The following is a 72,089-nucleotide window of genomic DNA, read 5'->3' as shown; positions in this document are numbered from 1 at the left end:
CGGCGCGCTGGACGGGGTCCCCGGGTTCCGCTTCGCCGCCGTCCCGGACGGCCTGCCCCCGTCCGAGGCGGACGCGTCGCAGGACATGGCTGCCCTGCTGTCCACCACGGAGGCCCTGGTCCCGCCCTTCCGGAGCCTCGTCTCCGGCCTCCTCCCGCCGGCGTCCTGCGTCATCTCCGACGTCGAGCACATCCTGTACGCGTCCAAGGACATGGGTCTTCCCTGCGTCACCTTCTGGACGTCCAGCGCGTTCGCCTTCATGGCCTGCCAGCAGTGCCAGCGGCTTGTCGACATGGGCATTGTCCCCCTCAAAGGTATATACACACACATCGATTGTTCTCGCTATGAAAAACAGACTTACTGACTTTGAGAAACAGGGGCTGAGCAGCTAAGGAATGGACACCTGGACGACACGGTCCTGGACTGGGTGCCGGGGATGCCCAAAGACATCCGCCTCAGAGACTTCCCGAGCTTAATCCGCACCACGGACCCCGACGACGCCATGCTCAAAATGCTCTTGCGCTCAATGGCGTGCCACAGGACCACTCCGTCCGCCGTCATCTTCCACACCTTCGACGAGATCGATCGCGAGGCCATGGCGGCCATGTCCACCATCCTGCCGCCGATCTACGCCGTCGGGCCATTGCCGCTCCTCCTCGATCAAGTCGCTGGCAATGGCAGTGATAGTGCGGTTGACACGCTGGAATCAAACCTGTCCAGGGAGAACCACGCCTGCCTAGAGTGGCTGAATGGCAAGCGGCCAAACTCGGTGCTCTACGTGAGCTTCGGGAGCGTCGCAACGCTGAAGAGCGACCAGCTGGTGGAGTTCGCGTGGGGTCTGGCCAACAGCAAGAAGGACTTCCTGTGGGTGATCAGAAACGATCAAGTGATCAACGGCGACGACGACCCCGCTGCTGCGGCCGTGCTGCCACCGGAGTTCCTGGAGGAGACGAAGGCGAGGAGCCACGTGACGAGCTGGTGCCCGCAGGAAGCGGTGCTCCGGCACGAGGCGACGGGCGCGTTCCTGACGCACTGCGGGTGGAACTCCGTCCTGGAGAGCATCGGCGCCGGGGTGCCGATGCTGTGCTGGCCCTTCGGCGCCGACCAGTACACGAACGCGAGGTACGTTTGCTCCGAGTGGCGCGTCGGCATAGAGATCGGCGGCGATGTCAAGAGGGACGACGTGGAGGCGGCCATCCGGGAGGTGATAGATGGAGGAGACAAGGGAGAAGAGATGAAGAGAATGGCCATGCAATGGAAGGAGAAGGCTACCGCGGCTGCACTGACGGGTGGGCCCTCTTGGGTGAATCTGGAGAAGGTGGTCGATGAGGTGCTTGTTGTGCATCCTAGCAAGATTAGTGATACGGAATTATGAGTAGGCTCTTGCTTGCTCTACGCTGGCATTGGAAATAAATTGATGAAAGGGGAGACGTGTCATGGTTGTGATCGAGCTTTCTCGAAATTTAATGGGTTGTTTCATTATTTATTAGGAAAATGAATGCAAATTTGGGCCATAGTAGTATTATTTTATATATAAGGGAAATGAATGCAAATTTGGTCGAGTACATATGTGTATGGTGACCACCCAACTACACTCTTCAATGTAGTAGTACTATTCATTTGGTATTTTTGGCACCAGCCGACATCCAGATCCAGCAATCCAGAAAATAAATGTAAAATAAAAAGCATTTCTTATTCAAGTGCATCTGGTTTATAAATTCTTTTTTAACACAGTACAGATGTAGACGCTCGGCCATTATTGTGCACTCTAAGAAATCAATAGACATTGCTCTAACCTAGGGCTACTCGGGCGGCTCCCCAACCCCGCTGCCGCAACCTTCTCCTTTCTTGCTCCCACTCCTTGCCGCCACCGGCCAGAGCCCATGCGGGGATGGTGGTGACGGGACCTGATCTGCCCACTCATGTGTCTTGGCTAATGGGGCTCGGCCATGGTTGAGGCGAAGGAGGATTGCCGGAGTGGCACCTTGTGGTGACGATGGCGGCTGTTGTGGTTGCCCGGGCTGCACGGCGGCTACAACTAGAAGCGTACTGGTCTGCGTCCTGGCGACCCTCAGCGGCGGAACTCCTCTGCGGGTTCCTGGTGTTGGGTGTTGTCCATCCAGTGTGTTGCAGTAGCTGGGCTGCATGTGAGGGACGCTGGAGGTTGGATGCAAGCCGGTGCATGTTCGCTGAATTCGGTCGGGAGTGGCTAGATCTGGAACCCACAGTGGGTGTGGCTCCCCTTGTCCGCATTGGGCGGGTGACGGCGGCGGGGCTGCCATTGCCTGTTGCTTCTAACTTGGTTGGTGGTGGTACACATGTTGTGGTTCCGTCTTGATCGACCTTACAATTCACGGCTTGATGTTGGTGATCTATATCTGATGGGCCGGATGGTGGTGACTGCAATCTTCGACGACTTCCTATGGCTCCACGATGACGGTGGTCATCAAAGGTCCTTGGGAGGGGTCATCTCTCCTGATCCGGTAGTTGACTTCGACGGTGAGCTACAAACGATGACAACAGCTTGACGTGGAGGGATGGTGTTGCAGTGGCGGCAGTCGCATCGCATGTGGCTACAGGGATCGTGCAAAAGTGGTGGTGACAACATATGCGTGACTTCGATGGTGGTGCTACTCAAGCACCCGGTCTCGAGCTCCGGGGCGAAAGCCTAGGTTAGACCCGGGTGGTTATACCTGGAAATGACGATGTTTTCTTATATCGATACCTTGTTCAAGGCATTACTCGGATATGCTTAGACAGTTTCTTCAGGGTGAAAACCTAGATGTTGGACATGTGGTTGGATTCGGTGATGGTGGCGCTTGAGTGTCGCTCCCTTCCTGAAGGTGTTGCTGTTGAAGAATCTCTTTGTCCATGTAGTGTCATGAGATAGTTGGTCCGAATATGGTTATTGTTGTAGTTTGCCGATCACAGATCTGGCCGCTTTGGGCTTTTTCCCTTTTTTCTCGCCTACACATAGCTTTGATCTTATATAACTTTGCTAGTTGCTTCCTTGTGTTGGTGTCGGTTGTGTGCTTCCTAATTATGCGGAGCTGGTGTTGGGGAACGCAGTAATTTCAAAAAAAAATCCTACGATCACGCAAGATCTATCTAGGTGATGCATAGCAACGAGCGGGAGAGTGTGTGCACGTACCCTCGTAGACCGAAAGCGGAAGCGTTATGATAACGCGGTTGATGTAGTCGAAAATCTTCGCGATCCAACCGATCCAAGTACCGAACGCACGGCAACTCCGTGATCTACACACGTTCAGCTCGGTGACGTCCCTCATACTCTTGATCCAGCTGAGGCCGAGGGAGAGTTCCGTCAGCACGACGGCGTGGTGACGGTGATGATGAAGCTACCGGCGCAGGGCTTCGCCTAAGCACTGCAATGATATGACCAAGGTGGAAATCTGTGGAGGGGGCACCGCACACGGCTAAGACAACTGTCAACTTGTGTCTTTGGGGTGTCCCCTGCCCACATATATAAAGGAGGGAGGAGGAGGAGGCCAGCCCTAGAGGGGGCGCGCCAAGTGTGGGGAGTCCTACTAGGACTCCCAAGTCCTAGTAGGATTCCCCTTTTCCTTTCCGGAGTAGGAGAGAAGAAAGAGGGAAAGAGAGAGGGAGTAGGAAAGGGCAAGGGGGGGCGCCGCCCCCTTTCCCCTAGTCCAATTCAGACACATGGGGGGGCGCCTCCTTCCATTTGGCCTGCCTCCTCTATTCCCGTATGGCCCAATAAGGCCCAATACTTCTCCCGGCGAATTCCCGTAACTCACCGGTACTCCGAAAAATACCCGAATCACTCGGAACTTTTCCGATGTCCGAATATAGCCTTACAATATATCGATCTTTACCTCTCGACCATTTCGAGACTCCTCGTCATGTCCCTGATCTAATCCGGGACTCCGAACAAACTTCGGTCATCAAATCACATAACTCATAATACAAATCGTCATCGAACGTTAAGCGTGCGGACCCTACGGGTTCGAGAACTATGTATACATGACCGAGACACATCTCCGGTCAATAACCAATAGCGGAACCTGGATGCTCATATTGGCTCCTACATATTCTACGAAGATCTTTATCGGTTAAACCGCATAACAACATACGTTGTTCCCTTTGTCATCGGTATGTTACTTGCCCGAGATTCGATCGTCGGTATCACCATACCTAGTTCAATCTCGTTACCGGCAAGTCTCTTTACTCGTTCTGTAATGCATCATCCCGCAACTAACCCATTAGTCACATTGGTTGCAAGGCTTATAGTGATGTGCATTACCGAGAGGGCCCAGAGATACCTCTCCGAAACACGGAGTGACAAATCCTAATCTCGATCTATGCCAACCCAACAAACACCATAGGAGACACCTGTAGAGCATCTTTATAATCACCCAGTTACGTTGTGACGTTTGATAGAACACAAGGTGTTCCTCCGGTATTCGGGAGTTGCATAATCTCATAGTCAGAGGAACATGTATAAGTCATGAAGAAAGCAATAGCAACAAACTAAACGATCATAATGCTAAGCTAACGGATGGGTCATGTCAATCACATCATTCTCTAATGATGTGATCCCGTTCATCAAATGACAACTCATGTCAATGGCTAGGAAACTTAACCATCTTTGATCAACGAGCTAGTCAAGTAGAGGCATACTAGTGACACTCTGTTTGTCTATGTATTCACACATGTACTAAGTTTCCGGTTAATGCAACTCTAGCATGAATAATAAACATTTATCATGATATAAGGAAATAAATAATAACTTTATTATTGCCTCTAGGGCATATTTCCTTCAGTCTCCCACTTGCACTAGAGTAAATAATCTAGTTCACATCGCCATGTGATTTAACACCGATAGTTCACATCATCATGTGATTTAACACTCTATAGTTCACATCGCCATGTGACCAATACCCAAAGGGTTTACTAGAGTCAAAAATCAAGTTCACATCGCCATGTGATTAACACCCAAAGAGTACTAAGGTGTGATCATGTTTTGCTTGTGAGAGAAGTTTTAAGTCTACGGGTCTGTCACATACAGATTCATATGTATTTTGCAAATTTCTATATCTACAATGCTCTGCACGGAGCTACTCTAGCTAATTTCTCCCACTTTCAATATGTATCTAGATCGAGACTCAGAGTCATCCAGATTGGTGTCAAAGCTTGCACCGACGTAGCTCTTTATGACGAACTCTTTATTACCTCGATAACCGAGAAACATGTCCTTATTCCACTAAGGATAATTTTGACCGATGTCCAGTGATCCACTCTTGGATCACTATTGTACCCTCTTGCCAAACTTATAGCGAGGTACACAATAGGTCTGGTACACAGCATAGCATACTTTATAGAACCTATGACTGAGGCATAGGAAATGACTTTCATTCTCTTTCTATTTTCTACCGTGGTCAGGTTTTGAGTCTTACTCAACTTCACACCTTGCAACACACGCAAGAACTCCTTCTTTGACTGTTCCATTTCGAACTACTTCAAAATCTTGTCAAGGTATGTATTCATTGAAAAATTTTATCAAGCGTCTTGATCTATCTTTATAGATCTTGATGCTCAATCTGTAAGCAGCTTCACCAAGGTCTTTCTTTGAAAAAATCCTTTCAAACACTCCTTTATGCTTTCCAGAAAATTATACATCATTTCCGATCAACAATATGTCATTCACATATACTTATCAAAAAGGCTGTAATGCTCCCACTCACTTTCTTGTAAATACAGGCTTCACCGCAAGTCTGTATAAAACTATATGCTTTGATCAACTCATCAAAGCGTATATTCCAACTCCGAGATGCTTGCACCAGTCCATAGATGGATTGCTGGAGCTTGCACATTTTATTAGCACCTTTAGGATTGACAAAACCTTCTGGTTGCATCAAATACAACTATTCATTAATAAATCCATTAGGGAGTGCAGTTTTGTTATCCATTTGCCAGATTTCATAAAATACGGAAATTGCTAACATGATTCGGACAGACTCTAAGCATCGATACGAGTGAGAAAATCTCATCGTAGTCAACACCTTGAACTTGTCAAAAACCTTTTGCAACAATTCGAGCTTTGTAGATAGTAACACTACTATCAGCGTCCGTCTTCCTCCTGAAGATCCATTTATTCTCAATGGCTCACCGATCATCGGGAAAGTCAATCAAAGTCCATACTTTGTTCTCACACATGGATCCCATCTCAGATTTCATGGCCTCAAACCATTTCGCGGAATCTAGGCTCATCATCGCTTCCTCATAGTTCATAGGTTCGTCATGGTCTAGTAACATGACTTCCAGAATAGGATTCATGTACCACTCTGGTGCGGAATGTATTCTGTTTGACCTACGAGGTTTGGTAGTAACTTGATCCGAAGTTTCATGATCATCATCATTAACTTCCTCACTAATTGGTGTAGGCATCACTAGAACTGATTTCTGTGATGAACTTCTTTCCAATTCGGGAGCAGGTACAATTACCTCATCAAGTTCTACTTTCCTCCCACTCACTTCTTTCGAGAGAAACTCATTCTCTAGAAAGGATCCATTCTTAGCAACGAATATCTTGCCTTCTGATCTGTGATAGAAGGTGTACCCAACAGTTTCCTTTGGGTATCCTACGAAGACACATTTCTCTGATTTGGATTTGAGCTTATCAGGTTGAAACTTTTTCACATAAGCATCACAACCCCAAACTTTAAGAAACGACAGCTTAGGTTTCTTGCCAAACCACGGTTCATATGGTGTCGTCTCAACGGATTTAGATGGTGCCCTATTTAACGTGCATGCAGCTGTCTCTAATGCATAACCCCAAAATGATAGTGGTAAATCGGTAAGAGACATCATAGATCGCACCATACCTAATAAAGTACGGTTATCACGTTCGGACACACCATTACGTTGTGGTGTTCCAGGCGGCATGAGTCGCGAAACTATTCCACATTGTTTCAAATGGAGACCAAACTCGTAACTCAAATATTCGTCTCCGCGATCAGATCGTAGAAACTTTATTTCCTTGTTACGATGATTTTCCACTCCACTCTGAAATTCTTTGAACTTTTCAAATGTTTCAGACTTATGTTTCATCAAGTAGATATACCCATATCTGCTCAAATCATCTGTGAAGGTCAGAAAACAATGATACCTGCCGTGAGCCTCAACACTCATCGGATCGCATACATCGGTATGTATTATTTCCAATAAGTCAGTTGCTCGTTCCATTGTTCCGGAGAACGGAGTCTTTAGTCATCTTGCCCATGAGGCATGGTTCGCAAGCATCAAGTGATTCCAAAAACCCATCAGCATGGAGTTTCTTCATGCGCTTTACACCAATATGACCTAAACGGCAGTGCCACAAGTAAGTTGCACTATAATTATTAACTTTGCATCTTTTGGCTTCAATATTATGAATATGTGTATCACTACGATCGAGATTCAAGAAACTATTTTCATTGGGTGTATGACCATAGAAGGTTTTATTCATGTAAACAGAACAACAATTATTCTCTCACTTAAATGAATAACCTATTGCAATAAACATGATCAAATCATATTCATGCTCAACACAAACACCAAATAACATTTATTTAGATTCAACACTAATCCTGAAGGTAAAGGGAGTGTGCGATGGTGATCTTATTAACCTTGGAATCATTTCCAACACACATCATCACCTCGCCCTTAACTAGTCTTTGTTTATTTTGCAACTCCTGTTTCGAGTTACAACTCTTAGCAATTGAACTAGTATCAAATACTGAGGGGTTGCTATAAACACTAGTAAAGTACACATCAATAACATGTATATCAAATATACCTTTGTTCACTTTGCCATCCTTCTTATCCGCCAAATACTTGGGGCAGTTCCGTTTCCAGTGACCAGTCCCTTTGCGGTAGAAGCACTTAGTCTCAGGCTTAGGTCCAGACTTGGGCTTTTTCACTTGAGCAGCAACTTGCTTGCCGTTCTTCTTGAAGTTCCTCTTCTTCCATTTGCCCTTTTTCTTGAAACTAGTGGTCTTGTCAACCATCAACATTTGATGCTTTTCTTGATTTCTACCTTCACCGATTTTAGCATCGCGAAGAGCTTGGGAATTGTTTTCGTCATCCCTTGCATATTATAGTTCATCACGAAGTTCTAGTAACTTGGTGATAGTGACTAGAGAACTTTGTCAATTACTATCTTATCTGGAAGATTAACTCCCACTTGATTCAAGCAATTGTAGTACCCAGACAATCTGAGCACATGCTCACTGGTTGAGCTATTCTCCTCCATCTTGTAGGCAAAGTACTGTCAGAGGTCTCATACCTCTTGACACGGGCATGAGTATGAAATACCAGTTTCAACTCTTGGAACATCTTATATGCTTCGTGGCGTTCAAAACCTTTTTGAAGTCCCGGTTCTAAGCCGTAAAGCATGGTGCACTAAACCATCAAGTAGTCATCATACCGAGCTTGTCAAAACGTTCATAATGTCTGCATCTGCTCCTGCAATAGTTCTGTCACCTAGCAGTGCATCAAGGACATAATACTTCTGTGCAGCAATGAGGATAATCCTCAGATCACGGAGCTAGTCCGCATCATTGCTACTAACATCTTTCAACTTATTTTTCTCTAGGAACATATCAAAAATAAACGGGGAACTATGTGACGCCCTCGATTCAATCGTACACTAATCATACACGCAAATGTGTACGATCAAGATCAAGGACTCACGGGAAGATATCACAACACAACTCTAGACACAAAATGAAATAATACAAGCTTTATATTACAAGCCAGGGGCCTCGAGGGCTCGAATACATAAGCTCGAATACACAAGAGTCAGTGGAAGCAACAATATCTGAGTACAGACATGAGTTAGACAAGTTTGCCTTAAGAAGGCTAGCACAAAAGTAGCAACGATCGAAAAGGCAAGGCCTCCTGCCTGGGAGCCTCCTAACTACTCCTGGTCGTCGGCGGTCTCCACGTAGTAGTAGGCATCGACGGCGGCATCTGGCTACTGGGCTCCGACATCTGGTTGCATCAACCGGAAAGAAGAAGAAAAGGGGGAAAAGGGGGAGCAAAGCAACCGTGAGTACTCATCCAAAGTACTCGCAAGCAAGGAACTACACTACATATGCATCGGTATCAATGAAATGGGTTGTATATGTGGACTGAACTGCAGAAATGCCAGAATAGAGGGGAGAAGCCTAGCCTATCGAAGACTAGCATCTTCTGGAAACCACCATCTTGCAGCAACGTGAGGGAGTAGAGTAGCATAATGTAAAGTAGTAGAAGTGTTATCAACCTCGGCCAGAGATACTTTCTCGACTCCCTGCGAGAAAGCAATCCCAGAGCCATACTATCCATTTCTCATATCCATGTCTCATCTCAAGTATCCAGTTCTAGTTGTATCGATCAGGATACAACTCCAAGTGTCTGTTACCGTAGGACAGGCTATCGATAGATGTTTTCTTCCCTGCAGGGGTGCACCAACTTACCCACCACGCTCGATTAACTCCGGCCGGACACACTTTCCTGGGTCATGCCCGGCCTCGGCCAAACAATACGCCGCAACCCGACCTAGGCTTAAAAGAGAGGTCAGCACATCAGACTAAACCTATGCCCCCAGGGATCATGGGCCATCTCCCCGGGAACTCCTGCATGTTGCGAGGGCGACCGGTGAGCAGACCTAGCTACCTCCTTCAACAAGGCAGGTGCTTACGCAGTCCAACCCGGCGCGCGTCGCTTAGTCGCTGACGTCTATTAAGCTTCGGCTGATGCATACGACGCAGAACGCCCATACTATGCCCACGTGATGGTTAGTGCTATCAGGCCAGAGGCCCCTCGGATCAAATATCCAAATCGTAGTGGATTAGGAACGCGCGGTAACAAGCAGAGACTCACGAAAGATGTGACCCCGTTGCCCTGTCTCGAGGACTTGCGGCAAGGGCTAGGAATGCCCGGCCACGCCTCGTAATTATCTCGCGGGCACCCTCCAGGTCAACCCGTCTCCACATCACTCGCAATTAAGCTTGCGCGGGTACCCCTCAGGGCCGACCCGTCTTTAGTAACATGGTTCAGTGTAAAGTCATAGTAACCATAGTAACTGTGTGTCCAAACATCAAGGGGAAACCCCGAGGAATCACCCCCGGTGGATTCCACCAGATGTAATCATCAAGGTGAACGTAAGAGGAACCACCCCCGAGGTTCACACTTGAGGGGTTGCACGACAGAGTCGTATCGGAAGTGGTTAAGGCGGAATCACCCTCGATGACCACGACCGAATAGCTACACTACAGGGTTAACATCAGAAGTGCTGTAGAGGTCTCACCCTCGACACTCGATAGTAACCCAGTAGTGTCGAGCAACTAAGGGGAAAGTGATGTGCGGTGCCGGGGCCTGGTCTTCGATCCCGTTGATCGGGTCTTCAATGATGAAGCAGGGGCAACAAGGACAAGGTGGGGGTCACTGGTGGATCACTAACCAACCTATACTAAGCAGTTTAGGATAAGCAGGTAGGTAACAATGAGCAGGTTACAAAATCAGGCTATGCATCAGAATAGGAGCAAACAATAACAATAGCAAAATCTAATGCAAGCATGAGAGAATGGAATGGGCGATATCGGGATGATCAAAGGGGGGGCTTGCCTGGAAGCTCCGCTGAAAGGGAAGAAGGTTCGTCGTCGACGTAGTCGATCACAGGGGCATCAGCAGCGGTCTCGGGGTCTACCGAAGAGAAGAGGGGGAGAAACAGTAAATACAAGCAAACAGATGCATGACAAGACAACAAGAGGTGCTAGGGGTGTTCTAACGCAGTGTTATACGATACCGACGAAGGGGGAAAATATCCGGGAGAGTTTTCCTGAAGTTTAGCATTTTCGGACAGATGAAACGGAGGGGGACGGTTGCAGGTTCGCTATGCTAAGGACATGTGACAGACGAACGGAGGGAGTATCCGGATTCGTCTCGTCGTTCTGAGCAACTTTCGTGTATAAAACATTTTCATCCGAGCTACGGTTTATTTTCTATGAATTTTCAAGGATTAAACCATCTTCTGGAATTATTTAAATTAACAGAAAATGAATTACGACGTCAGCAGAGTGTCAGCATGACATCAGCAGGTCAACAGACTGGCTGACTGGTCAAATTGACCAATGGGTCCCACCTGTCATAGACAGTGGACTAACAGAACTTTAAACTAACTAAAAAGAGGTTAATTAATAGCTGGGACCCACATGTCAGTGACTATTTAGCTTAACTAATCATTTTTATTTAGAATTTTTTTTAACAAAATATGCGATGGGGCCCGCGTGTCAGTGACACTGGGTGCCCAGTCAGCACAGTTGACCACGATCAACGTGGTCAACTGGGGCCAGGGGGCCCACGGGCAGTGACCCAGAGGCGGGCCCCAGGTGTGCCACATCGGCGGCGTCGGGGTTTCCCCGCCGACGACCAAAACAGCGGCGGGGCTCGCCGGACTTCGCGGGGAATCGCGCACAGGGGGTCGTTTCGCGCGCGGCTACCCGCGTTCGAACGGGCACACGCTTGCACGTCGAATTGTGGGGGTGGCCTGGCTGGAAACGGCCGAAGACGGCGGTGGCGAGCAGTGGAGCGGACGCCGGAGTTCGGGCGTCGGCGGATCCAGAGCTAGGGGGTACGAGGAAGCACGGGCTCGTGCTCGTTGGGCTCTTGGGAGCACCAGGAGTTCGACGGTGGCCTCAGACGGTGGTGACATCGACCACAACGATGGCCACAAGCTCGTCGGCGGCGAGCAGAGCACGGACGCGGCGGCAGCTAGCTACGGCATGCGTAGAGGCAAACGGAGGGCAGCAGGAGTCGCCGGAGAGGAGGAAGATCGCCGGCGACCGAGGCAGAAGGGGGCGGCTCGATCCATGGCCTGCGGTGCTCCCCGTCTTGCGCTCATGGACGGGGACGATGCAGTCGACAACGGCGGAGCTGCTGGATAGGTCGGCGAGGCAAGGCGAGGTCGGTAGCCACAGCTACGACGGCGAGCGGCGATGGTCGCGTTCGGTGGTGGAGGAGAACGAGCGAGAGAGAGCGAGGGAGAGGGGCCGGTTGAGCTAGGGTTAGCGGGGGGTCGACGACGACCTTGTAGACGGTAGGGAGAGGCCGGATGGCTGCCGCGTGGCCATCCGCGGCCACGGACGCACGCCCAGCGGCCACCGCGTGCGCTGAGCAGTAGGAGGTAGGGGAAAGGCCCCCTAGTGGGCTGGGCTGGCTACTGCACGCGGCTGGGCCATAAGCACAGTAGCAGTTTGGCCTTTTCTTGCCTTTTTATTTATTTATTTATTTTCTTTTCTGTTTTCTTTTAACAGTAGCCTTTTGCATTTTTCTTTTGCACTAATCATCTATTGCAAAAATGTGCCACTGGTGAAAACAAATACTAGGGTCAGTGGTGCACTGTCACCATAAGCTTGGGATTTATTTGAATCCATTTGGACTTTTCATAATTGGAATAGAATTTTAAAATGCCAGAATGGCACTGTCTTAATTGCTATAGTCCATCTTGGCTTGGAGGTGAAATTGTTTTCCTCAACAATCATTTGATATGGAATTTTTGCTAAATGAAGAACTATTTTGTAGTGACTTTTGTGCAACTCCATATTTCACTTGCCAAATGAATTTGATTTCAAAGTGGAATTTCAAATGATATTTGAATCAAAGGTGATCAAGCACTGTTTAGCAAAACGATCAGCTTTAATAACAGTGGGTTACTATAGCATGACACTGGGGGTGTTACAAACTACATCGCGAGCTATTGATCTACAACATAGATATGCAAATACTATCAGGACTAAGTTCATGATAAATTAAAGTTCAATTAATCATATTACTTAAGAACTCCCACTTAGATAGACATCCCTCTAATCATCTAAGTGATCACGTGATCCAAATCAACTAAACCATGTCCCATCATCACGTGAGATGGAGTAGTTTTCAATGGTGAACATCTTTATGTTGATCATATCTTCTATATGATTCACGCTCGACCTTTCGGTCTACAGTGTTTCGAGGCCATATCTGCATATGCTAGGCTCATCAAGTTTAACCCGAGTATTCTGCGTGTGCAAAACTGGCTTGCACCCGTTGTATGTGAACGTAGAGCTTATCACACCCGATCATCACGTGGTGTCTCGGCACGACGAACTGTCGCAACAGTGCATACTCAGGGAGAACACTTATACCTTGAAATTTAGTGAGAGATCATCTTATAATGCTACCGCCGAACTAAGCAAAATAAGATGCATAAAGGATAAACATCACATGCAATCAATATAAGTGATATGATATGTCCATCATCATCTCGTGCCTTTGATCTCCATCTCCAAAGCACCTTCATGATCACCATTGTCACCGGCTTGACACCTTGATCTCCATCGAATCATCGTTGTCGTCTCGCCAACTATTGCTTCTACGACTATCGCTACCGCTTAGTGATAAAGTAAAGCAATTACATGGCGATTGCATTTCATACAATAAAGCGACAACCATATGGCTCCTGCCAGTTGCCGATAACTATTACAAAACAAGATCATCTCAGAAAACAATTTATATATAATCACATCTTGACCATATCACATCACAACATGCCCTGCAAAAACAAGTTAGACGTCCTCTACTTTGTTGTTGCAAGTTTTACGTGGCAGCTACAGGCTTAGCAAGAACCGTTTTTACCTACGCATCAAAAACCATAACGATTTTTTGTCAAGTGTGTTGTTTTAACCTTTAAAGGACCGGGCGTAGTCACACTCGATTCAACTAAAGTTGGAGAAACTGACACCCGCCAGCCACCTATGTGTGAAGCACGTCGGTAGAACCAGTCTCGCGTAAGCGTACGCGTAATGTCGGTCCGGGCCGCTTCATCCAACAATACCGCCGAATCAAAGTATGACATGCTGGTAAGCAGTATGACTATTATCGCACACAACTCACTTGTGTTCTACTCGTGCATATAACATCTACGCATAGACCTGGCTTTGATACCACTGTTGGGGAACGCAGTAATTTCAAAAAAATTCCTACGATCACGCAAGATCTATCTAGGTGATGCATAGCAACGAGCGGGATAGTGTGTCCATGTACCCTCGTAGACCGAAAGCGGAAGCGTTATGATAACGCGGTTGATGTAGTCGAACGTCTTCGTGATCCAACCGATCCAAGTACCGAACGCACGGCACCTCCATGATCTGCACACGTTCAGCTCGGTGACGTCCCTCGTACTCTTGATCCAGTTGAGGACGAGGGAGAGTTTCGTCAGCACGACGGCGTGGTGATGGTGATGATGAAGCTACCGGCGTAGGGCTTCGCCTAAGCACTGCAACGATATGACCGAGGTGGAAATCTGTGGAGGGGGCACCGCACACGGCTAAGACAACTGTTGAAAGAACATGCGGTGCCCCCATGTTTGGTTTTGGTAATTGATGACAATCTCTATGGACTAATGGTTGCCTTGAGTTATATTTGAAGGATTTGTCCATAGGCATTTCTTGAAGTCCATGTGTTGGTTTCAAGGAGTTTATGTGGTGACCAAGGTGTTATTAAGGAATTATCCAAAGATTGGTCATGTGAGAGTTGAGCTTATTGCAAGCATGTCTTGAAGAATAAGATTGTGTGATCATTCATGTTTACCTTCAAGACATCATCCAAATGAAGAGAGTTGGAAAGAGTCAAGGTTGATCAAGACTAAGTCAAGAGTGAATCAAGTTGATCAACACACAAAGCGCACAAGATGTACCGAGGGATCAAGCGATCCCATGGTATGGTAAGCATTGTCAATTAAGCTTTGTGTACTAACCCATGGTCTTCGTGAGAGTTCTTTGTGGGGTTAGGTTGCGGTGTGCAAGTTCAAGTGAAGCGGGCAAGTTCAAGTAAAGCATCACGAAGAGATCAAATGCTTGAAGCTTGCCATCCATTGTGGTGACAATGGACTTGTGAAGATGTGTGGAAGGGTGGCTCACCCATAGTGGAGTATGGGGGAGAAATCAACTAGTCTTCATCGAGCCAACGCAATCAAGAAAGGTGGTCCAACTTGAGGGCGTCAAGATCGTCATCATCCAGCTCAAGTGGACTATGCGCAAGGCAAAGGTTTGCCCTTGATAGGTTTTCTATTTTACCGGTCTCATGGTAGTTGTGGGAGACCGGGTTATAGGATCGATTGCCGTACTATCAAGGGGGGCTCTCGATGAGTAGCTTGATCGTATCGTTCGTAGAGAGCTCAAACCATTGCATCCTTGCTTCATCTTGATTGGTTCTTGTTTGGTTCTTCTCTTTGAGAGTTTTGGAGCTTATGGTCATCTTGATGACAAGCTCGAGTTCATCGAAAACAGAGTTCACTTGCTTCTTCTATGATGTTTTCGATGTTGGAGGTTATGCCGGTTCTTCTCGGTTGGAGGTTTCACTCCTCTATTTGTTTTGATGCTACTCTTCGTCTTGTATCCAACAAGCTTGAGTTTGCTCAATTCGGAGTTCATTTGAAGAAGTTATGGCAGTTCTGTTTTTCTTCCCTACGGTAGTACCGCGGTGGCAGCGGTAGTACTGCTTGTAGCGTCAAGCGGTAGTACCGCTCCAGTACCGCTCTACTACTGCCTCGATTTTGGGTCTGCTCTTTTTCGTGTCGGGTTCAGCGGTAGTCGCGCGGCAGTAAGGCATGGTAGTTCCGCCTATAAGCGGTAGTACCGCTCCGGTCGAGCGGTAGTACCGCTGGGGTGAGTGGTAGTACCGCTTATAAACGGTACTACCGACCCAAGGTTAATGTTTTGTTGCTTCGTTTCCCTGCTTCTTCCACCCGAGCGGTAGTACCGCTCGTGTGCGGGCTGAGCACATAACGGTTGGATTTTTCCCCTCCTATAAAAGGGGTCTTCTTCCCCAAGGAACCTTATCTCTTGAGCTCGTGGTCTTCCCCCATTGTTGACCTTCTTCGAGCTTGCTAACTCTCAATCCCTCCATGGATTCTTGCTAGTTTTTGAGGGAAAAGAGAGTGGAGATCTAGATCCACATTTCCACCAATCACTTTCTCCTCTATGTGAGGGGAACCCCTTGGATCTAGATCTTGGAGTTCTTGGTGTTCTCCTTCTTGTTCTTCCTCTCAGTTTCCTCCCTAGCATTAGTTGCTTCGGTGGGATTTGAGAGAGAAGGACTTGGGCACTCCGTGTGCCCTTGCCATTGCATTTGGTGCATCGGTTTGAGTTCTCCACGGTGATACGTGGAAGTTACAAGTTGAGAAGCTTATTACTCTTGGGTGCTTGGTACCCTTGAGCTTGTTCCTCTTGGGTGCTTGGGCGCCCTAGACGGTTGGTGGTGTTCGGAGCTCAATCATTGTGGTGTAAAGCTCCGGGCAAGCGTCGGGGTCTCCAATTAGGTTGTGGAGATCGCCCCGAGCAATTTGACGGGTACCGGTGACCGCCCCCAAGGGTTGCCAAAGTGTACGGGTTCGGTGACCGCCCCCAAGGGTTGCCATTTGTACGGGTTCGGTGACCGCCCTCAAGGGTCCCTTAGTGGAATCACGGCATCTTGCATTGTGCGAGGGCGTGAGGAGATTACGGTGGCCCTAGTGGCTTCTTGGGGAGCATTGTGCCTCCACACCGCTCCAAATGGAGATTAGCATCCGCAAGGGTGTGAACTTCGGGATACATCGTCGTCTCTGCGTGCCTCGGTTATCTCTTACCCGAACCCTTTACTTATGCACTTTACTTTGTGATAGCCATATTGTTTCTTGTCATATATCTTGCTATCACTTAGTTGTTTATCTTGCTTAGCATAAGTTGTTGGTGCACATAGGTGAGCCTAGTTGTTGTAGGTTTTGTGCTTGTCAAATTAACCGCTAGGTTTATTCCGCATTTGTTCAAGCCTAAACCGTAATTATTTTAAAGCGCCTATTCACCCCCCACCCCTCTAGGCGACATCCACGATCTTTCAACTGTCAACTTGTGTCTTTGGGGTGTCCCCTACCCACGTATATAAAGGAGGAAGGAGGAGGAGGCCGGCCCTAGAGGGGGCGCGCCAAGTGTGGGGAGTCCTACTAGGACTCCCAAGTCCTAGTAGGATTCCCCTTTTCCTTTCCGGAGTAGGAGAGAAGAAAGAGGGAAAGAGAGAGGGAGTAGGAAAGGGCAAGGGGGGGCACCGCCCCCTTTCCCCTAGTACAATTAGGACCCATGGGGGGGCGCGCCTCCTTCCCTTTGGCCTGCCTCCTCTATTCCCGTATGGCCCAATAAGGCCCAATACTTCTCCCGGCGAATTCCCGTAACTCACCGGTACTCCGAAAAATACCCGAATCACTCGGAACCTTTCCGATGTCCGAATATAGCCTTACAATATATCGATCTTTACCTCTCGACCATTTCGAGACTCCTCGTCATGTCCCTGATCTCATCCGGGACTCCGAACAAACTTCGGTCATCAAATCACATAACTCATAATACAAATTGTCATCGAACGTTAAGCGTGCGGACCCTACGGGTTCGAGAACTATGTAGACATGACCGAGACACATCTCCGGTCAATAACCAATAGTGGAACCTGGATGCTCATATTAGCTCCTACATATTCTACGAAGATCTTTATCGGTTAAACCGCATAACAACATATGTTGTTCCCTTTGTTATCGGTATGTTACTTGCCCGAGATTCGATCGTCGGTATCACCATACCTAGTTCAATCTCGTTACCGGCAAGTCTCTTTACTCGTTCCATAATGCATCATCCCACAACTAACCCATTAGTCACATTGCTTGCAAGGCTTATAGTGATGTGCATTACCGAGAGGGCCCAGAGATACCTCTCCGAAACACGGAGTGACAAATCCTAATCTCGATCTATGCCAACCCAACAAACACCATCGGAGACACCTGTAGAGCATCTTTATAATCACCCAGTTACGTTGTGACGTTTGATAGAACAGAAGGTGTTCCTCCGGTATTCGGGAGTTGCATAATCTCATAGTCAGAGGAACATGTATAAGTCATGAAGAAAGCAATAGCAACAAACCAAACGATCATAGTGCTAAGCTAATGGATGGGTCATGTCAATCACATCATTCTCTAATGATGTGATCCCGTTCATCAAATGACAACTCATGTCAATGGCTAGGAAACTTAACCATCTTTGATCAACGAGCTAGTCAAGTAGAGGCATACTAGTGACACTCTGTTTGTCTATGTATTCACACATGTACTAAGTTTCCGGTTAATACAATTCTAGCATGAATAATAAACATTTATCATGATATAAGGAAATAAATAATAACTTGATTATTGCCTCTAGGGCATATTTCCTTCAGCTGGATCTATGCTCATTGTGTTACATATCTTATCGATGCTCCCTTTTGAACAACTAAAGTCCGCCCTTTATCAGAAAAATGCAGACGCCCATACAGACACACCTGCACTCACCGCTATATAAACGCACACATGCACACCCTACCCCTATGAGCGCCTCCTAGATACTGAGCCGACATCACATCTTGATATTGATGAAGTCACCATAGATGCCTCCATAGTCGACGGGAACGTCTCCTCCCACTAAACGAATATCTCCCGAAAACCTAAAATAAATCCAAAAAATGAGAGCACCAGTGCCAAGTTTAAGATTTGAACCCTGGTGAGCTAGTTTCATCATGAAGAACATAACCATCTGAGCTAGGCTCGGTTTGCATCTGGTCTGTAAATTCATATACGTGAGAAGGATAGGCTTTCATCAGAACTAGTTACAGGGCAAATGGGACAAATATATGTTAGCTTCTTGACAAAATAAAACACAACTAAATTATGTCAGATAAATGGATATGCCAAGAGAAAAACAATGATCTTCATGCGTTGGTTTTGCAGTATAGTAATCCTCGAGTATAGGTCAAATGGATTTGACAAGGAAAAATCAATGGGTAGTTCCTCCATCAAGATGTATAATTGCCTAAATTTTTATGTAGATGCTCATATCCTGTTCAAATGGCCATGGAAAAGTGCTAGTTGGCCCAGACATAAAATGTTTTTTTGGCTACTTCTACATGAAAGAGTCAACACCAGGAACCTCTTGAAAAGAAAATATATGCACCTAGATTTTTGTGAATGTGCATTTTGTAATGAGAGAACTGGGGAAACTTCACTGGATCACTTCCGGGATTGCTCTTTCTCTCAAGAATGTTGGTGTCCTGGATACAATCCTGGCAATAGAGTAAGGGGGTGTATGGAGTGTACATCTACGTTTTGGGAAATGTAGTAGAAAAAAATCCGTCCTCCGAATCAACTCCCATGATCACTATGAAGATGCATATGTAATTGGATTGGATCTTTACCAACAAGAGTGCAACATAAGATGTATTGGTGTAGACCATTCATGTAGACCACGTACGGAGCTGGAGCACTAAAGCGGAGGAGCAGCCTTGCGGCGTTACAGTGGAGTTGCTGGGGGGAGGGGGAGGGGTGTAGCCACGGCCACACGGAGTTGTGTTTTGGATGTTGCCCCCTTCCTTCTATATATAGTAGCAAGGGGGTGGGCGACTTGGGGAGGGGTCGACGCCCAAAGGAGTGGCCCCCTCAACCCTAGCTGCCACTTGGTAGCTTGCGCTCACTTGGCCCATGCAAAGTGGCAGCCCCCGTGGCTCCCTCTAGAATATTCTGGGAGGTTCCGGAACATTCCACAGTCTTCTAGAGGGTTTGTAGGGTAACCCGGAACTTTTCCGGTACTCTTCTGGTTTTCTCCTAAATCTTTCTGGTTCTCTATCTCAAACATTTTCTTTTATTACAAAACTTTTCGATGCAATTCTCATAAGCTCCTAACACTCCAAGTACTCTACAGATTGATGACCCTTAAACATGTGACCCCATAGGTTCGGTAAAGTGAAGTCATTACCCGGAACTATTTCGGCCAATGATCAATAGCGGGATCTGGGCATCTACTACTTGTGATAGGCGTTGGGATTTCCCCGAAGAGGAAGAATGATGTAGTATAGTATTTTTTAGAAAAGTTCTTTGTGTTCTTTTACAAAAGTTCAGAATTCTAAATATTGTTTGCATTTTTCACAAAATGTTCATGTTTTAAAAATTGTTCACGTTTTAAGAAAGTTCATATTTTATATTTTGCTTCTTACTTCTTGGGATAACAAAAAAAGGTGAGCTGATCTTGTATCCTGCTCACACAATAGCCGAGCGGCTACTGCGTTAAAGAGCGAGCCCAGTGGGGAAGGCCTTGTGCGTCGCCCTGCTGTCAAAAACATGTGTCATTTATATCTATATATCTACTAGTAGAGTGCCCGTGCGTTGCCACGGGCTCTTGAAATAGTTTGCAAGACTTACATGTTAAATTTCACATGTACAAACAATATAATAGAAACACAATTATTGAATAATTGAAGTCCATTTTTGCAATGTAAATTGATAACAAAAAGAAAGATTAACGACATGTCCATGTAAAAAACTGAGTGATGTTCCAACTAAACATCTATTACAAAACTATCAATACCTAGATGATGCGCTTAAGAAATTCTTTCACAATATCAGGAAAGTTGCCTTTAGCTTTATTCCCACGATGTTTTAGCAAGTATAATAAAAACCGGTTCCTCAACTCATACCCATCCTGCACAAACAATATATGTAGTTAGTATGAAAATTTCATGCCGAAGGTCTTAAAACATGTAACGGATGCGTTGCCACTGGCATTTCAAAAAAAAATTACTGGTTGCATATATAATCATAAGGCATGTCAATTTTCCAGCTTGGCATAGAAAGTGAGTCTAAAATTTCAAGCCTTGCAATATCATTGTCCTTGTTGATTCAAATTAGGCACTATAAATCTCCTAAAAAATAGGCACTATAAATCTGCAAAAAAAAACCACCCTAAACTCTGTACTTAATCTAAAGAAATAGTTGCTTAGTTATTCTGATAATCTTGCTTGTACAATTATGATAGTTACGATAACCAGCTAGGAGTTTTAACTTTTGAAAGGAAAAAACAACAACAATCATTAGGCCCTTAAGAAATCACGACATGATTCTGAATCTGACCAGCTACAAGATATATCCTTCCTAATATTCAGATCTAGTGGGAAAAACTACTACCCAACAATATACATATAATATAATCGACAATGTTTTCTGCATTTGCTAAATAATCATGGGAACAGAAAATGACTTGGGGCTTCAAGATCCAATAGTATATACACAGGCTCGATGCGACGAAGCTGGCGAAGAACATCCAGATGGTTCCAACGTAGGATTTGTCTCGATTTTAAGGGACTTTCGCGTGCCCAAATCGCCCCCCGTCTTTGTCAGCCACACCTAATAGAAGCAACATAAATGGCTATGCTGTTTTTGAGAACCTTCGCTTGAACAATCACAGGAGAATGTAGCACCTGGCAACAACGTAACTGCACAAGAGCTTACTACTGCCCCCACACACAAATTGCAAATCACGGCAACCAAAATGGGAGACTTAAAGTGCTGACGTAATATTTTATACCTTCGAGAATCTCTCTGGTAATAAAGGTAAAAAGATGGAGATGTAGTCAGTTCATTGTTAGACTCATTAACAATACCATTGATGGGTAAAAAGAGAGGCCACCGATAGTCCCCATCTCTGTCTGATTTACCTGAACAAAGGCTACATAAGGAAATATACCAACCCAGAACCAATGTGCACCAGCTTCGTTCAGAGTTTCTGAAAATGTAGAGCAGAAACAAAAGCAGATTGTCATATACCAATCAACGTTTCATTCTTAATTTGCATCGGATCTCCATTGCCTATGCTGCCCGTCTTCACTCCGAACGGCCTCGCTCCGCCTAGACCAAATGTTGGGAACTGAAGAACAAGTCAGCGTAGTATCTTAGTCGTACGTGTTTATTTCATATCTTGTAATGGTTTAGCCATGGTTGCTTCTGTTCTGTACTGCTAGTAATAACTAATAGAATCCCCGTGCGTTGCTACGGGCTACTTTGGCGACTTCTTTTTTACCGTTAAAATGTTCTCTTATTCTACATTTCTTACTTCTCGCAACTAAAATGTTTCTTGGAATGACATGTAAAAGGATAAATTTACAACCATAATAAAATATCAAGAGTTAAAAATCATATTTATCGAAGAACATTTCTACAACACATCTGATAGATTGACTACAAACACATTGGTGAGTTACCACCAAATCCAATTTATATTTGATAACATGGTTGACCTACCAGTGTATACCTGCAAGATCTGTCTCTCCTTCCTCCCTCCCTCTCCCTCCATCACTCCCTCGATCTCTCCCCCCTCTCCCTCCCTCACTCTCTCTCGATCTCGAGTGTGTTGCCTTCTCAAGAAGGCTTCAACTATCTAGTAGCTTTCTCATGAGCATTGATTGCATATACATATACCAACATTTGTTGTATCAAAGTCGGTGAATTTTTGGCCCCTTCCAACGACATTGCCCCAGGAGCCTTGTCGATGTGCAACATATATACAAAAAAAATTATTTGTATGCATCTCCTCTGATTGCGTAAAACTCGATGGGTTTTTAGTCCAGTCCATCATAGTTACATCAATGACTTTGTCAATCGGCATTTCCAAAGCATTATCGAGCCATGAGTTCTGATATCTAATATGCAAAACTAAACATATAAACATATAGTTAAGTGCCAATACGTTGCAACGGGGGAAACTGCTCTACTGGTATAACTTCAATTGCGCCTAACATATTCTTATAGGGCACATCAGGCGACATTGTTTAACAAGTTGCTCATATGGACGAATTTAAGAATTTTCCAAAATGTATAGAATTTCTTGTTGCGACAAATAAGGTGTTGCTCTTGCTTTATTCACTATTGCAGCCCTTTGAAACACAGGAAATGGACTATTAAAACACAATATTAGTCAAAAAGAGTAAATTATTGATTTCTAGCAATATAATGTATAACAAACATATAGCTTGCAAAAACGTCTTACATTATGGAATGGGGGAGTATTTTACTAATGCTGGGATGTTGAAAAAGTTCAGAAAAAACTACAATTGCAATATTCAGCCTAATTGCATCCCTTACATACATGGCAATTGCACTAAAGTAAAACCGAAAAGTGTGTGCCACATGGTGTGGGAAGTCATCTTAAAGATATGGTGCACGCCATCTTCTCTTGTTCTGTAAAATTCTTCGGTGGCCTTCTAGTATAGTATCAATATACATGAGGGTTGTTTTGGTCTAGATCATTACATCTAATAGGAGAAGGGGAAAGTGTTAATAGACATGCTCAACAAAGTTTAGTTGCAGCAAATATTTCTCATTATATTCTTGGGGGCAAAAACTTCTACAAATTTATTGCAAAACTGATGCATGATAGTACAATGCCCAAAATTTAAATGATTGAGACGCACAATAGAGGTGGCTAATACAATGAAAACAACCAATATGTGTTATTCCCTTTCTCAAAAAAAATGCAGCTCCCTTGAGAGATAAAACTTTGAAGTATATGGAAAATGCATATGTATTCTAGCTAAATGTCCACTTAAGAATATATCCATGTTTGCCGATGAAAGCAATTGTTTTCTCTAGATGCACTGTGTGCGCTACCAATGAAACATTATCTATCCTGCACATATGTCACAACTGCCAAAGCAACATGACATCAAACTGGATAAGCCGTACTTGCAAGAGAATATAACAGCAGATGGAAAAAGTACAGGAAATAAGAACATGGAGACTTGGTAGAGAGGTCGTCAAACTGGAACCCAGCTTTGACATGAGTGGCCATGAATAGCAAGATGTTGCCCGCGGTGCAATGTGTGCCTTGCAAGTAAGACAACGACACCTTGCCGAGGCAATGGAAACTTCAGTAGTGGCAGCAAAAACCAACCTAAGAGGCGGCCGGCAGGGGCTGCAGAAGCAGCACACACCAACAGCAAGCCGAGGCAACTTGGGAAGCGAAGGCGGCAATAATGACTTGCTAACCACGGGGCAGTCTGCCAAGCATAAATCCCATTCTTCTCATAAGCTATAGCCGTGACCGAAGACGACATCGCAACGTGCCCCTCCCTCCTATGCCTCAAATCGTGTACCAGTGAGAGACCGTACCGGTGTAGAGAAGTCCTTGCGAAAAATATTATTTAGTTAGAAGGCTGATTGCTGATGAACATTGATTTTATAACAATAAACATATATTCACATAATGTTACAGTTAACCCCGAAAATATAGTATTGAACTATCCAGAAAGTGATCTAAAATGATGAAAAGTTGAGAACAGAAAGCAATCAACATCATCAAAATATTCTTCCAATTAATACACTACTACAACAAGAGAATGGAACTTTTGGCATCAATGTTGATGTTCCTCCATCTGGCTCCATTCTCTTACTGTCAAAGAATGGAACTAATTCATTTATGACCAAGCAAAAATCTCTACCGCGTAAGAGCCTTGTGACAAAAAGATTGAGATGGTTACCTCATAGAATTCCTGCAATTAGATGCTCACTTCGGCAACAAATACTTGAAAGCGGATAATTAACTGAAAGGTGAAGCAGAAGTATGAATTACTAACCATTACTTGATGACCTATCTACACAATTGAGAGATTCTGTACGTAGTACTATGCTTATTCATATCAGAATATCACAAAGATGGATGTGTACCTTCCTGCTCCTAGACCATGAACTAAAGGGTTGTGATTTGCTTCTCTTCCTTCATTGGTCCTGCATGGAACCAAACATTACTCATACTCCTTTTTGATGCAGCTAAAATAATGAATCAAAGAAAAGTCTGAACAACTTCGCACAAATAAAAGAGCATATCTAATTAAACACATCCAGTCAAAAAAATTGTTCTCGCTGGAGAGCACATCAATATAAAATGAAAAGTATCAATCAACTTTTATATTACAGGTGATATTGGCACAGTTTATCAGAAGAAAAAAATGTGCAAATTAGCAAACGCCTTCTGTCCATAGTAGCATCAAGAGGTGAAAAACAAGCGAAATGTAGCATCATGGAACCACTGAATCAACAAGGATAGTTAGAATGCAAACATATTGGAGATGAGAACTCAATTAACCTTTTATCTGGCACAAGCTTCGCATCAGATCAACTTCATGGAGAAAATTACTTGTCAACTTCCATCTCCGCACGACAACTTCCATCGACGATAGTGCTGACTTGCTTGATTACTTGTCAAATTCTCCTTTTATAGTAGAGATAAGTAATGGTGTAGTAGCATGTATTAAATATAATGTTGAGGGGTTGAATACCAGATTAAATTCAATAATTCATATGATAGTAAAAAAATCATACTGATCTTTCACACTCAATATTTACTTGTCTTCTCCTTTATAACATATTATATATCTACTTCCCACATTAATATGCTTGATACCCATGTTTCTTTAATCGCCAATCCCAAGTCACTACAGGACTATCAGGTTATGTAGGTGCTAAACATTACAACTGATAAGCTTCTTGTAAGCAAAAATGTTTAAAAGTCAACCTGCACACACTTTATATTGGCTTAAATTTAAAAAAAAGTTGTATTTTGATCCCAAAAATTTGAACATTGCAAATTTTAGGTGAACTCTGAAATGATAGTATCTACTGGAAGCAGTGAGAATGCATCGCACAATTACATATATCTATCATCTATAATTGTAATCTTTGTTTCTATTTAACAATGAAACTTTCAGTAGGGATGCATAATATAAACCCGGTACGATGCAATAACTGATATTGATATGTTACTGGGTGATGGGAGTATGTAAGCTGCATCATACAAATCCAAAAGCAATTGGAATTCTACTATTAGGCAAACAAATCCTCATGAGAATGACTCACTCCTCCACAATTATGGTTGTTTTTATATTACAAACAACACAGTAGCAAACCTGATCAGACTTTATTCGGTCTGAGCCCTATAAGAAAATGTAAACTTTCTTATCCTTTAAATTTGGATCAATTCTTGAACATACAGTTACTTAGAAAGAGCACCAACACCAAATAGGAGTGTTCGGATCGAGATGAAAGAAAATGCCTCTATTTATCAGATGTTTATTAGGTACATAACACCCTGCAATATATTCTCTAGGGATGCTGCCTGCGCAAAGTGTAGTATACACATGTTTTCGACCCACAAACACAGCTAAGGGATGCCAGTGAAATTCAGAAAAGTAGATGATATATGTTTGTAGGATAGATCTTCTACTGTATGCAAGGATTAAGTTAGATGACCACATACCTTGCTCAAGTTGCAGAACTGATTCTGGGATTCCATATATCTGGATTTGGTCAGTGGATATCATGTATATATTACGAACGGTGGGTGTTAAATGTTGGCTGTAACGTCATACAAATGAGGGACTACAGTTACAATTGGATGTGTTGATGTCACAAACAATGTGATTTATGGTCTAGGTGGACCTTGTTGTCTATATCCCTTAGTACTACATTAGCTCGCTATAATCCAATCCAAAACCCTTCAAACATGAAGAGCATAAATAATTGCGCTAAAGCCTTTTGGTTGTCTGAACTCTGAAGTAGTGGAATTAGGACTCACTGAAATAGCAGCTTCAATAAAAGGAGGCAATATGACTTCCATCCTGGTTCCGCCAACTGCTGTTGCTAGTCCTAGCTCATGCACAAAAATCATCATCCTTGCCGAGCACAATAAAGCCTTTCCTCATTTCAAGAACCTTCTCTGGATATGGGATAAAATCCTGTTCTACCGCAGCTGCTACAAAACCAAAATTGCAGACTGCATCAAAACATCATCATTGTCAATTTATAAGATAATTCAAGGGCTAAATAGTTGTCCAAGTTTTGACATATAGATTAGTTATGAGTAATGAACCATACGAACCATGCATGTATCTTGCAGCTTATGAGGACTGCTCTGCAAAAGCGTGACTAATCTGCATATCAAACAGGTTCTAGATATGGTAGGATATCTTCACCCATAGACGTTGATATGTGTACAACCTTCTGCTGCCTCGGAAGCACACGATGCACAGCATCGGAACATCCACACTCTGAAACAAATCAGAGCATGCCACAGGATCCTCGGACAGGGTCAGACACAAATAATGTTGTAGGCACGGAAGTTTCTCATCCATATCTACACAGAACGCAACATGTGCACAAAACAACTCACAGTGCGATAAAAATTTTGGCTGCAAGTGTTCAGATAAAAGGCAAATGATGCACTACCTCAAACCACCCACTATTTTTAAAGCTTATAAAACATATTCGAGCCATTCCTCCAACTTATCCTTAAATCGTTTCCACCATCGAAATTGAAAATAACCGCAGAAATATAACATAATTTAGATTTCTTTTCTTACGGTTCGATCGATCGGCCTGCTCCTCCCCTACCTACTCCTCCTGGCCACGATCACCTTCCTGCAGCGCCCCGGGAAGCCCAACCCGTCTGAGCCCATCTTCCTCGGCCCCGAGCGCCTCCTCCTCGCCGCGCACATCGTGGGCGGGTTCCTCGTTGGCGCCGCGCTCCCGGCGCTCTACATCCTCGACGGCCTCCGGTCCGGGGACACCACGGGGATCGCCGCCGCGGCCCCGCACACGTTCCTGCTCTCCGCGCAGGTCTTCACCGAGGGGCTCACCGCCGCGTTCCAGTGGCGGTTCTCGCTCCCCGTCAGGGCCGCCGTACCGGCCACGTACAACACGCGCAGGATGTTCGTTCAGGTGACTACATATGTGTACGTGTACGAGAAATCTATAAGTATACGTTAAACTCGATTAATGTCAAACAACCAACTAATGTATGCCCCATTGCTTGTAAATATACAGAAATGTCAGTGCTAATTTACCTCTAAAAACATTCTCAGTGCTAATTCTTGTATCAGGAAAGGTACTCACCTGAACGAACCTGACTAAGGAGCTTCAACTTTTACTGCCACTGACTTGTTCCTGTGAAACTGTTGGATGTACAAGATTTCATGAGAAAGACCCATAATATGCATAAGATATTTTTCTGATTGAATAATTAATACATAGCTTGCTTATGTAGGCTGTAGCTTCCGTATCTAAGAATATGGGAGAATATCAGGTGCTCCCACACACAAGGTGCTCATGCTCCCACCCTTCATAAAATATCCCCTACCATGTGTGTGGTTCCTGACATATGAGATGTGCTTTTTGCACTGGTTGTATTGTTCTAGCATACACATTAGGGCTGGTTTCCAACAGAGCACGTGAACTAACAAAGTTGATCCTAACTGAACAAAGGGCATTCATATAGTATATGCAAGCAGTAACTGAAACCATTCTAAATTATATGTAGGTCTACTCTTTCCATTGACTTGGAGAATTTTTTTGACGAAAGTACAATATGATGCCCATTAGTAAATCACTTCACCTGTATGCCCAGGGATGCTAGATCCTTGTGAATTTCTTCCAATCCCACGAGTCCTGAAGTGTCAATGTTCACCACGTCTGCAGACCAGAATCATAACTGAATTGGAGATGTCTTTGGATTTTTATATAAGTTTAGCAATTATCAAACTTCCCTGTAGGAGCTTACTTGACATGTCAAAGACAACTGATTGCACCCTTTCCCTGACCTTCTCATTGGATGTATCCACTTCAGCCCTTACCCATTCCATGATCCTGAATTAACAACACCTATGTGAGCACTTACATCGAACTTTAGACAATGCGAGGTTTGCTTTCTTTGATCATGTTGGCACCTTTCTTTGATGAAAGTCGCATTGATGAAGCAGAGGAAGGACATATCGATGCGTGTGACTTGTATGGCCGGTGTTCAGCATCGAGCTTGTACCATCTAACCGTGGCGAAAGATTGTCCAACAACAATGGCTTCCTGAAACAGGCAACATGCACAAACTTGTTTGGTCAGTTCAACCTGCATTTCGCCATGAAAACAAACACGTGCTGAATTGTGTACGATGATGATTTACCATGAGCACAATAACCGCGCAGATGATGGTGATCTTGGCGAATTCAGCGGTGTAGGTGCCGTTGAGCTATATCAGCTTGACGGAGCTCGGGTTCAGGCCGTCGTGCACCTCGTGGATGATCTTCACGCCGTGCTTGTCCCCTTCGTGGCATAGACCATGGCCGCAGACAAGATAATTGAGACCAGAGGTGAAATCGTCGAGATCCAGAAAAGCTTCTTGTACTTCCTCCCCTGTGTGATTCTGCATATTGTATTGTACGACCATTCATGTTAGCAAGAAGAGTATGCAATCTACTAAATGAAGTGGTAGAAGATAGCAGAGTTCATTTGTTTCTTCTTACGATGAAGCCTGAGGCCAAGACAAAATGCAACTATATGCACAAAATTCAGGTTCAGAACTTAGAAATAAAATGTTGCATTGCAATACATGAGTGACACATGAACTCAAGAGATAACATTAGGAATTCAGAAATAGACAAACTTAATTTCTGGTTCAAAGATCAACACACGAATTCGAAGAGAAACTGGGAGAGCGTGAAGCCAAACTCAGAGGAGAAGACATGTACCTTGACAATGAATCTCGCGGCGGCGACGGTCATGTTGATCTTGCACATCGGCACGAACCGCGGGTCTTGTACGCCACCATCCACGACTGTCGCAAGCACTGGACGTGCGCCTCAACACGAGCGGTCGTCGTGTGCTGCCGCCCCCACCAGCTAGCCCCACAGCATGCCGGCCGCCGTCACCATCGCCATGACTCGTCCCACTGTGATGCAACAGATCGGAGGAGGACGCCGGCGTAGAAGAGGGGATTGGCTAAATTTGGACTGTAGCACTGCTTTCAATTGTCTGGAACCAACAGAATGTCCGCACAACATTCCCATATGCCTGAAAATATTCTGGACGCGCACACTTAACTTCATATTCAATTTCACATTCAGTTTCACTGATGCATCTACACACAGCCAAGGACTTTCATTTGTAGAACTCATCTTCAAACTTTTTGTATATCGCGCTTGTATAAATTTCACAGGCTTCAATCTCGAGATGCCCCCCCCCCCATTGTTTTTTCTTTGTTTCTGTTGGCAAAAATTGTTAAGGTGCCAGAAATGCATAATAAGAAAAAGGATGAGTTTTTTGTAAAGAGATGGTGCACATCCATGTGGGGTTCATGTAATAAAATACGAATTGGTTCCTCTGTACTACAATTTCAAGGTTGACGCTATGTAACTGACCTAGCACCAGCACACAATTTTGTGCATCAACTAGTAACGTGCATGCCCTCATCTTGGCTTTCCAGATGAATTCCGAAACCATTCTCCCAAGCGAATAGCTTATACTGTTTGTACGCTTCTTGGCATGAATCAAACGACATGCCTTCTACAGTCTCGGGGTTCTCCATTGTCAGTCGTAAAAGAATAAAACCATGCACAATCCTGATATTTCACACTATTTAGTAGTACTATTTAGCATGGATACCCATATAATCAATGCATGGTAGTGCTAAAAGTTAACTGTGACCCTGAGTTCTGATCAAATGTGCGGGAAAGGATAGCATGGTAAGCACACCTTGTCGATTGCAAGCTTCCCATCTTCTTGCACAATGCATTTGCAAGACATCTTGGAAACCATTCCCTGCTTGTCGACCACCTATAAGATATTTACAGGCCGCAAAGTCAATTCACACTCGTCTAAGCAACAACCAGGGGATAATTATCAAATTGTTAGACGCATAAACCTTGACATGGTAGTGCTCTTTTGTTGAAACGAACTCCAGCCCCATCCTCTCCACAGCGAATCACTCCATGTCATCCAAGAAATCACTGGGCAGATTCGTATGGAACGTTTTACGGACTGGGCTCTTGGACCCTTTTGTCCCTGCCTCTGCGAGGTCGCGGACGGCGTCCAGGGAGACGGGCGATCCACCAACACAAAAGCTGGGTGGTGGCGCGCGTTAATCACAATGCTATGTGAGTTGTGATACGAAGCAGAGATCCAAGAACTGGAAATGGTGGGACGCATAGAAGAAGACTAACCGTTGGAACAGGACCTTGCCCACCCTTGCCATGAGACTCAGTTTTGCCTCCTCGTCTTCCCTGGGCACATCGTGCGTCCTCGCCCTCACCTTCTCCGCCACGTATAAGAGGTCCGGGACTGCGGCCACGTCCGCGGCCTCCGTGGAGCCGGAGGATGGGGAGGGGAGGGCAAGGACGAGGGGCTTGGCGCCGGTCATGCGCTCGACGGTGTAGCAGGGGAAGGGCTCGAAGCGGACAGATTCAGCGTCGTCGGAGAAGGGCGGGAGCGGGAACCAGCGGGAGACGCAGTCTGCGGCATGGATGATCTTGTTGGACGGGGGAACATGGTGATGCCCGCGAGGGGAAGAGATGGAGAGGGAGGGGCAACAGCGGAGCAGGGCGGCGGGGGACGGCGGCGGGCGGTGAACCCTAGAGAGGACCGAGCGAGCGATAGGAGAGGCGAGACCGAGGGAGAGGGAGGAGTTGGATCGAGCGATGCCGAGGGGGAAAACCAACAGAGTGCACCGGACGAAAAAAACTGACGAAAAAAACCCAGATCAATCCAAAATGGTGGGACGAAAATAAACCCGGAACGGAGACTACCAACTGAGACATTAGGAGTAGAGATACCAATATAAAAAGACCCAACGAGACAGATCCAACAAATCTTGGCCATCAAACCAGATCAATCCAACAACCCAGGTTGCTTCAATGGCGAGCACTTAACACGTTTAGCGTGCCGTTAATATCATATCAAATGTCAATTCCAATGCTAATCACATAATCAGCATGCAAATAATATTCTACCTAATATTTACATGCAATTAATATACCGCGTAATATCAACCTGCATTGCAGGTACGAATTTATACTAGTCAAGCAAGAGAACCATCAAGCAGAAAAGACCTACCTTCCCGCTCACCAACAACCCGGGTCCATGGCTCCCCACCGCTGACAAAAACGGCCCACGAAACGGGCCAGCTAACACATCCCAATTCCCCTTGAAGTACCGAGTTAAGTAAGAATCAATCATCTGATTTGCTACCAATGATATAATACTTCGTCTAAAAAAATGATATAGTACTCCATTTAAGTGACACTTGATATGAGAGGAAGGTAGCAGAGGATTACTAGTACTACGTCTCAAATGTCTCCACGGCCACCGCCCCATCCATCTGTGAAAAAAATCAAGCAACTGAAAAATAGAAAATGTGCCAGAAACAAAGAGAATACCAGAGAGGTTGTCATGCCTAAGAGTATCTCCAACAGGCGCACAAAAACTACTTCGCACGCTAAAATTTAAGTTTTTTAAGCGCCGGATAACTCCAGCAGAAGTTGTAAAATAGTACACGCGCAAAAAGATTGGTCATGCACTAAAAAACGCTATCAGAAGATGTAAATTTGGGCTCGCGCTTCACCATTTGCACTGCATGTTTTTTTAGACGCGCGTTTTTAAGTATCTGCTAAACCAATATTGGATCCGCGCGCTAAAAATGCTACAGTGACGCACTAAAACTATTTTAGCGCGCGAGCGCCTATGCTCTAAAACATGATAAATTACGAACGAACGCAGTACTCCAATATGCAAATCCAAAATTGCCTAGCAGTTCAGCAGAGATCACTACTCGCAAGCCGCAACAGGAAACGTGGGAGCAGTTAAAACGTGCTGCGAGAGCGAGACTGAAGTAGCACCACCTACTAGCCCACACATATCCGCGACGCCGATGCCCCAAATGGCGTCTCCTCTCCTCCTCCTCCTCCTCCTCCTCCCTCTCGCCGCCGCCACCGCACCGTGCGCCCATCCGGCCTACCCGAGCCAGCCGGCGTCGTGCGCCGCGGAGCCCGCGCTGGCGCCGGAGCGCCGGGAGACGCACGGCGGGGGCCGCATCCTGGACATCACCCACTACTACCGGGAGGACATGCCCTCGTGGGAGTCCAGCGCCGGGGTGGGCCAGTTCCTGTGGCTGCCCGCCTCCATGCGCAACGGCTCCCTCGCCAACAACTCCGAGATGCGGATGCCCACCCACACCGGCACCCACGTCGACGCCCCCGGCCACGTCTTCCAGCACTACTTCGACGCTGGCTTCGACGTCGACACCCTCGACCTCGACGTCCTCAACGGTGAGCTCACTCCGCCGCCGCCGCCTCCTCCTCCTTTTTTTTCCTTTTTTTATTCCATAGCAATTTCCGTAGTACCACTGTACCAGTGAAGCGGTGGCCGTTCCAAACGTGTCACTCTGTTGGATGTTTGCGTTGCCAGGCAGGGATCGAGTTACATGCAATTGGAGCACTGTAACCAATTACTATGCGAATTCATTTTTGGGGATTGGAATTTGTCTGAATTGAACAACACTCTTATGTAGAAGGTTGCAAATTAGGCAGATTATGGCAACTCTACTTTTCTGCTTCGTTACTGTTCTTGGTGGGAGATTGAAGGCCGTCGGCGGAACATGTATAGCATGATGGTCCAAAAAATATTTCCTGTGAAAGCCATTCAGTTCATTGAATGTACCACCCGAAAATTTCTGGTCAGAGTAGCTCCATAGGGAATTTTTAGAAATATCACATTTTTCTGGGACAGAGGGAGTGGTACTGGAGAAACCGAAAATGTTGCTACATCATGGTTCCTGACTTGCTTGATTTAGAAGTGCTGATACCATCCAGTCTATAAGAGCTCTGTTCCAGTGGTTCAGACATTTTCTTACTTGGTCGGCTAAATTACCATGTTAACTGTTGTTGACTAAGTAAGTTTTTTTTGCAAGCATTACATGTACACGATCATAGCTCATTCCTCAGGCTTGCAAAAATGAGTGGTGCTGCATATTGAACATGCCATTATTTATAGAAAAGGCATTATGTAGCATATGATGTGTACATCTGAATCATTACACACAGGGTTACAATTAGGTGTACATATATCAATTGTTTTATACCATTCTAACAACTGGTTTCGTGTTATTAGGTCCTGCACTGCTGGTTGATGTTCCAAGGGATCAAAATATTACTGGTATAATCTATTATTCGTTCCCATCGCTTATTTGTTAGTGTGATAAAAAGGCTAGTGCTGTTTACTTAGCCTAACTTTTTGCTTGCTGCGGATTATTATGCTGATCATGTGTGATTGGCTAAGTCATGTCACAACTTTTGTGGTCAACAAATAGGTGGCCAGACCTTACACAAGTATTAGAAAAAGCATGAGTCTGTGAAGGTGAACTACATGATCAAGGAAATGTGTCAAAGAATCAAACACCGACGACAGGAAGTCAAACATATCTAACTAATGTTTGGCAAAGTCTGATCTAATGCCTTAATATCTGTTTATTTAGACATGGAATCTACATATTGAGCTGATCTATCATTGCAGCTAAAACGATGGAATCTTTACATATTCCTAAAGGAGTTCAACGGGTACTTTTCAGAACATTAAACACTGACAGGTAATGGATTTTAACCCAATTATCTGCTCATTTGTGGTAATCGTTCTTACAGATTTTGATATCAACATCTTCTTTTCACGTTACGCTCAGGGGAACATCAAACTGATATTTAAGTGCCATCATTTGAATTTCATGTTCAAAAACCTTTTGCCACACTAACAAAGTAAAGGTACTAGATCCAGCAGGTCTTTGGCATCACATGAGTGGGTAACTTTTAGTAACTTTGTTGCATGTTCAAAAACCTCTTGTCATACTTAGCCTTCTTAAGACCATCCGCTTTATCCGTCATCCAAAAGAGTGTGTATTTTTGGATGTTTGCACTCAAATGGTATTTTGCATTTGATATGGCCATGTACCTATTTTCAATGATTTGACACAGTGCTTATTCTTAACTTATAGCATGTCTAATATTTGGAAAGAGATTCAGCTGAGATATTCATCAGCAATACATGAACCAACTGCTAGCAAAATAACTATGAGAATTAATTTAATTCTCTATGTCCTATCTGGTAGTATAGGGCCTGTGTCTTATTGTAGCCAGAAAGAAAAGAGTTTGCTATAAAAGATCTGGAGTGCTTTAAATTCTGAAGATTTACAATACTGCACTTCGCCTAGCAAATTGAGAGGCGGTTTCCTTGTTTAGAAAATGCTAATCCAAAGGTCTGCATCTGCTACAAAAAACATTTTTGGTAGATGCAAACAAGTGATGACTGCTTCGTTTTTATCTCGAACATGCGCCCAAACGTGTGTCCTTTTGTATTCTAGAGACTAGTGATGACTACTTTTTTACATCCTTGGTTTGGGAAAAACTTCAAATAATTCCCCGGTTGCCAACGAATTTGTCTCTGTTGCAATTTGTATCCACCCAGAAGACCCGGTGACTGCACCCTTAATGGGTACATTGTGTACCTACTTATCCTTGTCTAGACAAGACATCTTGGGTGGGATGGACCTTTTACTTATCAATATATTATGTAGTCAGCTACATAAGTGCATAAAATTTATTAACCGGGACATTGGCGTGTATTTTCAGTGCCCACCTTTATCTATCTGGGAATATGTTTTCCCTATATCTGTCTTCCTTCTGCCTAATTATGTGCTTTTGGATTCAAACAACCCCTGAATTGTTTTCTCTATAGATTATCTTGTATCCTCTATTTTAACTATCTACTCCCTCCCTTTTACTTATATTTCTTTACAGAGGAAGTATTATGCAATTTCTTGAAGTAAATTACTGCACCAAGTGCTTTACTATGCCGAGCTGTAGAGCAAAATGTGATAAATTGGGAAAGTTAATTCAGTGAAACTGTTGACATGCAGGAACCTAATGTGGAAGAAAGAGTTTGACACAAGCTATGTAGGTTTTATGAAAGATGGTGCCCAATGGTTGGTAGACAACACGGATATTAAGCTTGTCGGTGAGTTCCAACTAGCTTTGCATCCTTTTACGAGGTCCTTCATTGTATCTATTGACACTAATGTTTTACTTAGTTCTGTATGCAACTATGTTAAGTTTGTGCACTTGATTACTGTCTGGGTCTGCATGTGTCAGTGGTCTGAACTATAGTGGTTTCTGTTTGCACCATTAGCATTTAGCATACTGGGATTGGAAGTGTCGCGTTTTGACGCACCCAGTGCTCCACACACCATGCACTCTATCATTCCATAGCCCCTGGACCATGATCTCATTATCATTGCATTCCTTCTGCTCCATCCAATTCCTATATGCGTTTCTGTTATTGCTCCTTACACATCAGCCCTGTTCTCCTTTGTTTGGCTTTTGTCAAGCTCTGGAAACTTGTTCTTCATTTCTCTCTCCCCCTCTCTCGGATTGCCATAATTTGGAGTCATATCTTGAGTTCTTTTCACTTGGATTGCATTTACCTCCAGTGCAAACTTCTCCATCTTGGACAGGTTAAATAGTTTGTCCTGCATTAACTCTATTTATATTTATCTCTTCATTTTTATTCTCGAAAAAGTATTGAACTTCTGTTGTCATATTTTTGCAGGAATAGACTATTTGTCCGTTGCAGCTTTCGATGACCTGATCCCTTCACATTTAGTTTTTCTCGAAAACCGGGTATGAAGAAACTTCTTTGGAGTATTTTTGTTTAGTTCATAATTGCCGAATTGAATTATGTTTGCATTCTTTTCTCTCTTTTCTTATTGTATTTTCTGTTTTTGCCCTGTGCTCCGAACTTCATATTCCTTGCGTTTCCGCCTTCTATGTTACTCCCTCTGTCCCATGATATAAGATGTTATTACATCTAATATAGGGACGGAGGGAGTACTTCCCTAGATGACACTCCTCTTCCATACCCCTCGATGGATTAGGAGTTTAGGACCGTTTATATTCCTGGTTGAGCTTCTAAATTTTGGGTCAGTGACAAAATTTCGTGGACTCTCAACATGCATGTTGGCTCACGTTGATCTAACAAGTTTCAAAGAGGCCAGCTAGAATTTTTGTACTTGTGTTCTTTCATATGGAGTATTACTCCACGGGGGTACTTGGCACTAGCCACCAACAGTTGATTTCGGCGATGGATAAAACACCGTATGCCTAATATTTTGCTGTTCTTTGGTTCCATTTCAGGATGTCATTCTTGTGGAGGGCCTCAAACTGGAGAATGTCAAACCTGGGATATACTCGTTGCATTGCCTGCCACTTCGGTTGCGTGGAGCGGAAGGTTCGCCGATCAGATGCATCCTTATAAAGTGAAGACACTTGTATCCCGCTGCGATTTAGTTTTATACCGCAAGCACTCTTATAAACTAGACTAGAGATGTGTACAAAACCCCATCTTTGATAGCGGACGAGTATTGTAAATGTCTCCACAAACATGGTGGCACTTTGACGCTTAGTAAGGAGCGACAAACGACTAGGGGTGCAAATGTGTAACCTCTAGGGTGCCCTCCGAACCTTTAGTTTGGGCTATAGAAGGGAGGGATTACAAATCGCTATGTTCGGTGGTACACCAAAATACCAAATGAATCATGCTACATTGAAGAGTGTAGTTGGGTGATCACTATTGTACTTCCTACATAATGGATCACCTAAGCCACATTCATTTTCTTGACAAATGAATAACCAATTAAGTTTCGACAAAGATTAATTTTGGAGAAAGATGGATCGAAAGCACAGCCATGGCATGCTCCCCTTTCATCAAATTTATTGCCAATACAGACCAAGCCGGCTACCAAAATACCAAGTGAGTCTTATGCTACATTGAAGAGTGTAGTTGGGTGAACAGCCCATTATGTTACCTTGGCAAATATGTATTCGTTTCCTTGGCAAATAAACAGCCCATTATGTTTCGACAAAGATGATGGATCACAGCCCTGTCATCAATTTATTGCAAGTGGAGCCTAGTCATAATTCCACGTCCCTACTCCTTGCAGGAGCCAGGAGCCACAGTAAGCACCTCATTGACCACCTTCTCCAGATTTACCCAAGATGGCCCACCTGGCAGTGCAGCCATGGCAGCCTTCTCCTTCCATTCCATCGCCAACCTCTTCATCTCTTTTCCCTTGTCCCCTTCCATCACCTCTTTGACGGCTGCCTCCACCTCGCCCCTCTTGACGTCGCCGCCGATCTCCAAGCCGACGCGCCACTCGGAGCAGGCGTACCTTGCGTTCGTGTACTGATCGGCGCCGAAGGGCCAGCACAGCATCGGCACCCCGGCGCCGAGGCTCTCCAGGACGGAGTTCCACCCGCACTGCGTCAGAAACGCGCCCGTCGCCTTGTGCCGGAGCACCGCTTCCTGCGGGCACCAGCTCGTCACGTGGCTCCTCGCTTTCGTCTCCTCCAGGAACTCCGGTGGCAGCACGGCGGCGGCAGGGCCGTCGCCGTCGCTCACTAGATCGTCTCTGATCACCCACAGGAAGTCCATTTTGCTGTTGGCCAGACCCCACGCGAACTCCACCAGCTGGCTGCTCGTGAGCGTCGCTATGCTCCCGAAGCTCACGTACAGCACCGAGTCTGGCCGCTTGCCGTTCAGCCACTCCAGGCAGGCGTGGTTCACCCTTGACAGGTCTGGTTCCAGCGTCGTGTCAACCACGCCGCCGCCAGAGACTTGGCCGAGGAGGAGCGGCAGTGGCCCGACGGCGTAGCTGGGTGGCAGGATGGTGGACATGGCCGCCATGGCCTCGCGGTCGATCTCGTCGAAGGTGTGGAAGATGATGGCGGACGGAGTGGTCCTGTGGCACGCCATTGCGTTCAGGATGATTTTGAGTATGGCGTCGTCGGGGTCCGTGGTGCGGACGAAGCTCGGGAAGTCTCTGAGGCGGATGTCGCTGGGCATCCCCGGCACCCAGTCCAGGACCGTGTCGTCCAGGTATCCATTCCTCAGCTGCTCAGCCTCTGGTTCCCAAAGCCAGCACAGCACACTTATTTAGTAAGTAATACTGTTTTCCGTAGCAAAAGCAATCGATGTATGCATGTATGTACCTTTGAGGGGGACAATGCCCATATCCACGAGCCGCTGCAACTGCTGGGACGCCATGAAGGCGAACGCGCTGGTCGTCCAGAAGGTGACGCAGGGGATACCCATCTCCTTGGACCCATACAGGACGTGCTCGACGTCGGAGATGACGCAGGACGCGGGCGGGAGCAGGCCGGAGACGAGGCTCCTCAAGTGCGGGACCAAGGCCTCCATGCTGGACAGCAGGGCGCCCATGTCCTGCGACGCGTCCGCCTCGGATGGTGGAAGGCCGTCCGGGACGGCGGCGAATTGGAACCCGGGGACCCCGTCCAGCGCGCCGGGGCCGCGCGAGCGGAGGAGGCGGCGGCGGTTGTGCTCCGTGTGGACGAAGGTGACCTGGAAGCCATGGCAACGGTGGAGGAGCTGGGCCAGGCCGACCGCCGCCTTCACATGGCCCTGCGCCGGGAAAGGGAAGAACACGGCGTGACGCTGGCGCTGCTCCGCGCCGGCAACTGCCGCGGTCGCCATGGCCGCTCCAGGTGCACGGCCCCCTGCTCACTGGAAACTAGAAAGAGAGAGGTGGAGAGGAGGGGTGGTTAGCAGCAGTGCTGTGCTGAGCGGCAACATACATGATGACACGAGGTCACATTTAACGTGGTGCAGCTCTGTGGTGCTCCAGGTGCGCTTATCTCCGAAACTCAAGTGGTGGTGGTACGGAAGGCGATTGGCTTCGGGAGCTAGGGTTAGGGTTTTTTGCCGAGCGGGGGTGGTGTGGATCTGGTGGTGGCTGGGGTGGCGACGGCACTGCCTCGGTTGCAGACTGGTGTGGTGCTCGCGTATCAGCAGGAAGGCTGATGGCGGAGAAGTCAGGCCAGAAGGCTGCAGCGGCGGCGAAGGACGGAAAGGCCACGATGGTGGCGGCGGCAATGGCAACGCCGGTGTCCAAGAGGTCAGATGGATCGGCTAGCAGGGGAAACTCAAAATCCCCGGCTGAGAGCAAGACACCAGACCCCGCCGCGAGTCTGTCTGCAAGGTTAGGTAACATGATGCTTCTGGACAAAGAGGCGGAAGGAATCTTCTTCGAGGCCCCCTGAGGAGGAGAGGAGACACCCCAGGAGGTGGGTGGTAGTAGGGAAAGCTTGCACGGTCCGGCCGCTAAACAAAACCATCCTGGAAAGATCGATGCAGAGAGCATGGGGCCTCCACAGAGAGGCGAAGTTCAGAGATCTGGGTGGTAATGTTTTTGAGGTTCAGTTTGGCAGCGAAGGAGACTGGAAGCACGCCATGTTTAATGGCCCGTGGCAGTATGATTTCAATGCCCTTATTCTCAAGGAGTATGAGGAGAATGTTCGGCCATCGGAGATGGTGTTTGATAAGATTGAGGTTTGTGTCCAAGTCCGAGATCTGCCACCAGGGAAGAGAACGAAGGCTTTTGGAGAGGCTCTTGGCAACTGGCTAGGAGAAGTGATTAGGGTGGATGTTGATGAAGAGGGAAGAGCAAGAGGACAACACCTGAGGGTTAGAGCCAAAATTTCGGTCTATGAGCCTTTGGTCAGAGGTTTCTATCTGAAATCCTCACTGGAAGATAAGCAGGGACAGTGGTTTGACTTTCATTATGAGAAGATGCCTCATTTTTGTTTTGAGTGCGGACGGTTAGTTCATGTGAATGGAATTTGTGAGCCACCAGTTGAATCTACAGATCAGTGGGGTGGGTGGCTCAGGGCGTCCCCTGGAAGAGGCAACCCGACGAAGGAAGGCTCTCTAGGAGCTGCTGCAGGCTCTAGCAACAGCTTTGCAAGCGGTAGAAGTGGAGACAGCGAAAATCGCCGAACTGGACAGCCAGTAGTTCGGGAGGTTCCAACTAAAAGAAATCTAAATGCCCAGTTTGCGCGTTCGGCTGACTCGCGCACTGGCGCCGAGTACAGACCGAGGGGAGAGTAAGTTTCGAGCCCAAACAAGCAACGGGAGAGGGAGGAGTTTTTAGACAGGAAGGATCTCAGGCATGGTTTGGAGCAACGTAGGGAGCAAGACCTTCGGAGTAAGCTAGTGGATCAGCAGAGGCAAAGAGAGAGTCCCCAAGGCAAAATCACGGGCAATATGAGGAGAGACATTGGTCCCTTTTCGTATCCCCAAAGGCAGGGGCATAGCAGATGGGAGGATGGAGCCTCGAGCGGAAGAGCACATGACGGTGCAGATAGAAGGAGGGGCACTTACCGGAGGAAACCTAGGCAAGACTACTCCCCACCAAGCTATGTTCATGCTCAGGGTTTTGAAGATAAAGAAAGTAGGAAGAGGAGGACTAAACAGGTGTGGGTGGCCAAGGATGGGCAGGTAAAGCAGGGGGAGCAGGAAGTGTTTGTTCGGGACACGAGACAGAAAACGGGCTCGGTGTTTGAGCGGTTATCTGAGAAACATACCACATCGGCGGACCCCGACAGGCGGGGCCGCCGGTCGCCATGAATCTCTTGGCCTGGAACTGTCGAGGCTTGGGGTTGGACTCGACAGTTGGCGAATTACGGGACCTCATACGGTCATACAACCCAGCGGTGGTCTTTCTTTCAGAAACCTTAAAGAAATCTGAACCGATGAATAAGCTAAAATGGAGTCTGGGGTTCAGACAAGGAGTTGCAGTTAACTGTGTTGGGCGAAGTGGGGGTCTAGCCTTGTGGTTGAGAGATGATGTGCAAGTTACGGTGAGACCGTGGAGCCAATATTTTATTGATGCGGAGGTGTGTTACGAAGGCAAAACATTCCGGTTCACTGGGATATACGGTGAACCGCGGACGGAGCTGAGGAAGAAAACTTGGGATGCACTGGCATACCTGAGGAGACAGGATAATCTACCATGGCTGTGCGCGGGCGATTTCAATGAGGCATTAACCCAAGCAGAACAACGTGGTGGAAACGCCAGAAATTTGAATCAAATGGAGGACTTCAAGGATTGTCTGGACATGTGCGCACTGGCGGACATGGGTTTCTCGGGGTACCCTTTTACATGGGATAATAAACGTGACCCACCGGACAACGTGCAAGTAAGGCTAGACAGGGCTACTTGTACAAGTGACTTCATGCATATGTACTCCGGGTCTTCTGTCCAGCATGTCATGACGGAGGAGTCGGATCATCTCGCGCTAGTCATCAGTGTTCGGGAAGAGGCTGACAGGAGGCCAAATATACAACGCAGGTTTCGGTACGAGGAGATGTGGACGAGGCATGACGCATATGAAGCAATGGTGGAAGAAGCGTGGGAGGCGGAAGGTTATAAAGCCGGATGCATGCGGGAGTTAATGCAAAAGCTGCGTCGGGTGTCGGGTAGCATGCAGGTGTGGGGCAAGGAGATTTTCGGCTCAGTGCGGATCCAGATTAAACAACTCAAGGCTTGCATGCATGAGATTAAAGAAAGGGAGCCAACACCTGGGAGCATGCAGAGGCTACGTGAGGTTAGGAATCAGCTGCATGAACTCTATCTTCAAGAGGAAATAATGCAAAGGCAGCGTTCCAGAGTGGATTGGCAGCGCGCTGGTGATAAAAATACCAAGTATTTTCAGAATCGCGCATCTCATAGGAGAAGGAAGAACACAATAAAATGCCTTCTCCGACCGGATGGATCCAGTTGCTCGGAGGATGATGGTATGCGAGCCATGGCGAGGGATTTCTACGTTGAATTGTTCACGTCGCAAGGTGTGTCTAACATGGACAGAATCCTGGACAATATCCCAGCTTGTGTGACAGAGGATATGAACAACGAGCTCGGTGCTCCTATTAATGATGGTGAGATAGAGCGAGCTCTTTTCCAATTGGGCCCAACAAAAGCACCGGGTCCGGATGGGCTACCGGCACTCTTCTACCAACGACACTGGTCGATGGTAAAGGAGGAAGTTTGCAAGGCGGTGCGGGAGTTCTTGGGTGGTGGGGAGATTCCGGAAGGTTTTAATGACACTATCCGTGTGCTGATCCCGAAGACAAACGCACCGAATTTGTTGACCCAATTCAGACCCATTAGCCTATGTAATGTTCTTTATAAAATTGCAGCAAAGGTCCTGGCTAATAGGTTGAAAAATAGTCTGCCGGTTATGATCTCCAAGGAGCAAAGTGCATTTGTTCCTGGTAGGCTGATTACAGACAATGTTCTTGTAGCTTATGAATGTGTGCATGCAATCAGGAAGCGGAGGAGAAAGAAACCCTTATGTGCGGTAAAGCTGGATATGATGAAAGCGTATGATCGAGTCGAGTGGAGTTTCCTTGAGAGCATGTTGCTCAAGTATGGTTTCTCTCATGCCTGGACAGCCATGGTGATGAGATGTGTTACCTCGACGCGGTTTACGGTGAAGCTCAATGGGGACCTCTCCTTGGGCTTCTTGCCCTCTAGAGGACTAAGGCAAGGTGACCCTCTCTCGCCGTACCTGTTCCTATTTTGTGTTGAGGGTTTTTCTGCACTGCATAAGAAAGCACAACAAGATAGGGAGCTTCAAGGGGTGTCCTTTGGGCGCACTGGCCCCAATATCACACACCTCTTATTTGCGGATGACATCATTGTTTTTTTGGAAGCTTCTCTGGCTAATTTGACTTGCCTCCGTAATATTTTGCAAGTTTATGAGGCAGCCTCGGGTCAGAAGGTGAATCTTCAAAAATCGTCTATCTTTTTTGGCAAGGGCTGTAGTGACGAGGACAAGCAGGGGCTCAAAGATACATTGGGGGTACAATCTGAAGCTCTCAATGAGAAATATTTGGGGCTGCCCACTATGGTGGGGAAATCGAAGGATGGTTGCTTTAAACATGTCAGAGAGTCTGCTAGGGGCAAGGTGACTGGGTGGAAAGGACAGGGCTTGTCGAAGGCTGCCAGGGAGGTGCTCACAAAGTCTGGCCTACAATCTACGTCGACTTTCTGCATGAGTGTCTTCCAACTCTCCAAGAAAATGTGCCAGAACCTGAAATCTATCTCTTTGAAATTCTGGTGGGGAGCGGCTAAAGGCGAGCAAAAGGTCCATTGGGTGGCCTGGGACAAGATGTGTACTTGCAAACATGAGGGAGGTATGGGATTCAGGGATTTTGAAATCTTCAACCAAGCTCTCCTAGCAAAACAGGTGTGGAGATTACTAACGGTACCAACCTCTCTATGTGCTCGTGTGCTCAAAGCCCGGTATTTTCCGGACATGGACATCATGTCTGCCACTTGCCCCAATGGTGCCTCGTATACATGGCGTAGTCTGATGCATGGCAGGGACTTTCTTTCGCGTGGCCTGATCTGGAGGGTGGGAGATGGGGCTAGAATTAACACATATCATGACAATTGGATACCCCGTCGGGGGTGCTTGGCACCACTGGGTGCTAAGTATGATCCTAGTGCAACAAAAGTGGCTGGTTTAATGAATGATCACGGAACTGAGTGGAATGAAGACAAGCTTGACATGATCTTCTCCGATTCAGATGTCGCGGATATAAAGCAGATCGTCATCGGGGGGACGGGGACAGAGGACTATAGAGCCTGGAACTTCACCAAGTCAGGACTGTTCACCGTAAGGTCGGCATATCACCTTGGTGTCTCGCTGAAAAAAACAAGGCGCGCGAGCGCCTCAAGCTCGAGCTCCGTGGCTGATCATAAGAGTTTTGGGCACCTATGGGCTGCCGATGTCCCTAGCAAGGTCAAAATCCATTCTTGGAGGATGATCTCAAACGGGCTGGTGGTCGGTCTGGAACTACAACGCCGACGTATCAAGCAAGGTGTGTTTTGTGTAGCATGCGGGAGAGAGGAGTCGCTGGTGCACCGATTCTGGCACTGTCCCCACTCGTCTCTTTTCTGGGCAGTGATGCGTGAAGAAGCTGGGGCGCATCTGCCGGAGCCGCCGCGAGGGATAGACTCGTTCAAGAGCATGCGATCATGGATTCTGGACTTTCTCGCTAATGGCTCGGCGGAGGAAAGGGACCTCATGATGACGGCATGGTATGAGCTGTGGCTAGCAAGGAATAATGCGAGGGAGACGAAAAAGATGGAGGAGCCGGCTACCATTACTAGCAGGGTGCTGTATTTGAGAGAGGAGTGGAAATCTGTCCAAATGAAGACCATGCAACAGCCAGCGCAGCGAATGATGCAATTATGGAAGAAACCGGAAGAAGGGTGGGTGAAAGCGAATGCGGATGGTGCAATGGCGAAGAACAAAGGGTCGGGAGCAGGAGGTGTAGTCCTTAGGGACTGCCATGGTGAGTTCATGGCAGGAGCTTGCCATTTTTTCCGGCTGCCAAGGACCCTGAAGTTGCCGAGCTGCTTGCGTGCCGCCGTGCCATTTTGCTAGCTCAAGAACTAGGGGTGCAGAAACTCATCCTTGAGACGGATTCTAAGGAAGCGGTCAGGAAACTACTCGACGTCAACAAAGATTTCTCTCACACTGGGCATATGGTGCAGCAGATCAAGAGCTTGCTTGAAGTCATCCGGGAGCACCGTGTGGTTTGGGTGCGAAGAAGTGCGAATAAAGTAGCACATGTTCTAGCTAGGGAGGGTTGCTGTAAATCTCTTTGTAAAACTTGGCTCCATGTACCCCCGGAGTGTGTTCGTTCCGAGGTTGCAGAAGAGATGAACTCTGAATAAAAGCAACTATTTTCCCCTAAAAAAAGTGGTGGTGGTACGAGCTCACATTCACGAAGGTAGTACTGTGTTCTGAATGCCTGTCTCCCAAATTGTGTTGTCGGTGTGAGAGCATGGTTAATAATATAGCCGACGGCTGGCTATATGATGTTGCCACGTTACATATAGCCAAGCTTATAGCTGGCAAATACAATAGCTGAATATTAATATGTACTCCCTCTGTTCGAAAATACTTGTCATCAAAATGAATAAAAGAGGGTGTATCTAGATGTATTTTAGTTATAGATACATCATTTTCTGTCAATTTTGATGACAGGTATTTTTGGACGGAGGGAGTACTACTTTGTTGTTACATGACCCATCTCGCTCTCTCACAAAGTTCTTAGGAGCACGTGCTGCAGCCGGCTGTTAGAGCAACTCCAACGGGCCGACCCAAACGGACGGCGATTTCGTCCGCTTTTTGTCCGTTTGGGTCGGCCGCTCGCCCGCCGTCCGCCCTCTTTTAGATTTGGGTCGGCAGTGCGCCCAACAGGCCGACCCATTTCATGACCGCGCGTGGGGGGAAAGCGGCTTAGCGCGCGCTGGTTTTGGCGCTCCAGCGCGCGGGAAAGGTTCGCACGCGCCGCGGCCGGCGCTCGTTATAAGAAGGCGCTCCCTCCACACTTTGTCCGCCGCCCACTCGTCTCGCCCCCTCTCACTAGCCTCGCCGCCTCTGCGCCACCATGTTGATGCGCCGCCTGGGCGCTTCGGATTTTCGCGGAGTCCGCGAGCGCCACTTCGGCGCCTTCTCCTTCGAGATCTGGTTTGGCGAGAAACGCCTCATCGTCGGCACCTTCGACACCGCAGAGGAGGCGGCCCGCGCGCACGATGCGGCGGCGTGGAGCCTCCTGAGGCCTCGTCGGGATATGAATTTTCCTGACGTGTCGAGCCAGCGGGCGCAGGATCTCGCGCCTCTCCCGCTGCTTTTCACCGACGAGGATCGTTGTGTCCACCGGAGGCGGCAGCGTCGCATCGCCATCGCCGAGATGGACGTGGAAGCCATGGTGGTGTGGCGCGAACGCTTCCCGCAGGACATCGTCGACGAGCGCCAGTTCTACAAGCAAAGGAGGACGGAGAGGGATGCGAAGAGGACGGAGCGAGCCGGCTATCGGGAGGACAAGCGTGCGCGGAAGCAGGCCGCTCAATTGAAAATGAAGCTACGAGAAACGTCGGGTTGGGACTTCGAAGACGACCAGCATGCTGACGCCTACATTCAGACGTCGGAGGAGGACATTACCGAGTCGGAGTCGGAAAGCGACGAGTAGTTGGTCTTTTCTTTTATCTGTGTACGCTAGAACTATCTATGTATCCTTTTTTATTAGAAAAAATGGCCGGCAGCGTCGGCGATGAAGCAGGCGGGCGAGGGTGTGCTGTTTGATGTGGAGAGGCCAATGTGCCACCGACCAGCGGGCCCGGGGAGGAGAAAGAGCGAGCGCACGCGTCCGTCTTGTGTCCGCGCCGACGCAAATCCGGCTCAAAAATGGGCCGGGAATGGTGTAACACCCCCAGTGTCATGCTACAGTAATCCCCTGTTAATGGTGCCATGTCATCATGTTACTGTTGCTAATCTTCACTTGATCCAAATCACAATTCAAATTCAAATCCAATCTAAAGTTAAAAAATTCATATTTGTCAGACATGAAATCTAAAATGTTCATCATGTGACAATTATTCTTTTGATAATATTGGCAGTGAACTAACTTTTTTCCAAAATGTCTAAGTGCCCTAAACTAGTTAAAACAGTGGCTAAAGCAATTAAATTAAATGCTTTTTAAGTTAAAAAATGCTAAGCTAATGTATTATAATGATTAGCTTAATGTGGCAGTAGCCTAAGTTATACTATTATGCTAAGTGTAAGTTTTATAAATTATAAAACTGTTTTGCTTTTTGAAAATAAAAGAAAGCATAGAAGTTTTAAAAGAAAGCCAAAAACAAAAAAATATGTGAAAAGGCCCACTGCCCCTGGGCCTTAGCCACCTGGGCGGCCCAACCCAGCAACCACCTCCACCCGGTCGCCTCCCTCCTCTCTGTTCACCCGACCCAGTGCGTGCCTGAGCCGCGTCCCCGCCGAACCCACCTTGCCGTCGGTGCCCAGGTGTGGATAAGGCCTCCACCTCCCCCCCCCTGGAGCCTCTGCCTCGCCCCTGCCACTCCCACTTGCCCCTGGCTCCCCCGCTCCTCTCTCTTTCCCCCTCACTTAGATTTGACGCGCCCTCCGCCATGGCCGTGCCGTAGCCGCGGCCACCGCCTTCCGTTCGCCTCGCCGACGTGCCCTACCGCTCCGCCTCGCTCGTCTGCCTCGACTGCACCTCGTCATCGAGCACCGAAGCGCCCGCATCGCCGTCTTCTTCCTCCTCTGCCTCGCTGGACTCCGTCGACTACTCCAGCTCCGGTAGGCCCCCTCGAGTCCGCTGCCACCCCCCTACGGCTCGCTGTGAGCCCCTCCCTCTTCCCTCTCTCCCCTGGCCTCCACTGCGTAGGCCGCCGCCCTCCCTAGCTCCCTCGCCGCAGCTGCAGTAGCTCACCGCCGCCTAGATCCGCAGTCGTCGTGGCCACGATCGCCGTCGAGCTCAACCGAGCACTGCGCCGTGCCCAGCACGCTCCGAGCAGCCTGACAGACATGCCAGTTGCCCCTGTCGTGCCCTGCTTCGACGAGCTCGAGCTCGCCCGAGCTCCGTCGTCCGCCGCGGTCGACGCCACCGTCGACACCGTCCATCCCAGCCTCGGCTGAGACCTCGAATGGGTGCGCCCGACCCCCTGCTTTTGAACGGATTGCCCCACGCTCCTTTTGAGCGCCCGCAGCCCCGTCCTCGATGAGGCCCGAAGCCAACCGCCGCCCACGCTCGCCGTCGGCGCCGCTCCGGCCAACCCCCGCCCCTGCAGCTGCCGCAGTTCGAAGCGCGTCGTCCCCCTGCGCCTGTAGATGCCTGCGGCGGTCCAAACGTCCCCCGGTGGCCGTTTTCCGGCCATGTACGCATCGCGCCGCCGTCTGAATGGTCGCCGCCGGCGTGCCACCATTGCGAGTCGACGTGGCCAGCCTGGGGCCACCACCTGGGTCACTGACCAGTGGCCCCCCTTGACTTGTTGACCGCGGTCAACATGCTGACTGGGCAGCCCCCAGCCACTGACATGTGGGCCCCTCTGTTAATTAGTCTAATAAATGTTTTATAAATAAAAGTAATTAGATTAACCTAAGCACTCACTGACACCCGGGACCCACACCCCTAATTAACCTGCTAGATTAGTTTAATCCGCTGTTTTACTAACAGAGGCTGACATGTGGGTCTCACTGGACCCACAGGTCAGTTTTGACCTGGTCAGCGAGTCTGTTGACTGCTGACATCATCCCCACGCAATGCTGATGTCATATTCCTTTTTTGTTATTTCTGTTAATTTAAATAATTTCAGGAAATGTTTAATACTTTGAAAATTCGTAGAAAATAAACCATAGCTCGGATCGAAAAACTTTATACATGAAAGTTGCTCAGAAAAATCCAACGAATCCAAATACGTGGTCCGTTCATCTGTCACATGCCCCTAGCATGCTGAACATGGAACCGCCCCCTCTCTTTCATTTGTCCAAAAAAAGCCAAATGCCGGGAAAACCTCTCCGGATGTTTTCCCTCTCCGTCTGCAACGTGTAGTACTGCGTTAGAACACCCCTAGCTATGCATATCGTCTTGTCATGCTTGGTGTTGCATTTGTTTGCTTGTATTTACTGTTTCTTCCCCCTCTTCTCTCCGGTAGACCCCGAGGCCGATGATGCCCCGGTGATTGACTACGTCGACGCGACCCCTCCTTGCCAGAGCAACCAGGCAAGCCCCCCCTTTGATCATCCCGATATCACCCATTCCATTCTCTCATGCTTGCATTAGATTTTGCTATTGTTATTGTTTGCTCATATTCTGATGCATAGCCTGATTTTGTAACGTGCTTATTGTTACCTACCTGCTTATCCTAAACTGCTTAGTATAGGTTGGTTAGTGATCCATCAGTGCCCCCACCTTGTCCTTGTTGCCCTGCTTCATCATCGAAGACCCGATCAACGGGATCGAAGACCAGGCCCCGACACCGCACATCACTTTCCCCTTAGTTGCTCAACACTACTGGGTTACTATCGAGTGCCGGGGGTGAGACCTCATCATCACTTCTGATGTTACCCTGTAGTGTAGCTATTCGGTCGTGGTCATCGAGGGTGATTCCGCCTTAACCACTTCCGATACAACTCTGTCATGCAACCCCTCAAGTGTGAACTTCGAGGGTGGTTCCGCTTACGTTCACCTTGATGATTACATCGAGTGGAATCCGGCAAGGGTGATTCCTCAGGTTTTCCCCTTGGTGTTAGACACACATTTGCTATGGTTACTATGACTTTACGCTGAACCATGTTACTAAAGATGGGTCGGCCCTGAGGGGTACCCACGCGAGCTTAATTGCGAGTGATGTGGAGTCGGGTTGACCTGGAAGGTGCCCGCGAGATAATTACGAGGCGTGCCCGGGCATTCCTAGCCCTTGCCGCAAGTCCTTGATGTTGGGGAACGTAGTAATTTCAAAAAATTTCCTACGCACACGCAAGATCATGGTGATGCATAGCAACGAGAGGGGAGAGTGTTGTCCACGTACCCTCGTAGACCGAAAGCGGAAGCGTTAGCCACAACGCGGTTGATGTAGTCGTACGTCTTCACGATCCGACCGATCAAGTACCGAACGCACGGCACCTCTGAGTTCAGCACACGTTCAGCCCGATGACGTCCCTTGAACTCCGATCCAGCCGAGTGTTGAGGGAGAGTTTCGTCAGCACGACGGCGTGGTGACGATGATGATGTTCTACCGACGCAGGGCTTCGCCTAAGCACCGCTACAGTATTATCAAGGTGGACTATGGTGGAGGGGGCACCGCACACGGCTAAAAGATCAAACGATCAATTGTTGTGTCTCTAGGGTGCCCCCTGCCCCTGTATATAAAGGAGCAAGGGGGGAGGTGCGGCCGGCCAGGAGGGGGCGCGCCAGGAGGAGTCCTACTCCCTCCCTTTTCCTTGTTGGATTAGGAGTGGAGGGGGAAAGAGGAGGGAGGGAGGAAGGAAAGGGGGGCGCTGCCCCCTGTCCTTGTCCTATTCGGACTAGGGGGGAGGGGCGCGCGGCCCTGCCCTGGCCGCCTCTCCTCTTCTCCACTAAGGCCCACTATGGCCCATTAAGCCCCCAGGGGGTTCCGGTAACCCCTCGGTACTCCGGTAAAATCCCGTTTCACCCGGAACATTTCCGATATCCAAATATAGGCTTCCAATATATCAATCTTCATGTCTCGACCATTTTGAGACTCCTCGTCATGTCCGTGATCACATCTGGGACTCCGAACAACCTTCAGTACATCAAACTCATACACTCATAATATAACCGTCATCAAAACTTTAAGCGTGCGGACCCTACGGGTTCGAGAACTATGTAGACATGACCGAGACACGTCTCCGGTCAATAACCAATAGCGGAACCTGGATGCTCATATTGGCTCCCACATATTCTACGAAGATCTTTATCGGTCAGACCGCATAACAACATACGTTGTTCCCTTTGTCATCGGTATGTTACTTGCCCGAGATTCGATCGTCGGTATCTCAATACCTAGTTCAATCTCGTTACCGGCAAGTCTCTTTACTCGTTTCGTAATACATCATCCCGCAACTAACTCATTAGTTGCAATGCTTGCAAGGCTTATAGTGATGTGCATTACCGAGTGGGCCCAGAGATACCTCTTCGACAATCGGAGTGACAAATCCTAATCTTGAAATACGCCAACCCAACAAGTACCTTCGGAGACACCTGTAGAGCACCTTTATAATCACCCAGTTACGTTGTGACGTTTGGTAGCACACAAAGTGTTCCTCCGGTAAACGGGAATTGTATAATCTCATAGTCATAAGAACATGTATAAGTCATGAAGAAAGCAATAGCAACATACTAAACGATCGAGTGCTAAGCTAACGGAATGGGTCAAGTCAATCACATCATTCTCCTAATGATGTGACCCCGTTAATCAAATGACAACTCATGTCAATGGCTAGTAAACATAACCATCTTTGATCAACGAGCTAGTCAAGTAGAGGCATACTAGTGACACTCTGTTTGTCTATGTATTCACACAAGTATTATGTTTCCGGTTAATACAATTCTAGCATGAATAATAAACATTTATCATGATATAAGGAAATAAATAATAACTTTATTATTGCCTTTAGGGCATATTTCCTTCAGTCTCCCACTTGAACTAGAGTCAATAATCTAGATTACACAGTAATGATTCTAACACCCATGGAGCCTTGGTGCTGATCATGTTTCGCTCGTTGAAGAGGCTTAGTCAACGGGTCTGCAACATTCAGATCCGTATGTATCTTGCAAATTTCTATGTCTCCCACCTGGACTAGATCCCGGATGGAATTGAAGCGTCTCTTGATGTGCTTGGTTCTCTTGTGAAATCTGGATTCCTTTGCCAAGGCAATTGCACCAGTATTGTCACAAAAGATTTTCATTGGACCCGATGCACTAGGTATGACACCTAGATCGGATATGAACTCCTTCATCCAGACTCCTTCAGTTGCTGCTTCCAAAGCAGCTATTTACTCCGCTTCACACGTAGATCCCGCCACGACGCTTTGTTTAGAACTGCACCAACTGACAGCTCCACCATTCAATGTAAACACGTATCTGGTTTGCGATTTAGAATCGTCCGGATCAGTGTCAAAGCTTGCATCAAGATACCCATTTACAATGAGCTCTTTGTCACCTCCATAAATGAGAAACATATCCTTAGTCCTTTTCAGGTATTTCAGGATGTTCTTGACCGCTGTCCAGTGATCCACTCCTGGATTACTTTGGTACCTCCCTGCTAGACTTATAGCAAGGCACACATCAGGTCTGGTACACAGCATTGGATACATGATAGAGCCTATGGCTGAAGCATAGGGAACATCTTTCATCTTCTCTCTATCTTCTGAAGTGGTCGGGCATTGAGTCTTACTCAACTTCACACCTTCAAACACAGGCAAGAACCCTTTCTTTGCTTGATCCATTTTGAACTTCTTCAAAACTTTGTCAAGGTATGTGCTTTGTGAAAGTCCAATTAAGCGTCTTGATCTATCTCTATAGATCTTGATGCCCAATATATAAGCAGCTTCACCGAGGTCTTTCATTGAAAAACTCTTATTCAAGTATCCCTTTATGCTATCCAGAAATTCTATATCATTTCCAATCAGCAATATGTCATCCACATATAATATCAGAAATGCTACAGAGCTCCCACTCACTTTCTTGTAAATACAGACTTCTCCAAAAGTCTGTACAAAACCAAATGCTTTGATCACACTATCAAAGTGTTTATTCCAACTCCGAGAGGCTTGCACCAGTCCATAAATGGATCGCTGGAGCTTGCACACTTTGTTAGCTCCCTTTGGATCGACAAAACCTTCTAGTTGCATCATATACAACTCTTCTTCCAGAAATCCATTCAGGAATGCAGTTTTGACATCCATTTGCCAAATTTCATAATCATAAAATGCGGCAATTGCTAACATGATTCGGACAGACTTTTGCATCGCTACGGGTGAGAAAGTCTCATCGTAGTCAATCCCTTGAACTTTTCGAAAACCTTTCGCAACAAGTCGTGCTTTATAGACAGTAACATTACCGCCAGTGTCAGTCTTCTTCTTGAAGATCCATTTATTTTCAATGGCTTGCCGATCATCGGGCAAGTCAACCAAAGTCCACACTTTGTTCTCATACATGGATCCCATCTCAGATTTCATGGCCTCAAGTCATTTTGCGGAATCTGGGCTCACCATCGCTTCTTCATAGTTCGTAGGTTCATCATGGTCTAGTAACATAACCTCCAGAACAGGATTACCGTACCACTCTGGTGCGGATCTTACTCTGGTTGACCTACGAGGTTCAGTAACAACTTGATCTAAAGTTTCATGATCATCATCATTAACTTCCTCACTAATTGGTGTAGTCGTCACAGGAACCGGTTTCTGTGATGAACTATTTTCCAATAAGGGAGCAGGTACAGTTACCTCATCAAGTTCTACTTTCCTCCCACTCACTTCTTTCAAGAGAAACTCCTTCTCTAGAAAGGATCCATTCTTAGCAACGAATGTCTTGCCTTCGGATCTGTGATAGAAGGTGTACCCAACAGTCTCCTTTGGGTATCCTATGAAGACACATTTCTCCGATTTGGGTTTGAGCTTATCAAGTTGAAGCTTTTTCACATAAGCATCGCAGCCCCAAACTTTAAGAAACGACAACTTTGGTTTCTTGCCAAACCACAATTCATAAGGCGTCGTCTCAACGGATTTCGATGGTGCCCTATTTAATGTGAATGCAGCCGTCTCTAAAGCATAACCCCAAAACGATAGCGGTAAATCAGTAAGAGACATCATAGATCGCACCATATCTAGTAAAGTACGATTACGATGTTCGGACACACCATTACGCTGTGGTGTTCCGGGTGGCGTGAGTTGCGAAACTATTCCGCATTGTTTCAAATGTAGACCAAACTCGTAACTCAAATATTCTCCTCCACGATCTGATCGTAGAAACTTTATTTTCTTGTTACGGTGATTTTCAACTTCACTCTGAAATTCTTTGAACTTTTCAAATGTTTCAGACTTACGGTTCATTAAGTAGATATACCCATATCTGCTCAAATCATCTGTGAAGGTGAGAAAATAATGATATCCGCCACGAGCCTCAATATTCATTGGACCACATACATCTGTATGTATGATTTCCAACAAATCTGTTGCTCTCTCCATAGTTCCGGAGAACGGCGTTTTAGTCATCTTGCCCATGAGGCATGGTTCGCAAGTACCAAGTGATTCATAATCAAGTGATTCCAAAAGTCCATCAGTATGGAGTTTCTTCATGCACTTTACACCAATATGACCCAAACGATAGTGCCACAAATAAGTTGCACTATCATTATCAACTCTACATCTTTTGGCTTCAACATTATGAATATGTGTATCACTAATATCGAGATTCATCAAAAATAGACCACTCTTCAAGGGTGCATGACCATAAAAGATATTACTCATATAAATAGAACAACCATTATTCTCTGATTTAAATGAATAACCGTCTCGCATCAAACAAGATCCAGATATAATGTTCATGCTCAACGCTGGCACCAAATAACAATTATTTAGGTCTAATACTAATCCCGAAGGTAGATGTAGAGGCAGCGTGCCGACGGCGATCACATGAACTTTGGAACCATTTCCCACGCACATCGTCACCTCGTCCTTAGCCAGTGTTCGCTTAATCCGTAGTCCCTGTTTCGAGTTGCAAATATTAGCAACAGAACCAATATCAAATACCCAGGTGCTACTGCGAGCTCTAGTAAGGTACACATCAATAACATGTATATCACATATACCTTTGTTCACCTTGCCATCCTTCTTATCCGCCAAATACTTGGGGCAGTTCCGCTTCCAGTGACCAGTCTGCTTGCACTAGAAGCACCCAGTCTTAGGCTTAGGTCCAGACTTGGGTTTCTTCTCTTGAGCAGCAACTTGCTTGCTGTTCTTCTTGAAGTTCCCCTTCTTCTTCCCTTTGCCCTTTTTCTTGAAACTGGTGGTCTTATTGACCATCAACACTTGATTCTCCTTCTTGATTTCTACCTCCGCAGCCTTTAGCATTGCGAAGAGCTCGGGAATCGTCTTATCCATCCCTTGCATGTTATAGTTCATCATGAAGCTCTTGTAGCTTGGTGGCAGTGATTGAAGAATTCTGTCAATGACGCTATCATCCGGAAGATTAACTCCCATTGAATCAAGTGATTGTTATACCCAGACATTTTGAGTATATGCTCACTGACAGAACTATTCTCCTCCATCTTGTAGCTGTAGAACTTATTGGAGACTTCATATCTCTCAATCCGGGCATTTGCTTGAAATATTAACTTCAACTCCTGGAACATCTCATATGCTCCATGACGTTCAAAACGTCATTGAAGTCCCGGTTCTAAGCCGTAAAGCATGGCACACTGAACTATCGAGTAGTCATCAGCTTTGCTCTGCCAGACGTTCATAACATCTGGTGTTGCTCCTGGAGCAGGTTTGGCACCTAGCGGTGCTTCCAGGACGTAATTCTTCTGTGCAGCAATGAGGATAATCCTCAAGTTACGGACCCAGTCCGTGTAATTGCTACCATCATCTTTCAACTTTTCTATCTCAAGGGACACCTTAAAATTCAACGGAACAACAACACGGGCCATCTATCTACAATCAACATAGACAAGCAAGATACTATCAGGTACTAAGTTCATGATAAATTTAAGTTCAATTAATCACATTACTTAAGAACTCCCACTTAGATAGACATCCCTCTAATCCTCTAAGTGATCACGTGATCCAAATCAACTAAACCATAACCGATCATCACGTGAAATGGAGTAGCTTTGAATGGTGAACATCACTATGTTGATCATATCTACTATATGATTCACGCTCGACCTTTCGGTCTCAGTGTTCCGAGGCCATATCTGCATATGCTAGGCTCGTCAAGTTTAACCTGAGTATTCTGCGTGTGCAAAACTGGCTTGCACCCGTTGTAGATGGACGTAGAGCTTATCACACCCGCTCATCACGTGGTGTCTGGGCACGACGAACTTTGGCAACGGTGCATACTCAGGGAGAACACTTTTATCTTGAAATTTAGTGAGAGATCATCTTATAATGCTACCGTCAATCAAAGCAAGATAAGATGCATAAAAGATAAACATCACATGCAATCAATATAAGTGATATGATATGGCCATCATCATCTTGTGCTTGTGATCTCCATCTCCGAAGCACCGTCATGATCACCATCGTCACCGGCGCGACACCTTGATCTCCATCCTAGCATCGTTGTCGTCTCGCCAATCTTATGTTTCTACGACTATCGCTACCGCTTAGTGATAAAGTAAAGCATTACAGGGCGATTGCATTGCATACAATAAAGCGACAACCATATGGCTCCTGCCAGTTGCCGATAACTCGGTTACAAAACATGATCATCTCATACAATAAAATATAGCATCACGTCTTGACCATATCACATCACAACATGCCTTGCAAAAACAAGTTAGACGTCCTCTACTTTGTTGTTGCAAGTTTTACGTGGCTGCTACGCGCTTAGCAAGAACCGTTCTTACCTACGCATCAAAACCACAACGATAGTTTGTCAAGTTGGTGTTGTTTTAACCTTCGCAAGGACCGGGCGTAGCCACACTCGGTTCAACTAAAGTTGGAGAAACTGACACCCGCCAGCCACCTGTGTGCAAAGCACGTCGGTAGAAGCAGTCTCGCGTAAGCGTACGCGTAATGTCGGTCCGGGCCGCTTCATCCAACAATACCGCTGAACCAAAGTATGACATGCTGGTAAGCAGTATGACTTATATCGCCCACAACTCACTTGTGTTCTACTCGTGCATATGACATCTACACACAAAACCTGGCTCGGATGCCACTGCTGGGGAACATAGTAATTTAAAAAAAATCCTACGCACACGCAAGATCATGGTGATGCATAGCAATGAGAGGGGAGAGTGTTGTCCACGTACCCTCGTAGACCGAAAGTGGAAGCGTTAGCACAACGCGGTTGATGTAGTCGTACGTCTTCACGATCCGACCGATCAAGTACCGAACGCACGACACCTCCGAGTTCAGCACACGTTCAGCCCGATGACGTCCCTCGAACTCTGATCCAGCCGAGTGTTGAGGGAGAGTTTCGTCAGCACGACGGCGTGGTGACGATGATGATGTTCTACCGACACAGGGCTTCGCCTAAGCACCGCTACAGTATTATCGAGGTGGACTATGGTGGAGGGGGGCACCGCACACGGCTAAAAGATCAAACGATCAATTGTTGTGTCTCTAGGGTGCCCCCTGCCCCCATATATAAAGGAGCAAGGGGGGAGGTGCGGCCGGCCAGGAGGGGGCGCGCCAGGAGGAGTCCTCCCACCGGGAGTAGGACTCCCTCCCTTTTCCTTGTTGGATTAGGAGTGGAGGGGGAAAGAGGAGGGAGGGAGGAAGGAAAGGGGGGGCGTCGCCCCCCTCTCCTTGTCCTATTCGGACTAGGTGGGGAGGGGCGCGCGGCCCTGCCCTTCCCGCCTCTCCTCTTCTCCACTAAGGCCCACTATGGCCCATTAAGCCCCCGGGGTGTTCCGGTAACCCCTCGGTACTCCGGTAAAATCCCGATTTCACCCGGAACATTTCCGATATCCAAATATAGGCTTCCAATATATCAATCTTCATGTCTCGACCATTTCGAGACTCCTCGTCATGTTCGTGATCACATACGGGACTCTGAACAACCTTCGGTACATCAAAACTCATAAACTCATAATATAACCATCATCGAAACTTTAAGCGTGCGGACCCTATGGGTTCGAGAACTATGTAGACATGACCAAGACACGTCTCCAGTCAATAACCAATAGCGGAACCTGGATGCTCATATTGGCTCCCACATATTCTACGAAGATCTTTATCGGTTAGACCGCATAACAACATACGTTGTTGCCTTTGTCATCGATATGTTACTTGCCCGAGATTCGATCGTCGGTATCTCAATACCTAGTTCAATCTCGTTACCGGCAAGTCTCTTTACTCGTTCCGTAATACATCATCCGGCAACTAACTCATTAGTTGCAATGCTTGCAAGGCTTATAGTGATGTGCATTACCGAGTGGGCCCAGAGATACCTCTCCGACATTCGGAGTGACAAATCCTAATCTCGAAATACGCCAACCCAACAAGTACCTTCGGAGACACCTGTAGAGCACCTTTATAATCACCCAGTTACGTTGTGACGTTTGGTGGCACACAAAGTGTTCCTCCGGTAAACGGGAGTTGCATAATCTCATAGTCATTGGAACATGTATAAGTCATGAAGAAAGCAATAGCAACATACTAAACGATCAAGTGCTAAGCTAACGGATTGGGTCAAGTCAATCACATCATTCTCCTAATGATGTGATCCCGTTAATCAAATGACAACTCATGTCAATGGCTAGGAAACATAACCATCTTTGATCAATGAGCTAGTCAAGTAGAGGCATACTAGTGACACTTTGTTTGTCTATGTATTCAGACAAGTATTATGTTTCCGGTTAATACAATTCTAGCATGAATAATAAACATTTATCATGATATAAGGAAATAATAATAACTTTATTATTGCCTCTAGGGCATATTTCCTTCACTCGAGACGGGGCAACGGGGTCACATCTTTCGTGAGTCTCTGCTTGTTACCGCGTGCTCCTAATCCACTACGATTTGGATATTTGATCCGAGGGGCCTCTGACCTGATAGCACTAACCACCACGTGGGCATAGTATGGGCGTTCTGCGTCGTATGCATCAGCCGAAGCTTAATAGACGTCAGGGACTGAGCGGCGCGCGCCGGGTTGGACTGCGTAAGCACTTGCCTTTTTGAAGGAGGTAGCTAGATCTGCTCACCGGCCGCCCTCGCAACGTGCAGGAGTTCCCGGGGCGATGGCCCATGACCCCCGGGGCCATAGGTTTATCCGGCGTGCTGACCTCTCTATTAAGCCTAGGTCGGGTTGCGGCGTATTGTTTGTCCGAGGCTGGGCATGACCCAGGAAAGTGTCTCCAGCCGGAGTTAATCGAGCGTGGTGGGTAAGTTGGTGCACCCCTGCAGGGAAGAAAACATCTATCGATAGCCTGTCCTACGGTAACGGACACTTGGAGTTGTATCCCGATCGATACAACTAGAACTGGATACTTGAGATGAGACATGGATATGAGAAATGGATAGTATGGCTCTGGGATTGCTTTCTCGCAGGGAGTCGAGAAAGGATCTCTGGCCGAGGTTGATAACACTTCTACTACTTTACTTTATGCTACTCTACTCCCTCCTGTTGCTGCAAGATGGTGGTTTCCAGAAGACGCTAGTCTTCGATAGGCTAGGCTTTCCCCTTCTCTTCTGGCATTCTGCAGTCCAGTCCACAGATACAACCCTTTTCATTGATACCGATGCATATGTAGTGTAGATCCTTGCCTGCGAGTACTTTGGATGAGTACTCACGGTTGCTTTGCTCCCCCTTTCCCCCCTTCTTTCTTCTTTCTGGCTGATGCAAACAGATGGTGGAGCCCAGGATCCAGATGACCCCACCGACGACTTCTACTACCCCGAGGGTGCCGACTACCACGTGGAGACCGCCGACGACCAGGAGTAGTTAGGAGGCTCCCAGGCAGGAGTGTTGGGGAACGTAGTAATTTAAAAAAATTCCTACGCACACGCAAGATCATGGTGATGCATAGCAACGAGAGGGGAGAGTGTTGTCCACGTACCCTCGTAGACCGACAGCGGAAGCGTTATCACAACGCGGTTGATGTAGTCGTACGTCTTCACGATCCGACCGATCAAGTACCGAACGCACGGCACCTCCGAGTTCTACACACGTTCAGCTCGATGACGTCCCTCGAACTCCGATCCAGCCGAGTGTTGAGGGAGAGTTTCGTCAGCACGACGGCGTGGTGACGATGATGATGTTCCACCGACGTAGGGCTTCGCCTAAGCTCCGCAACGGTATTATCGAGGTGTAATATAGTGGAGGGGGGCACTGCACACGGCTAAGAGATCTCAAGAATCAATTGTTGTGTCTCTGGGGTGCCCCCTGCCCCCGTATATAAAGGAGCAAGGGAGGAGGAGGCCGGCCCTAGGAGGGGGCGCACCAAGTGTGGAGTCCTACTAGGACTCCCTAGTCCTAGTAGGATTCCACCTCCCATATGGAATAGGAAAAGAGGAAGGGAAAAAGAGAAGGAAGGAAGGGGGCGCCCCCCTTCCCTAGTCCAATTCGGACCAGACCAAGGGGAGGGGTGCGGCCACCCTTGAGGCCCTTTTCCTTCTTTCCCGTATGGCCCAATAAGGCCCAATACGTATTCCCGTAACTTCCGGTACTCCGAAAAATACCCGAATCACTCGGAACCTTTCCGAAGTCCGAATATAGTCGTCCAATATATCGATCTTTACGTCTCGGCCATTTCGAGACTCCTCGTCATGTCCCCGATCTCATCCGGGACTCCGAACTCCTTCGGTACATCAAAACTCAATAAAACTGTCATCGTAACATTAAGCGTGCGGACCCTACGGGTTCGAGAACTATGTAGACATGACCGAGACACGTCTCCGGTCAATAACCAATAGCGGGACCTGGATGCCCATATTGGCTCCCACATATTCTACGAAGATCTTTATCGGTCAGACCGCATAACAACATACGTTGTTCCCTTTGTCACCGGTATGTTACTTGCCCGAGATTTGATCGTCGGTATCTCGATACCTAGTTCAATCTCGTTATCGGCAAGTCTCTTTACTCGTTCCGTAACACATCATCCCGCAACTAACTCATTAGTCACAATGCTTGCAAGGCTTATAGTGATGTGCATTACCGAGTGGGCCCAGAGATACCTCTCCGACAATCGGAGTGACAAATCCTAATCTCGAAATACGCCAACCCAACAAGTACCTTTGGAGACACCTGTAGAGTACCTTTATAATCACCCATTTACGTTGTGACGTTTGGTAGCACACAAAGTGTTCCTCCGGTAAACGGGAGTTGCATAATCTCATAGTCATAGGAACATGTATAAGTCATGAAGAAAGCAATAGCAACATACTAAACGATCGAGTGCTAAGCTAACGGAATGGGTCAAGTCAATCACGTCATTCTCCTAATGAGGTGATCTCGTTAATCAAATGACAACTTATGTCTATGGCTAGGAAACATAACCATCTTTGATTAACGAGCTAGTCAAGTAGAGGCATACTAGTGACACTCTGTTTGTCTATGTATTCACACATGTATTATGTTTCCGGTTAATACAATTCTAGCATGAATAATAAACATTTATCATGATATAAGGAAATAAATAATAACTTTATTATTGCCTCTAGGGCATATTTCTTTCAGTCTCCCACTTGCACTAGAGTCAATAATCTAGTTCACATCGCCATGTGATTTAACATGAATAGTTCACATCACCATGTGATTAACACCCATAGTTCACATCGTCATGTGACCATCACCCAAAGGGTTTACTAGAGTCAGTAATCTAGTTCACATCGCTATGTGATTAACACCCAAAGAGTACTAAGGTGTGATCATGTTTTGCTTGTGAGATAATTTTAGTCAACGGGTCTGTCACATTCAGATCCGTAAGTATTTTGCAAATTTCTATGTCTACAATGCTCTGCATGGAGCTACTCTAGCTAATTGCTCCCACTTTCAATATGTATCTAGACCGAGACTTAGAGTCATCTAGATTAGTGTCAAAACTTGCATCGACGTAACCTTTTACGACGAGCCTTTTGTCACTTCCATAATCGAGAAACATATCCTTATTCCAGTAAGGATAATTTTGACCGCTGTCCAGTGATCTACTCCTAGATCACTATTGTACTCCCTTGCCAAAATCAGTGTAGGGTATACAATAGATCTGGTACACAGCATGGCATACTTTATAGAACCTATGGCCGAGGCATAGGGAATGACTTTCATTCTTTTTCTATCTTCTGCCGTGGTCGGGTTTTGAGTCTTACTCAATTTCACACCTTGTAACACAGGCAAGAAACTCTTTCTTTGACTGTTCCATTTTGAACCACTTCAAAATCTTGTTAAGGTATGTACTCATTGAAAAAACTTATCAAGCGTCTTGATCTATCTCTATAGATCTTGATGCTCAATATGTAAGCAGCTTCACCGAGGTCTTTCTTTGAAAAACTCCTTTATGCTTTGCAGAATAATTCTACAGTATTTCCGATCAATAATATGTCACTTACATATACTTATCAGAAATGTTGTAGTGCTCCCACTCACTTTCTTGTAAATACAGGCTTCACCGCAAGTCTGTATAAAACTATATCCTTTGATCAACTTATCAAAGCGTATATTCCAACTCCGAGATACTTGCACCAGTCCATAGATGGATCGCTGGAGCTTGCATATTTTGTTAGCACCTTTAAGATTGACAAAACCTTCTGGTTGCATCATATACAACTCTTCTTTAATAAATCCATTAAGGAATGCAGTTTTGTTTATCCATTTGCCAGATTTCATAAAATGCGACAATTGCTAACATGGTTTGGACAGACTTAAGCATCGCTGCGAGTGAGAAAATCTCATCGTAGTCAACACCTTGAGCTTTGTCAAAAACCTTTTTCCGACAAGTCTAGCTTTGTAGATAGTAACACTACTATCAGCGTCCGTCTTCCCCTTGAAGATCCATTTATTTTCTATGGCTTGCCGATCATCGGGCAAGTCAACCAAAGTCCACACTTTGTTCTCATACATGGATCCCATCTCAGATTTCATGGCCTCAAGCCATTTTGCGGAATCTGGGCTCACCATCGCTTCTTCATAGTTCGTAGGTTCGTCATGGTCTAGTAACATAACCTCCAGAACAGGATTACCGTACCACTCTGGTGCGGATCTTACTCTGGTTTACCTACGAGGTTTGGTAGTAACTTGATCTGAAGTTACCTGATCATCATCTTTAACTTCCTCACTAATTGGTGTAGTAGTCACAGGAACAGATTTCTGTGATGAACTACTTTCCAATAAGGGAGCAGGTACAGTTACCTCATCAAGTTCTACTTTCCTCCCACTCACTTCTTTCGAGAGAAACTCCTTCTCTAGAAAGGATCCATACTAAGCAACGAATGTCTTGCCTTCGGATCTGTGATAGAAGGTGTACCCAACTGTCTCCTTTGGGTATCCTATGAAGACACATTTCTCCGATTTGGGTTTTAGCTTATCAGGATGAAACTTTTTCACATAAGCATCGCAACCCCAAACTTTAAAAAACGACAACTTTGGTTTCTTGCCAAACCACAGTTCATAAGGCGTCGTCTCAACGGATTTTGATGGTGTCCTATTTAACGTGAATGTAGCTGTCTCTAATGCATAACCCCAAAACGATAGTGGTAAATTGGTAAGAGACATCATAGATTGCACTATATCCAATAAAGTACGGTTATGACGTTCGGACACACCATTATGTTGTGGTGTTCCAGGTGGCGTGAGTAGTGAAACTATTTCACTTTGTTTTAACTGAAGGCCAAACTCGTAACTCAAATATTTTACCTCTGCGATCATATCGTAGAAACTTTTATTTTCTTGTTACGATGATTCTCCACTTCACTCTGAAATTCTTTGAACTTTTCAAATGTTTCAGACTTGTGTTTCATCAAGTAGATATACCCATATCTGCTCAAATCATCTGTGAAGGTCAGAAAATAATGATACCTGCTACGAGCCTCAATATTCATCGGGCCACATACATCTGTATGTATGATTTCCAACAAATCTGTTGCTCTCTCCATAGTTCCGGAGAATGGCGTTTTAGTCATCTTGCCCATGAGGCACGGTTCGCAAGCATCAAGTGATTCATAATCAAGTGATTCCAAAATCCCATCAGTATGGAGTTTCTTCATGCGCTTTACACCAATATGACCTAAACGGCAGTGCCACAAATAAGTTGCACTATCATTATTAACTTTGCATCTTTTGGCTTCAATATTATGAATATGTGTATCACTATGATCGAGATCCAACAAACCATTTTCGTTGGTGTGTATGACCATAGAAGGTTTTATTCATGTAAACAGAATAACAATTGTTCTCTAATTTAAATGAATAACCGTATTGCAATAAACATGATCAAATCATATTCATGCTCAACGCAAACACCAAATAACACTTATTTAGTTTCAACACTAATCCCGAAAGTACAGGGAGTGTGCGATGATGATCATATCAATCTTGGAACTACTTCCAACACACATCGTCACCTCGCCTTTTACTAGTCTCTGTTTATTCTGCAACTCCCGTTTTCGAGTTACTACTCTTTAGCAACTGAACCAGTATCAATTACCGAGGGGTTTCTATAAACACTAGCAAAGTACACATCAATAATCTGTATATCAAATATACCTTTGTTCACTTTTACTAGTCTCTGTTTATTCTGCAACTCCCGTTTCGAGTTACTACTCTTAGCAACTGAACCAGTATCAATTACCGAGGGGTTGCTATAAACACTAGTAAAGTACAATCAATAATTTGTATATCAAATATACCTTTGTTCACTTTGCCATCCTTCTTATCCACCAAATAGTTGGGGTAGTTCCGCTTCTAGTGACCAGTCCCTTTGCAGTAGAAGCACTTAGTCTCAGGCTTAGGACCAGACTTAGGCTTCTTCACTTGAGCAGCAACTTGCTTGCCGTTCTTCTTGAAGTTCCCCTTCTTCCCTTTGCCCTTTTCTTGAAACTAGTGGTCTCGTCAACTATCAACACTTGATGTTTTTCTTGATTTCTACCTTCGTCGATTTCAGCATCACGAAGAGCTCGGGAATTACTTTCGTCATCCCTTGCATACTATAGTTCATCACGAAGTTCTACTAACTTGGTGATGGTGACTAGAGAATTCTGTCAATCACTATTTTATCTGGAAGATTAACTCCCACTTGATTCAAGCGATTGTAGTACCCAGACAATCTGAGCACATGCTCACTAGTTGAGCGATTCTCCTCCATCTTTTAGCTATAGAACTTGTTGGAGACTTCATATCTCTCAACTCGGGTATTTGCTTGAAATATTAACTTCAACTCCTGGAACATCTCATATGGTCCATGACGTTCAAAACGTCTTTGAAGTCCCGATTCTAAGCCGTTAAGCATGGTGCACTAAACTATCAAGTAGTCATCATATTGAGCTAGCCAAACATTCATAACGTCTGCATCTGCTCCTGCAATAGGTCTGTCACCTAGCAGTGCATCAAGGAAATAATTTTTCTGTGCAGCAATGAGGATAATCCTCAGATCACGGATCCAATCCGCATCTTTGCTACTAACATCTTTCAACATAATTTTTCTCTAGGAACATATCAAAATAAACAGGGAAGCAACAACGCGAGCTATTGATCTACAACATAATTTGCAAAATACTATCAGGACTAAGTTCATGATAAATTTAAGTTCAATTAATCATATTACTTAAGAACTCCCACTTAGATAGACATCCCTCTAATCCTCTAAGTGATCACGTGATCCATATCAACTAAACCATGTCCGATCATCACGTGAGATGGAGTAGTTTCAACGGTGAACATCACTATGTTGATCATATCTACTATATGATTCACGCTCGACCTTTCGGTCTCCGTGTTCCGAGGCCATATCTGTTATATGCTAGGCTCGTCAAGTTTAACCTGAGTATTCCGCGTGTGCAACTGTTTTGCACCCGTTGTATTTGAACATAGAGCCTATCACACCCGATCATCACGTGGTGTCTCAGCACGAAGAACTTTCGCAACGGTGCATACTCAGGGAGAACACTTATACTTTGATAATTTAGTGAAGGATCATCTCATAATGCTACCGTCAAACAAAGCAAGATAAGATGCATAAAGGATTAACATCACATGCAATCAATATAAGTGATATGATATGGCCATCATCATCTTGTGCTTGTGATCTCCATCTCCGAAGCACCGTGCTTGTGATCTCCATCTCCGAAGCACCGTCATGATCACCATCGTCACCGGCGCGACACCTTGATCTCCATCGTAGTATCATTGTCCTCTCGCCAAATAATTGCTTTTACGACTATCGCTACCGCTTAGTGATAAAGTAAAACTATTACATGGTGATAGCATCTCATACAATAAAGCGACAACCATATCGCTCCTGCCAGTTGCCGATAACTCGGTTACAAAACATGATAATCTCATACAACAAATTACATCACATCATGTCTTGACCATATCACATCCCAACATGCCCTGCAAAAAAAAGTTAGACGTCCTCTACTTTGTTGTTGCAAGTTTTACGTGGCTGCTACGGGCTTAGCAAAAACCGTTCTTACCTACGCATCAAAACCACAACGATAGTTTGTCAAGTTGGTGTTGTTTTAACCTTCGCAAGGACCGGGCGTAGCCACACTCGGTTCAACTAAAGTGAGAGAGACAGACACCCGCCGGTCACCTTTAAGCAACGAGTGCTCGCAACGGTGAAACCAGTCTCGCGTAAGCGTACGCGTAATGTCGGTCCGGGCCGCTTCATCCAACAATACCGCTGAACCAAAGTATGACATGCTGGTAAGCAGTATGACTTATATCGCCCACAACTCACTTGTGTTCTACTCGTGCATATGACATCTACACACAAAACCTGGTTCGGATGCCACTGCTGGGGAACATAGTAATTTAAAAAAAATCCTACGCACACGCAAGATCATGGTGATGCATAGCAACGAGAGGGGAGAGTGTTGTCCACGTACCCTCGTAGACCGACAGCGGAAGCGTTATCACAACGCGGTTGATGTAGTCGTACGTCTTCACGATCCGACCGATCAAGTACCGAACGCACGGCACCTCCGAGTTCTACACACGTTCAGCTCGATGACGTCCCTCGAACTCTGATCCAGCCGAGTGTTGAGGGAGAGTTTCGTCAGCACGACGGCGTGGTGACGATGATGATGTTCCACCGACGTAGGGCTTCGCCTAAGCTCCGCAACGGTATTATCGAGGTGTAATATAGTGGAGGGGGGCACTGCACACGGCTAAGAGATCTCAAGGATCAATTATTGTGTCTCTGGGTGCCCCCCTGCCCCCGTATATAAAGGAGCAAGGGAGGAGGAGGCCGGCCCTAGGAGGGGGCGCACCAAGTGTGGAGTCCTACTAGGACTCCCTAGTCCTAGTAGGATTCCACCTCCCATATGGAATAGGAAAAGAGGAAGGGAAAAAGAGAAGGAAGGAAGGGGGCGCCCCCCTTCCCTAGTCCAATTCGGACCAGACCAAGGGGAGGGGTGCGGCCACCCTTGAGGCCCTTTTCCTTCTTTCCCGTATGGCCCAATAAGGCCCAATACGTATTCCCGTAACTCTCCGGTACTCCGAAAAATACCCGAATCACTCGGAACCTTTCCGAAGTCCGAATATAGTCGTCCAATATATCGATCTTTACGTCTCGGCCATTTCGAGACTCCTCGTCATGTCCCCGATCTCATCCGGGACTCCGAACTCCTTCGGTACATCAAAACTCAATAAAACTGTCATCATAATGTGAAGCGTGCGGACCCTACGGGTTCGAGAACTATGTAGACATGACCGAGACACGTCTCCGGTCAATAACCAATAGCGGGACCTGGATGCCCATATTGGCTCCCACATATTCTACGAAGATCTTTATCGGTCAGACCGCATAACAACATACGTTGTTCCCTTTGTCACCGGTATGTTACTTGCCCGAGATTTGATCGTCGGTATCTCGATACCTAGTTCAATCTCGTTATCGGCAAGTCTCTTTACTCGTTCCGTAACACATCATCCCGCAACTAACTCATTAGTCACAATGCTTGCAAGGCTTATAGTGATGTGCATTACCGAGTGGGCCCAGAGATACCTCTCCGACAATCGGAGTGACAGATCCTAATCTCGAAATACGCCAACCCAACAAGTACCTTCGGAGACACCTATAGAGTACCTTTATAATCACCCATTTACGTTGTGACGTTTGGTAGCACACAAAGTGTTCCTCCGGTAAACGGGAGTTGCATAATCTCATAGTCATAGGAACCTGTATAAGTCATGAAGAAAGCAATAGCAACATACTAAACGATCGAGTGCTAAGCTAACGGAATGGGTCAAGTCAATCACGTCATTCTCCTAATGAGGTGATCCCGTTAATCAAATGACAACTCATGTCAATGGCTAGGAAACATAACCATCTTTGATCAATGAGCTAGTCAAGTAGAGGCATACTAGTGACACTCTGTTTGTCTATGTATTCAGACAAGTATTATGTTTCCGGTTAATACAATTCTAGCATGAATAATAAACATTTATCATGATATAAGGAAATAATAATAACTTTATTATTGCCTCTAGGGCATATTTCCTTCAAGGAGGCCTTGCCTTTTCGATCGATGTTGCTTTTGTGCTAGCCTTCTTAAGGCAAACTTGTCTAACTTATGTCTGTACTCAGATATTGTTGCTCCCACTAACTCTTGTGTATTCGAGCTTATGTATTCGAGCCCTCGAGGCCCTGGCTTGTAATATAAAGCTTGTATTATTTTAATTTGTGTCTAGATTTGTGTTGTGATATCTTCCCGTGAGTCCTTGATCTTGATCGTACACATTTGCATGTATGATTAGTGTACGATTGAATCGAGGGCGTCACAAGTTGGTATCAGAGCCAACTGCCTGTAGGATCCCCCTTTCCAACTCCTTGGCCGAAGTTGAGTCTAGAAACCGAAAAATATTTTACTAACTTGGCTGTGTGTCTTACAGCCACACGTCGCCATTGGGTGGTATTAGGATCTTTTACTCCTCGTCTATACTCTGGGACTCTAATCTCTCTTCCATTCAGGTTAAATATTTTACTAACTCTGACATTAGGTTCTCTTACCCACTTCCTCTCGGAGAGCCCCGACATTACCGATGATCGCTTGCTTCGCCAGAAGATTCTGCGGATACTCCTCAGTGTTTCCTGAGACCCTGTGCCCACTGCTTTGCAGTTCCTGACCACCGATAAGTCCCCATGGATAACATCATTGCCATTTGTACCTTCATCCCCAGTTGCTCTTGTTTGTTAGAAGTTACCCCTTGTACTCTCCGTTGTTCCGAGAATCCTTTGTGCCTTCTGCTTTGCAGCTTCTTTTCGCACTGCGGATAATTCACTTAACCGGGGTTCATTCGTCCCCAGTTGTTCTTATGCTTTCCAAAATACCTGAAAATGCTATCTGATCTTTCAAAATCCTCTGCAGCCTATTTCTCTTGATTCTCCTTGCCTGCTTGCATTAGGATTAATTCCATATGTCTAGCAATATTCTTTAAAATTCTTTGTGATTGTCATTCTGTTCCTATGGATTCAGCGTGTGTGCGAATACCCGCAATCATCAATTAATCCTTGGAAATTTTCTTTCTGGCTCAGACATCCTTCCAGATATGAGCTGGTTCTTGCCCAATCCAGATTTGATCGGGTGCACCTCTAAGTCTATTCAACTTACTCATCTTTTAATCAGAGCATCTGATCCTGATACACCGATCTGGAAATCATAATTTCTTTGCATTGTAAGCATCAAATTATTCAGATGTTTCTATAATCCGATGCCTTTGCATTCTTCTTCATCTGGTTGAGTACCGATACTCACATCAGCTCCGTTGTGGACCGCTAGACCCCTTGCCGGATTTTATCCGACAACATCCTTCATATGCAATAACCTTGTGAGCCTTTCCTCGGATACATAAAGCCTTTGGTAAATTGTATCCTCTCCTTTTGTCAACCATGCTCTGCTTTCGAGCTTGTGTTGTTTACTTCTGAAGTTTGTGGAATAGGTTCCTAAGATGCCCCTATGGGTTGAACCTATGCCTCCCCTAATCCGTTTGAACCCGAGAGTTTTTAACGAGTCTTACTCTTCTGGTGTTTTGCCAGATAACATTTCAACACTACAACTTCATCGAAAGCGAGAAGTAAATGGAATGATATGCATTGAAAAAAATGGGAGTCGACCTTGAACTTTGTGTTCATGCCCATGGACACGATGTAGATCTTGTCATGGAAGCTTCTCTTAAAATTAATTATCCCCTTGGTGTAAGATCATCTTATATCTAGGATTTGATCCTTTGCAACCGTGGTTCTGACCATGATTGTTCCCCTTTGATTCCATTTCTCGGACAAGTTAAAGCACTTGTCTTCTGTAGATAAATGCATCTTCGTAACCTCTATTTTGATCTTCCATCGAGTATTACCCTTCGGTATCTCGAGAATAACAAAGAACCGTGTTGCTTCCTACGAGTCTTCATCTGGTATTGCTTCTCATCGATTTCAGATTTCCCGGGGTTTTGAGTTGTTAGTCACTCGAGAACGCCGATAATTGAATCGATTCCACACTCCGATTCAATAACTCTAAGTAAATTTTCGTTGCTTATGAGTTTAATAATCCTTCAAGTCATTCCTAGCCCGATCGGCTATATCATTATTGTGCTAAATTTTAACTGTGCTACCTGGTCCTTGATAATCCCCAAGTGCAAGGAATCATCGTAGCAATTTCCAAAGGTGGAAGTGATAAGTATGGAGTGTCGAACCCACAAGGAGCTAAAGGTAAGATCAATATTCTCTCGAGCCCTATCTGCCACTGATACGACTCTACGTACACCGAACGTTTGCTTCCAACTAGCAACGAGAAATAAAACTATGTTGTGGGTATGAAGAGGATAACTTTGTATGATATCGGAGAGCTAGAATATAAAAGTAGGTGCTGTTATCATGAAGTTAGAATATATTACTAAATATTATAAATAGCGAGTGTGGAATAATGGTGGATCGGTGTGCGGAATTGTCCTAGGCAATCGTTAACAAGACTGGTAATCACTATTGCAGTTTCATATGAGGGAGAGGCATAAGCTAACATACTTTCTCTACTTGGATCATATGCACTTATGATTGGAACTCTAGCAAGCATACACAACTACTAAAGATCATTAAGGTAAAACCCAACTATAGCATTAAAGCATCAAGTCCTCTTTATTCCCATACGCAACAATCCCCTTACTCGGGTTTGTGTTTCAGTCACTCACCAACCCACTATAAGCGAATCATGAACGTATTGCAACACCCTACAGCGGGAACCCCTCACGCTTGCGTGGCACGGAGGGCACCATAGGACAACATCAAAGCAAATCATACAACTCATACCAATCTAGATCATCAATCAACCCAAAGACAAAAGATATCTACTCAAAACATCATAGGATGGCAACACATCATTGGATCATAATATGTGGCATAAAGCACCATGTTCAAGTAGGGATTACAGCGGGGTGCGGGAGAGTGGACCGCATAAAAGAGATGAGGATGGTGATGATGATGGTGATGTTGATGAAGAGGATCAACGCGGCGATGCTTCCCCTCTCGATGACACTCCGGTGCCACCAAGAGAGAGGAGGAGAGGTTCTCCCCCTTGTGCTTCCTCCTCCATGGCCTCCCCCCTAGATGGGGAAAGGTTCTCCCTCTGGTCCTTGGCCTTCATGGCGATGATGGCCTCTCCGGGATACTCCTCCATGGCCACCGGTGATGGCCCCCTCCGGCAGGGTGCCGGAGAGGGCCTAGATTGACTTCTCATGGCTACAGAGGCTTCTGGCGGCGGAACTCCCGATCTAGGTTTCTTTCTGGAAGTTTGGGTATATATGAGAGGTGTTGGCGTTGATTTCATGCCAGGGGGGTTTCTGGGCTGTCCACGAGGCAGGGGGCGCGCCCTAGGGGGGTGGGCGCGCCCCCCACCTTCGTGGGCAGCCCGGGACTCTTCTGGCCTACTTTCGGTACTCCGTGGGCTTCTTCTGGTCCAAAAATGATCTCCGTCAAGTTGCACGTCAATTGGACTCCGTTTGGTTTTCCTTTTCTGCGATACTCTAAAACAAGGAGAAAACAGAAACTGGCACTGGGCTCTAGGTTAATAGGTTAGTCCCAAAAATCATATAAACGTGTATAATAAAGCCCATTAAACATCAAAGATAGCTAATATAACAGCATGAATACTTCATAAATTATAGATACATTGGAGACGTATCAGCATCCCCAAGCTTAATTCCTACTCATCCTCGAGTAGGTAAATGATAAAAGAAATAATTTATGAAGTGTGAATGCTAGCAAGTGCTTAAGTTTGATCAATGGTAATTCTAATCA

General features: G+C 46.2%; 5 protein-coding genes and 1 pseudogene across 5 annotated transcripts in view; 4 read left to right on the top strand and 2 right to left on the bottom strand.

Annotated features, from left to right (window-relative positions):
• LOC109786282 (7-deoxyloganetin glucosyltransferase-like) overlaps positions 1-1,565 on the top strand; it is a 1,859-nt gene extending 294 nt beyond the window's left edge. Inside the window, exons 1-2 of the mRNA XM_020344862.4 lie at positions 1-314; positions 378-1,565. The exon at positions 1-314 is cut by the window's left edge and continues 294 nt beyond it. Of these exons, the coding sequence (XP_020200451.1) occupies positions 1-314; positions 378-1,375 (1,312 nt within the window). The 3' untranslated portion in view covers positions 1,376-1,565. The remainder of the gene's footprint in view (positions 315-377) is intronic.
• Positions 1,566-27,060: 25,495 nt separating this feature from the next.
• Positions 27,061-27,676, top strand: LOC120964819 (uncharacterized). Its single transcript, XM_073499168.1, has 2 exons — positions 27,061-27,081; positions 27,257-27,676. Exons 1-2 carry the CDS (start codon positions 27,061-27,063, stop codon positions 27,674-27,676), a joined length of 441 nt encoding a protein of 146 aa, XP_073355269.1.
• Positions 27,677-29,924: 2,248 nt separating this feature from the next.
• Positions 29,925-31,729, bottom strand: LOC109786291 (uncharacterized; annotated as a pseudogene).
• A 696-nt stretch (positions 31,730-32,425) lies between these two features.
• Positions 32,426-37,336, top strand: LOC109786295 (cyclase-like protein 3). Its single transcript, XM_020344873.4, has 6 exons — positions 32,426-32,997; positions 33,839-33,883; positions 34,241-34,313; positions 35,634-35,731; positions 36,323-36,393; positions 36,907-37,336. The coding sequence occupies exons 1-6, from the start codon at positions 32,601-32,603 to the stop codon at positions 37,030-37,032; spliced, it is 810 nt and encodes a 269-aa protein (XP_020200462.1). The 5' UTR covers positions 32,426-32,600; the 3' UTR covers positions 37,033-37,336.
• A 182-nt stretch (positions 37,337-37,518) lies between these two features.
• LOC109786294 (7-deoxyloganetin glucosyltransferase) lies at positions 37,519-39,388 on the bottom strand. The gene is made up of 2 exons (XM_020344872.4): positions 38,761-39,388; positions 37,519-38,673 (listed from the first exon to the last, which is right to left on the bottom strand). Exons 1-2 carry the CDS (start codon positions 39,260-39,262, stop codon positions 37,700-37,702), a joined length of 1,476 nt encoding a protein of 491 aa, XP_020200461.1. The 5' UTR covers positions 39,263-39,388; the 3' UTR covers positions 37,519-37,699.
• Positions 39,389-46,036: 6,648 nt separating this feature from the next.
• LOC109786289 (uncharacterized) lies at positions 46,037-46,618 on the top strand. The gene has a single exon (XM_020344869.1). It carries the CDS (start codon positions 46,037-46,039, stop codon positions 46,616-46,618), a length of 582 nt encoding a protein of 193 aa, XP_020200458.1.
• Positions 46,619-72,089: the final 25,471 nt, after the last annotated feature.

The sequence above is a fragment of the Aegilops tauschii genome, chromosome 5, assembly GCF_002575655.3.
Source record: "Aegilops tauschii subsp. strangulata cultivar AL8/78 chromosome 5, Aet v6.0, whole genome shotgun sequence".
Classification (NCBI taxonomy): domain Eukaryota; kingdom Viridiplantae; phylum Streptophyta; class Magnoliopsida; order Poales; family Poaceae; genus Aegilops; species Aegilops tauschii.
The sequence above is the reverse complement of the archived record's forward strand: the minus strand, read 5'-3'. Positions and strand labels throughout refer to the sequence as shown.

Coding starts and splice junctions, on each gene's coding strand:
- LOC120964819 (XM_073499168.1), top strand. CDS start 27,061: ATGTGCACAAAACAACTCACA. Junction 27,082..27,256: donor TGTGCACAAAACAACTCACA/GTGCGATAAAAA, acceptor AACATAATTTAG/ATTTCTTTTCTTACGGTTCG.
- LOC109786295 (XM_020344873.4), top strand. CDS start 32,601: ATGCCCCAAATGGCGTCTCCTCTCCTCCTCCTCCTCCTCCTCCTCCCT. Junction 33,884..34,240: donor AAGGGATCAAAATATTACTG/GTATAATCTATT, acceptor CTATCATTGCAG/CTAAAACGATGGAATCTTTA. Junction 35,732..36,322: donor CACGGATATTAAGCTTGTCG/GTGAGTTCCAAC, acceptor ATATTTTTGCAG/GAATAGACTATTTGTCCGTT.
- LOC109786294 (XM_020344872.4), bottom strand. CDS start 39,262: ATGGCGACCGCGGCAGTTGCCGGCGCGGAGCAGCGCCAGCGTCACGCC. Junction 38,674..38,760: donor GGGCATTGTCCCCCTCAAAG/GTACATACATGC, acceptor TTTGGGAACCAG/AGGCTGAGCAGCTGAGGAAT.
- LOC109786289 (XM_020344869.1), top strand. CDS start 46,037: ATGTTGATGCGCCGCCTGGGCGCTTCGGATTTTCGCGGAGTCCGCGAG.